Here is a 50974-nt window from a genome sequence, read left to right on the forward strand (position 1 = left end):
GGGCTCAAGGCTGCTCCGTCGTCTGCGACCTCTGGGCGGCTGCACGGCTACGGTGCTGCGTCCTCTCCGGAAGGTTCCAGGGCCCATCCTTGTTCTTCCCTGCTGGTCCTCTGAAAGCTCTAGTTTGGTTTTGGTTAATTCATAAAACCCTCAGTGCTAACCTAGTTTATCAAAGTAATTATGAGATTGGTAGCACTACTCCAAGTGATGAAGCAATGGTGAAGATCATGACGATGGTGATGGCATGGTGATGATCAAATGCTTGAACTTGGAAAAGAAGAAAGAGAAAAACAAAAGGCTCAAGGCAAAGGTATAAATAGTAGGAGCCATTTTATTTCGGAGATCAAGACACTTAGCGAGTGTGATCACATTTAGGTTAGATAGCCGTACTATTAAGAGGGGTAAAACTCATATTGAAATGCGGTTATCAAAGTGCCACTAGATGCTCTAACTCATTGCATATGCATTTAGGATCTAGTGGAGTGCTAACACCCTTAAAAGTTTTTGTAAAAATATGCTAACACATGTGCACAAGGTGATACACTTGGTGGTTGGCACATTTGAGCAAGGGTTAGAAACTTCATCGGCGGAGTGTCCGCCCGTAGAGTGCGGACAGTCTGACGGTGCCACCGGCGCCCTAGACAGAAAAGACAAGGGTTCAGAGAGTGACCGGACGCTGGGTTCAGAGTCCGGTCAGTGACAATAGTAAGCACACGGTCTCGGTCTTGTGACCGGACGCTGGCGTGTAAACTGACCGGATGCTGGCAGGGTGCGTCCGGTCAGTGTTGACGTACGCTGACGTGAGGCACACAGAGAAAATGTTGAGTGACCGGACGCTAGGTGCGTCTGGTCGAGCATGACCGGACACGTCCGATCGTGAAATTTCGCGTTTGGAACCTTACTGGAAACAACCGGACGCTGGGGTCCTGCGTCCGGTCACTTTCTAACTGACGCGTCTGGTTGACCGTTGAGATCGGACGATCGGTGTTTGAAGCCGATGACACATGGCAAGCATCGAGCGACCGAACGCTGGGGTCCTGTGTCCGGTTGATCTGACCAGAGCGTCCGATCACCCTGTGTTGTGCCCAGTGAAGGGGTACAATGACTCTATTTCATGGGGGCTTCTATTTAAGCCCCATGGCCGGCTCAAGCTCACTCTCTTGGCCATTTTGCATTGACATAGCAACCTTGTGAGCTTAGCCAAAGCCCTCCCACTCATCTCCATCATTGTTTCATCATCATTGTGAGATTGGGAGAGAATCCAAGCACATTGCTTGAGTGATTGCATCTAGTGGCACTTGGCATTCGTGTTTCGCTGCGGGATTCACTTGTTACTCTTGGTGTTTGCCGCCACCTAGATGGCTTGGAGCAGCGAGGATCGTTGAGCAGAGGTTGGTGATTGTCTTCGGCTCCGATCGTGGTGATTGTGAGGGATCTTGTGCCTTCCCCGGTGGAGAGCCGAAAGGTAACTCTAGTGGATTGCTTGTGTCATTGAGTTACCTCACTTGTGGGTAGGTTCTTGCGGTGTCCAATTGTATGAATGAGGTTCGTGCAACACCTCTTAGCCGCCGAACCACCAAGTGTTGGTCAACACAACAGGGACTAGCGTGCCGGCAAGCACGTGAACCTCGGGAGAAAAATTGGTTGTCTCTTGCCCTTTGGTATTCTCCCAGTGATTGATTTAGTATTCATCTTGTGATTGGTTCACTCCTCTACACGGCGGTATAATCACCCTACTCACTCATTTATATTCTTGTAAACTAGTTGTGGCAAGCTCTTTAGTGTAATTAGAATTGAGAGCTTGCTTTGTTATTTTAAGTTCATCTAGTGGAGCTCTTTAGAGTAGCAAGATTGGGAGCTCTTAGTGAGTAGTAACATTACAAGTTGTGTGCCTAGTAATCATTGCAACTAGAATTGTTGGATTGGTGGCTTATAACCTTTGTAGAGCTAGAGCAAGTTTGTATTTCGCTATTTGTCATACTAATCAAATTGCTCTAGTTGATTTATAGATTTTTAAATAGGCTATTCACCCCCCCTCTAGCCATATTAGGACCTTTCAAGTGGTATCGGAGCCGTGGTCACCGTTTGATTGAAGGCTTAACAACCTCGGTGTCAAATTATGGCTCAAGTTGTGTTCAACCATGTGGGGGGCAAACCACCGTTCTTTGATGGCGCATGCTATGATTATTGGAAGAGAAAGATGAGGATGTCTCTTGGTTCAATCAATGATCAAGTATGGGAGATGACCGAGAATAACTATGCTATCATTGATCCCGATGACCCCACCAACCAAGACAAGACCAATAAGTAATGCAATATAATGGCTCTCAACACCATATACAATGCTATTGATTCCAAGGTGTTTGAGCAAATCAAGGATTGTGAAAGAGCAAATGAGGTGTGGAGGAGATTGGAGGAAACATATGAGGGCACACCGGCGGTGAAGAGTGCTAAGTTGTACATTCTCAAGGATAAGTTGACAAGCTTTAAGATAAAGGAAGATGAGAGCATTCCGAAAATGTTCCATCGGTTGCAAGTGATTGTAAATAACTTGAAGGCCTTGGGAGAGAAGATCAAGGATGATGATGTCTCTCATCGGTTCTTGACGTGCTTACCTCCAATATTTGAGATGTTGATATTGCTTATCATAAGAGGAGGATTGAAGGAGATTACCCCTAACCAAGTACTAGGTGATGTCATGACCCAAGAGACATACCGTGTGGAAAGGAAGGGGGATGACAAGGATGACAAGAAGGAAGAAGAAGAAAAGAAGAAGAAGAGTATAGCATTCAAGGCTAGCTCATCATCATCCAAGAACAAGGGCAAGTCCAAAAAAGAATCAAGTAATGATGATGATCTTAGTGATATTGATGATGAAGCTATGGCCCTCTTTGTACGTAAGATGGGAAAATTCATGAAGAAGAAGGGCTATGGTGCAAGAAAGAGAAGAGATCATATCAAAAGCAAAGAATATGTGAGAAGATGATACAATTACAAGAGTCCCGATCATGTTGTAGCATATTGTCCCTACAATAGTGCCAATGATGAGGATGAGAAGAAGAAGCACAAGAAGGATAAGAAAGAAAAGAAGGAGAAGAGAATAACCTTCCAAAAGAAGAAGAATGGTGGAGGCTATGTGGTCACTTGGGATAGTGATGGCTCTTCGGATAGTGATGACTCTAGTGATGATGGTAAGAAATCTATCAAGAAAGCACTAGCAAGCATCATCATCAACAACAAGCCCTCCATCTTCGACACTCCTTCGACATGCCTCATGGCAAAACCTACCAAGATAAAATATGATGTGAGTGATGATGATGAATGTGAAAGTGATGCTTGTAGGAGTGATGATGATGAGGAGGAGTACTCCAAGGAGGAGCTCATGGACATGTGTGAGCAAGTGCATACTTGCTTTGAGATGAAGAGAAAGGAGTGCAAGGAATTGAATAAAAAAGTTAAATTTCTTGAGCAATCCCTTGATGAGCTCAATACCACTCATGAGAGGCTAATGGAAGCCCATGAGAAGCTTGACAAAGCTCACTCTAAGCTTGAGAAAGCTCACTCCTCTCTCATCGAGCAAGTCAAAGAGGAAGCCAAGAAGGAGCAAGTGATTGTATCATGTGATGTGGGACTAACATGTGATCTTATTAATGAATCTTTTTATAAGCCCATTATAGTTGCTCCCACTAACACTTCTTGTAGCACTACTACTTCTACTCCACCTTTGAGTGATGGTCTCACTTGTGATGCCTCATTAATGGTGGAAAATGAGACTCTTAAGAAGGAGGTGAATGGGCTCACTCGTGCCTTAGGCAATGCCTATGGTGGAGATGCCCGCTTGCTAAAGTGTTTGGGTAGCCAAAGATTTTCTCTCAATAAAGAGGGATTAGGCTATACCCCTAAGAAAGGTAAGGCGGCCTTTGTCACTCCCAAAGCTAGCTTTGTGAAGGGCAATGGTCGGTTTTGTAATAGATGCAAGCAAGTTGGGCATATAGAGTAAAATTGCAAGATTAGCAAGAACAAGCTACCTAATGTATCCTCAATTAAATTTGATTCTTGTTACATACTTGTTAAGGGTGCCAATGGTGTGAAGGCTAAATTCATTGGTACACCAATTGTAGGCCCAAAGAAGAAGGCCATTAGGGTACCAAAGACTTTGGTAACTAACCTTCAAGGACCCAAGCAAGTTTGGGTACCTAAAAAGAATTGATCTTCTTTTGTAGGTCAATTATAAAGCCGGAGGAAGATATTGGGTGCTTGATAGTGGGTGCACACAACACATGACCGGTGATCCAAGAATGTTCAATTCAATCAATGAAAACAAGAAAAATGAGATTGATAGTATCATATTTGGTGACAATGGTAAAGGCAAGGTCAAAGGGCTTGGTAAGATTGCAATATCCAATGACTTGAGCATTTCCAATGTGCTACTAGTAGAGAGCTTGAACTTCAATCTATTATCGGTAGCTCAATTGTGTGATTTTGGTTTCAAGTGCATATTTGGTGTGGATGATGTAGAGATCATAAGTGTAGATGGCTTTAACTTGATTTTCAAAGAATTTAGATATGAGAATCTATACTTGGTTGATTTCAATGCTAGAGAAGCTCAATTGACAACATGTTTGATCACTAAGTCTAGCATGGGTTGGTTATGGCATAGAAGGCTTGGTCATGCTGGAATAAAATAATTAAACAAGTTGATCAAGCATGACTTAGTTAGAGGCTTGAAAGATGTCACATTTGAAAAGGATAAGCTATGTAGTGCATGTCAAGCCAGAAAGCAAGTTGGTAACACACATCCTAAGAAGAGCATAATGAGCACATCTAAGGCATTTGAGTTGATGTACATGGACTTATTTGGACCAACCACATATACTAGCATTGGTGGAAACAAATATGGATTTGTGATTGTGGATGATTTCACTAGATACACATGGGTGTTCTTTCTTGTTGTCAAGAGTGATGTATTTGCAACATTCAAATTATTTGTCAAGAGCATTTACAATGAGTTTAAAACAACTATCAAGAAAGTTAGAAGTGTCAATGGTAGTGAATTCAAGAACACTAGAATTGATGAGTTGTGTGATGAATTTAGAATTAGACATCAATTCTCGCCCAAGTACACTCCATAATCAAATGGCCTAGTTGAAAGAAAGAATAGAACTTTGATTGACATGGCAAGATCAATGTTGAGTGAGTACAATGTGAGTCATTCATTTTAGGCCGAAGCAATAAACATGACTTGCTATTATAGCAACCGACTCTATTGTTACCCCATGATGGAGAAGACACCATATGAGCTATTGAATGGAAGAAAGCCCAACATAGCATACTTTCGGGTTTTTTGTTGTAAATACTACATATTGAAGAAAGGCACTAGATTGAGCAAGTTTGAAAAGAAATGTGATGAAAGCTTCTTGCTTGGTTACTCCACTACTAGCAAGACATATAGAGTTTGGAATTTAGCTAGTGGTACTCTTGAGGAGGTTCATGATGTGGAATTTGTTGAAACAAATGGTTCCTAAGAGGAATATGAGAATCTAGATGATGTAAGAGGCACACAATTGGTCAATACAATGAAGAATATGGATATTGGTGATATAAGACCTAGAGAGGTGATTGATGTTGAAGATGACAAGAATCAAGTGCTCTCTAACTCAAATGTGCAAGCTAGTGGTTCTTATGATCAAGTTCAAGCAAGTGCTAGTCATGACAAAGTGCAAGATCAACAACAAGTGGCTAGTTCATCATCTAAACCAAGTGATCAATCAAATGCAAGCAATCAAGTGCAAGTACTTCAACCAACCAATGTTGCAAGAGATCATCCATTGGACACTATCATTGGTGATATTTCAAGAGGTGTGCAAACTAGATCAAGGTTGGCTTTATTTTGTGAGCACTTCTTATTTGTGTCATCCATTGAACCTAAGAAGATAGATGAAGCTTTGAAGGATGTTGATTGGGTCAATTCTATGCATGAAGAGCTAAACAACTTCATAAGAAACCAAGTATGGGAGTTAGTTGAGAGGCCTAAGTATCATACTGTGATTAGAACCAAGTGGGTCTTTCGGAATAAGCAAGATCAAGATGGGATAGTAATAAGGAACAAAGCAAGATTAGTGACTCAAGGTTACACTCAAGTTGAAGGTCTTGACTTTGGAGAAACATATGCCCCGGTTGTAAGATTGGAAGCAATTAGGATCTTGTTAGCCTATGCTTGTGCCCACAACATCAAGTTATACCAAATGGATGTGAAGAGTGCATTTCTCAATGCGTACATCAATGAGCTTGTGTATGTTGAACAACATCCTGATTTTGAAGATGAAAAGAAACTCAACCATGTTTATAAGTTGAGAAAGGCTTTGTATGGATTAAAACAAGCACCTAGAGCATGGTATAAGAGATTGAGGGATTTCCTACTCTCTAAGAGATTCAAGATGAGAAAGGTTGACACCACTCTCTTCACCAAGAAGCTTGGAAATGACTTGTTTGTAATGCAAATCTATGTTGATGATATCATATTTGGGTCAACAAATCAAGATTTTTGTGAGGAGTTTGGCAAGATGATGGCAAGTGAGTTTGAGATGTCTATGATTGGAGAGCTTAGTTTCTTCCTTGGTCTTCAAATCAAGCAAATAAAGAATGGCACATTTGTGAGTCAAGGCAAGTATATCAAGGACATGCTCAAGAAGTTTGGAATGGATGATAGTAAAGCTAGTAGTACACCAATGGGGACAAGTGGAAGCTTGGATAGTGATACTAGTGGCAACATGGTGGATCAAAAGATGTATCGGTCTATGATTGGAAGCCTACTCTATGTGACCACATCAAGGCCGGATGTGATGTTTAGTGTATGCATGTGTGCTAGATTTCAAGCCTCACTAAGAGAAAGTTATTTGAAAGCAACAAAGAGAATATTGAGGTACTTGAAGCATACATAAAATGTTGAATTGTGGTATCCCAAAGGAGCAAGATTTGAATTGATTGGATATTCAGACTCCGATTATGCGGGATGCAAAGTTGAGAGAAAGAGCACATCGGGCACATATCAACTATTAGGAAGATCACTTGTGTCTTGGTCATCAAAGAAATAAAATAGTGTAGCACTTTCAACCGTCGAAGCGGAGTATATTTCAGCTGATAGTTGTTGTGCTCAATTACTTTGGATGAATGCTACTTTAAGTGACTTTGGAATTAAATTCAAGCAAGTGCCATTGCTATGTGACAATGAGAGTGTCGTAAAGCTCACCAACAACCTGGTTCAATATTTAAGAACAAAGCATATTGATGTCCGTCATCATTTCATAAGAGATCACTAACAAAAAGGGGAAATTTGCATTGAGAGTGTGGGCACCGAAGATCAACTTGCCAATATCTTCACCAAGCCACTTAATGAGAAGAGGTTTTGCAAGCTAAGGAATGAATTGAACATACTTGACTTCTCTAATACGTGTTGAGGCACCCCCAATTTATATGACATGCCTCTCCTTCGAATAATTCAAGGTAAAAGTTGATTGGCATGGCATACATCCTTGCTAAGGACATGTTTAGTGCATCTAGACATATTTCACATTTGAATAGGCTCATTCATGAAAATCAAATGAATTTGATGCTTGTATGGTACCACTATTGCTTGTATGCTTGAAATGATCTAGTTGTAGCATATGACATGTTTGTGGACTTGTAAACCTAGTGTTTGATCTAGAAAATAAGCTATAAGTGTTTAACTCAATATGGTACAAGATAACCCTTATTTAGAGGTGTGAAGAAGCTTGTCCTTGGATCCAACCGAGTTAAATATCTTTTGCAAGTGATCTAGATTAAACCAAACTAGAAAAATGATCCTCATTTCACATGGTTTCACCTCAACCTATCTATAATTTGAGCTCACCTTTTGTGCTAATTGTTGACAAAGGAGGAGAGAAATTCACAAAGATAGGAGAAGCAAACAAATAAAATGACATTGTAAGGGAAAAAATAAAAAATGCACACAAGTAGAGGGAGCAAGCTCATAAACTTGTATGTTGCATTTAAATGTGCACTTCATATATTTGCTTGCATGGCACAAGTTCTATATTTCAATATTCATGCTTGTGTGGTGTATGCTAGTTATATGCTTGAATGGTGAAATGGAAAACTAGCATGCATAGGGTAAAGTAACTAGACTTATGTTCATTTTATGGAAACTAGACACTTGCTTGTAATGTTGATCTCATGGGGTATTCTAGTTTTTGTGTATGTATAGTTACTAATGGTGCTAAGGATGGTATATTGGTGCACTCCGATTGGTATCACGCTTCAAAGGTCCATCTCTTATACCTTAGCATTATACGGTAGAAATTGTCTCCTATATTTCCTATCTAAGCATATGTGCAAGCTACAATCCAAACTCTTAGCACATATGTAGGGGGAGCAATTGCTACCATTTGGGATTCATGAAACTTGTCCATATCCTTTACACATAGTAAATATGCTTGGGCAAGCAACATGGATTCAATTAAATTTCAACTCATATCTTTGTGAAAGGGTTGTCATCAATTACCAAAAAGGGGGAGATTGAAAGCTCTAGTTTGGTTTTGGTTAATTGATGAAACCCTCAGTGCTAACCTAGTTTATCAAAGTAATTATGAGATTGGTAGCACTACTCCAAGTGATGAAGCAATGGCGAAGATCATGACGATGGTGATGGCATGGTGATGATCAAATGCTTGAACTTGGAAAAGAAGAAAGAGAAAAACAAAAGGCTCAAGGCAAAGGTATAAATAGTAGGATCCATTTTGTTTCGGTGATCAAGACACTTAGCGAGTGTGATCACATTTAGGTTAGATAGCCGTACTATTAAGAGGGGTAAAACTCGTATTGAAATGTGGTTATCAAAGTGTCACTAGATGCTCTAACTCATTGCATATGCATTTAGGATCTAGTGGAGTGCTCACACCCTTGAAAGTTTTTGTGAAAATATGCTAACACATGTGCACAAGGTGATACACTTGGTGGTTGGCACATTTGAGCAAGGGTTAGAAACTTCACCGGTGGAGTGTCCGCTCGTAGAGTGCGGACAGTCCGACGGTGCCACCGGCGCCCTAGACAGAAAAGACAGGGGTTCAGAGAGTGACCGGACGCTGGTGGTGTAGTGACCAGACGCTGGGTTTAGAGTCCGATCAGTGATAGCAGTAAGCACACGGTCTCGGTCTTGTGACCGGACGCTGGCGTGTAAACTAACCAGATGTTGGCAGGGTGCGTTCGGTCAGTGCTAACGTGAGGCACATAGAGGAAACGTTGAGTGATCGGACGCCGGGTGCGTCCGGTCGAGCATGACCGGACATGTCCGGTCGTGAAATTTCGCGTTTAGAACCTTACTGGAAACGACCGGACACTGGGGTGCTATGTCCGGTCACTTTCTAACTGACGCGTCCGGTCATCACTTGACCGTTGAGATTGGGCGATCGGCGTTTGAAGCCGATGACACGTGGCAAGCATCGGGCGACCGGACGCTGGGGTCCTACATTCGGTCGATCTGACCGAAGCATCCGGTCACCCCGTGTTGTGCCTAGTGAAGGGGTACAATAGCTCTATTTCGTGGGAGCTTCTATTTAAGCCCCATGGCCGGCTCAAGCTCACTCTCTTAGCCATTTTGCATTGACATAGCAACCTTGTGAGCTTAGCCAAAGCCCTCCCACTCATCTCGATCATTGTTTCATCATCATTGTGGGATTGGGAGAGAATCCAAGCGCATTGCTTGAGTGATTGCATCTAGTGGCACTTGGTATTCGTGTTTCGCTGCGGGATTCACTTGTTACTCTCGGTGGTTGCCGCCACCTAGACGGCTTGGAGCAGCGAGGATCGTTGAGCGGAGGTTGGTGATTGTCTTCGGCTCCGATCGTGGTGATTGTGAGGGGTCTTGTGCCTTCCCCAGCGGAGAGCCGAAAGATAACTCTAGTGGATTGCTTGTGTCATTGAGTTACCTCACTTGTGGGTAGGTTCTTGCGGTGTCCAATTATGTGGACGAGGTTCGTGCAACACCTCTTAGCCGCCGAACCACCAAGTGTTGGTCGACACAACGGGGACTAGCGTGCCGGCAAGCACGTGAACCTCGGGAGAAAAATTGGTTGTCTCTTGCCCTTTGGTATTCTCCTGGTGATTGATTTAGTATTCATCTTATGATTGGTTCACTCCTCTACACGGCGGTATAATCACCCTACTCACTCATTTATATTCTTGCAAACTAGTTGTGGCAAGCTCTTTAGTGTAATTAGAATTGAGAGCTTGCTTTGTTATTTTAAGTTCATCTAGTGGAGCTCTTTAGAGTAGCAAGATTGAGAGCTCTTAGTGAGTAGTAACATTGCAAGTTGTGTGCCTAGTAATCATTGCAACTAGAATTGTTGGATAGGTGGCTTGCAACCATTGTAGAGCTAGAGCAAGTTTGCATTTCGCCATTTGTCATACTAATCAAATTGCTCTAGTTGATTTGTAGATTTTTGAATAGGCTATTCACCCCCCCTCTAGCCATATTAGGACCTTTCATCCTCTTTCCTGTCCTTGGTAGTTTCCATGCTCGCGCCATTTCATTTTACCTTTAGTGCGAGGCGAGGGCGCCCTCGACGCGGCGCCGCAGCAGCATAGGCGGGACCCGACGGCTGCCGGTGGCCGCTGGTGCGGTGCGAGCGCGGCGCAACCGCGCGGCCAGGACCCGGCGTTGGGCGCGGGTGCAGGCCGAGCACCCACTCCCCCGGCGCATCGTCGCAGCGCGCGCGGATGGATGTCGCTCTGGTGAATCCCCGTCCTTGGCCGGGTCCGTCTGCTGGGTGGCCGGATGTGTCGCCTCGATGGCCGGATCCGTCGCCTTCTGGGCCCATCCGTCCGCCTCGGTCGTGGACAGTGACACGCGCGGGAGCGCTAGGGTTACCGCTTCCACGCCATCTCCGGTACCCACAGCCGGTGTTTCCAGTCTCTTTGTTCCATTCTATTTCTACATTGATTCTGAAATGCTATATAAATTCTAATGATTTATTTATACATTGATGCTACATAAATCAACAAACACAGAAAAATATAATAGGCGGTACTGGCGAACTGTGCGTTAGTGATTAGTTAATTGTGTTGATGCACACTGCATTCCATTTCTTTCCTGAACATCAGCTTTGTTACATTCTCAGAGCATAAGCTTTGTTTGGAACTTTGGATTCAACTCTGGTACACAGGGATTTCATGAAATGGCAGCGATGGACTTCCCTATTTTCCTGGTTTGTTTACCCTCCAGCATGAATGCTACGCATCACCTCTTATCTCTTTTCCTTTTCTTTATCCTTACAGGTTCAACAGTTATGGATATTGGCTCATTCATTTACATTGGTGTTACCCTTTTCAGCGAAAAAAAAGAATTGTTTGTTGCACCTTTTATGCAACTCGCATAGCCCTCCAAAAGGTTACCCATACATAATTCCAATGAATTATTCTCAGATTAGTTAAATTCATGTTGCGTGATATTATGTTTGTACATAGAATACAGCCATTCCAGGATCCTCAACTCCACACTGCGCTATTGATTGGCAAACCACATCAACCCTTGCTTACAAGAAAAATAGAGCTGGCCGCTGCACCCATCAGCGAATCTTCACCAGGTAACATTTCTTGGTTCCAAATATGCACGTTACAGTTCCAAATTAATTCTACGTATTCATTGACATGAAAAACATTTCAAACGCCGACTGTGTTACCTATTATTATATGGATATTTCCTTCCTCATCTATCAAAATACACGATGAACTGTGCGTTCTTTCCTTCTTCGTCCCTTCTTTTTTCTTAATATTCAAACAAGAATCTGGGTCAGACTGTGGTGACTTATCTGTGATCCTTAGTGTTTGATATAGTAAATTGTCCTCTGACATTTTTCTATCAATGTGTTTTCCAATCCAAACAGAGCAACTTTTCTGTAACTTAGATACATGTATAGCGCCATGGAGCCAACATAGCTTATTTTTGTCTTATTGTTGTCTTCGTACATGCAGATTCCCAATTTCGGCTTACACTAGACTATTTTCAGTGCAAGATAAAAATGAAAGGTATCTTCCTACTGCTCCGGTCTTTTGAAGGTAGGCTCAATGATGTTATGCAAGAGTTTTTTTTTTGCAGTTTACCTTTTCCCCTCTATATGTCTCATGTGTTACGGTTGCCAAATTTGAAACCTTTTATTTGTGCATGACATATCTACATTAAACTCCTAATATTGTTTTCATGCAAAGATTAAACATATTTTTTACATACGTCTTAACCAGGTGATTTGCCGGCGTGCGAGGACGCGCGTAATGGACTAGTAATATATAAAGGAAAAAAGGAGGAAGGATGACCGAATATGCTGATTCTGCTTCTACACTGACTCCTCTGTCACTAGCCTAGCGAATGTATGTCATCCTGTGTCGCTGTAAACAAACAACTGCTGATTGTTGAGGGCTTTGTTGTCAAAAACACGCCTGCACCTTTCCTTCCAAAGGTTTCCCTGCTGTGTAGATTATTATGATAACAGCTCGTTGCTTGTTGGGTGTGCTATTTGTGCTTCCCTGCACCCGGGACAAAGCTTGTATGTACACGGACTCCAAAGGATTATTTATTCATATATTATCTTTCTTACCAGAAAAGATAGGAGTTATATATCTTTTATATATATCGAAACACACAAAAAGCTGAACAATGTCCTATCCTATCTCCTCTAATGCTAGCTTACGACCACGATGAAAAATGATAAGCATCACATCACTGTGGGGCCCTGCATGAAACCTGCCTGCCTACCGTACGTGTAGCCGTAGCTTACCAACCAGTTACCAGCCAATCCATAGCAGATTCCGATCTCTTCCCGTTGGTTGTGGACGAGCTCACGATCATGAGTCCATGACATGGCAGGTCCAGGTCCAGGTCCGGGCTCATCTCGTTCCCAGCCGGAGACTCCAGTTCCTGTAACTATGGTACACACGTGTACAATTGAGCTGAAACTGGTTCATATGAATCATACATATAAATAAATTGTAGCTGCCTCCCTGACACAAAAATCAGAGTGGCGCAGCGGAAGCGTGGTGGGCCCATAACCCACAGGTCCCAGGATCGAAACCTGGCTCTGATATGTTTTTGTTATTTTACCTCCGATTTTGGTTTTTTATTTTTTTTCCTCTATACGATTTGATTCTCCAATTCGGCTTTCCTCCCCTCCGATTTCAATTTGGGTTTCCCTGTACGATTTGATTTTTCTTTTGCTTTATTACACACACCACACATCTCAATCGATATGCTCTTGCAGTCACATCACACCTCATAATCGTAACCTTAACGAACGAACGATATCACCTGCGTATACAAAATCATAAGCTACTCTGCGATCGACATCGAAACCTAGTCACAATTTCAACATTACAGCGATAGCAAAACGAAACCCCCATGTGCCAAGAAAGATAAAGCGACGGTCAATGCACATCGCCGCCCACCTCTGCAGAAGTTGGAACACTGAACCAAGATCGATCTCAAATAGAGACATACTATACCAGAACAAGCATCACATTCGCAGGTATCAATCCCATCGGCTATGTTCAGATATCCATCAGGTACGTACAGTACCCAACAAACAGGCTCAAATATTTTTCTTACAGCCTTATTGAATTCACATCACAGTATATATGTGCATGAATCATCCCCACTAGCCAAATGTTCGGACAACGAGGATAGTCAGTTACAACATACACTCGGCATCAAGCTTAGATGCACACCTTCAGATGGTGATCACCATGCACCTCTCCGGCGTCAAGTCCTCCTCAACCAATGGGCCTACAGAAGTGGTAACCAGGAACCCATCTACTCTCGCCGCTGTGTCCACATCAACTGTGACTATACTCAGCCCTCTTCCAATCACATGAATCTTCCTGCCAATGGCCACAAGCGCGCAAGGGGGTCTTGTGACTTTGTCGGAGAGCCTACCGAGCGTGGCCCACTCCTTGGTGTCCTTCTGCCACCTCATCAGCTTCGTGCCCATCGACTGCTCCAGCATGTACAGTGTTCCATCCACCACAACTGTCGGGCTGGAGCAGCAGAGAGCGATTTCGTTTTCCATGCCTCTCCAGGTGCGGTCCAGCGGGTCGTATATGCCGGCGAAATACATTCTGTTCCACGCTGCCCGGTGAATGGTCACCAGCTCCTCGTCCAATGCCACGAATTTTACTATGTCAGGGGTGAGCATTGGGTTCTTGTGGGCGCACCACGAGTCTGTGGCCGGGTCATAGATGTCCCATGAATTTGGTGACTTGTCTGTCAAACCATATCCACCAGTTATGTACAGTTTCTCATTAAGCGACGCAGACACAAAATAGCACCTGAAAGTGAAGCAACAAAGCATAAGGAATTGGTCCCCAATTTGCAAAAGATGCTATATATGGTGTTGCTTAAGGAAGAACATGACATGCTATATATAGGTACTGTTATAGGGAAAACATGAGATGCTATATATAGGCACAGATTAAGGGAATACACATGGCATGGTATTTATAACTATATAGGTATGGCTTGAGAGTGAATAAAATATGAGAATGGACTTTATCAATTAAGTACCTTGCAGTAGGCATTGGAGCTGCTGCGCTCCAGCGATTTGATGAGGCGTCATAACAATATACTTCATCCGTAGCATCATGTACGTAACTGCAACCACCCAGAAGAAATAGCCTTTTGTCTAAGGCCTCAATGGTAACACCTTTCCTCCCTGAGCATGGGGGTTCAATGATATGCATGATTCTAAAGCACCGACTTGAAGGGTCTGGAGCCAACACATAGCATTTGATGCCTGCCTCCCTACAGATTACGTAGACCCATGACTCGTCCAAGTTATTCCTCTTGCGGCACAAGTGCCATTCTTCACTGCATAACAGTGCTCTCCACCTCTTTGAGACACGCCTGAGAACATTGTGATACCGCCTAGGAACTCTTGCCAAGCAAATGAGAGCGATCTCATCAGGAAGTCCATGTATAAGAGGGGTATGGCCAGGAGCTGATTCCATGCCTCTATCGAACAGCTTTCCAAAATGCACTACTTTTGTGGCGGTTGATCATCCTGACAAAAGGATTAAGTGTTAAGAAATATGCAGTGCTAGCATAAAAGGTAAATTGAAAACGAAATTCCAATAAGATGACTTCAGCACGAAAGGCCACCATCACATCATTGCAGTAAAACATAGCTGAGAGAAAACCACTTCCAAATATAGTTGACAGCACAAGTTAGAATGTGTAATAACAAGAACATAGAGCTGGGAGCAATTTCTCATCAATAAGAAAGTTCAGTTTAAGCAGTAAAGCTCATGGACAAATACTGTACAAAACTACAAAGTGCAATAACCAACTACAATGGAAAATTTTAGAGAAGTCACAAGATTAGAAAACATGGTTAAAAAGTGAGCAAGCAAACCCAAATAAAGATTCAACTTATATATCAAGACTGCTAGGTATATGAAATAAACAAGGAATCTTCTTAAAGATTAATATCTGAAATAAGCAGGCAATGGTAGCCAAAACTCACGTGGAAGCCAATTATTATTTTTTGAGATAAATATAACTGGATTGCACATATAGGAACACAAGGATGCTACAAATGGATAAATGAAACGAACATAGAAGAAAGTGGCAACACAGTATTTTTTTCAGAAAGCAAACAGTGACTGCCTTCCTTATTACTTACAATAAGAATTCTGTCAGCTTGGATGTAATCATAGGTACCATCCACGAGAAATCATCATAGCAAATTATATATAGAAGATGACAACTGTGATTGTAAATAGAAAACAGCAATAAATCTTATAGTAACATTGGGAAAGTTAAGCATGCATTTACATCAATCAGGTTGAACAAAAAGGGTAAACCATCAGTTGGGTTCTTTGGTGATACGTCTGGATTTGCTCAGAAACCATATTCAGTCTCGGTATAATCAGAAGAGGTACACTTAAAAGCTACCCCCTTCAGATACCGTCCTAATAATAGTCATCATGGCAAATATACAGAACAAGCATGATCCAAGAAAGGACACAGAAGAAGACAACCGTCCTAGGAAATCGAATATGGCAATCCTGATGCCATAATAGTGTCATCACTGGGAAAGTGAAGAATGCAGCTACATCAATCAGGTTGATCAAAGAGGGGGTAAATCATTGGCTGGGTAACTGAGTTCTAAAGTGGTATGGCTGGATTTGCTCAGAAACCATATTCAGTTTGGGTATAATCAGAAGGGGTGCACTTAAAAGCCATCCCCTTAAGATACCGTCCTAATAGGAAACATCACGGCAAAACGAGAACAAGCATGACCTAAAAGAGAGCATAAAATAAGAACAAAATTTGGCACACATTTCTATGAATCAGGTTGAACAAAAAGGGTAAACCATCAGTTGGGTTCTTTGGTGATGTCTGGATTTGCTCAGAAACCATATTCAGTCTTGGAATAATCAGAAGAGGTACACTTAAAAGCCACCCCATTCAGATACCGTCCTAATAGTAGTCATCATGGCAAATATACAGAACAAACATGATCCAAGAAAGAACAAAGAAGAAAACTGTCCTAGGAAATTGAATAGGGCAATCCTAATGCCATAATAGTGTCGGCATTGGGAAAGTGAAGAATGTAGCTACGTCAATCAGGTTGATCAAAGAGGGCAAATCATTGGCTGGGTAACTGAGTTCTACAGTGGCATGGCTGGATTTGCTCAGAAACCATATTCAGTTTTGGTATAATCAGAAGGGGTGCACTTAAAAATCATCCCCTTAAGATACCGTCCTAATAGGAGTCATCATGGCAAAAAGAGAACAGGCATGACCCGAAAGAGAGCACAAAAGAAGACAAAACTGTGATAAGAAATAGATAAGACAATGACAACTCAATAAACCATGCTGTCACTGGGAAAGCAATGAATGTAATTACATCAATCAGGTTGATCAAAACAGGGTAAATCATTGGTTGGGTCCTTCGACAGTATGGTTGGATTTGCTCAGAAACCATATTCAGTTTTGGTATAATCAGATGGGATGCAATGAAAAATCACCCCCTTCAGATACCGTCCTAATAGGAGTGATCATAGCAATCATCCATAGATAAGCATTACATGTACAATAAATCCGGTGTGGAAAAACATGTACAATAAATCAAAATATTACTAAAAAGCTACAATATCTTTTAAGAGAAGGAATGATCAGACCGGCAAAATAATTTTGCTAAGAAGTCATTCAATTTTATTAGATATAAAGTAAGACAATCCTTGCACTTGCACTAGTTATCAAGGCAAACAATTGCTGTGAAAAATACCTCATGTTCACACATTCACAAAAACTAAAAAGATGTAATCAGTTGCAAAACATTTAACCCAAGGAGCACAAAACAAAAGACAAGGAAAAGCTTTCACAGCACTGCATTGCTGGAATATTTAAGTTTGCTCAGATGTTCAGTCTCAATTTTGGATGTAATCATGCAAGGACCAGCCATTCGAGAGCCACCTTGTTCAGATACCGTCCTTGTACAAGTCATCACCAGCAGCTAGGGATTGCATAAAACTGACACCTAAATAATAAAATCTGAAAGCTTGTATGGTAGGGACTAGAAGGTGCCAAAAGAAACATATGGTTGACATACAAGAAAGTATAGGATAGCATTTTGATGTAGAGCTCAACTAGGACAATCAGATGATGCTTGCTGATGAATAGAGGACAGCACCTGTTTGCTCAGAATCTCATTCGGTTGTAATCAAAGAAGGGGCACCATTTTAAGAGCCACCGTACTCAGATACCGTCCTTGTAGATGTCATCACGGCAAACAAGTGAACGGGAAAGCATGAAACTCCACGACAGCATTTTTGACCAAACATCAGGGGAACAGGATAAACTACTAGGATTGATTAAAGATACTTGCTCAGACAAATTGTCTCAGATCAGGTATAATCATGCGAGGATAATAGTTGCCTCGCTCAGATACCGTCCTTTGTAAGTCATCACAGCGATTTCCAGCGCAAAAACAAAACGCACAGTAAATCTCCACTTAACTACCTCCTAAAATCAAGGGTTTCCAGTGCAGTACGGCCACTACTCCATACCCAAAATCAGTTCATAAACGAATACGCCTACCGTGACCAGACAATCGCGGCAATGAACCAAAGAGAATTACACCATCCACCGACAAGGATACGACACAGTACCATAAAACAGGAATGAGGAATCACCCGCTGCGCCCAATCTGAAGCGAAGCAGAGAAGCAGGGGCGGGCGGTGGATGAGACAGGTTTGGGCGGGGCCGCGGCAAGAGCAAAGCTCGATCTGGATTCTGGTTGACGCGGGGCCGCAGGTGGGGGGCGGAGCCGCCGCCGCCGCTCGGGAAGGGATTAGGGTTCCGGCCGTGGGCGCAACAGAGAGCCGGGCCAGATGCGGAGCCGGAGTGCTTGCTGCGAGGGTCGCTCTTCTTTATGCTTGCTGAGGAGGATGGTGATTATTCACTAATCGCCTTTCAAAAGTTACATTATTCTAATCCGGTCCAATTTTTGTTCTTCCCCTGCCTTGCAGTGCAAAGGTTATCGAATTAGTCGGTAATTAGGGGTACCCAAACGCAAAGTCGTCAACATATTTATCGCGCCCATCCCGCGGGAATACTGAATGCAAAAAGTCCAAGGGGGGCAAACAGAAAAGTGAGCCCCAAACCCTAGACCCCAATGGAAGCGTGGCCGCCTCTCGCCCCCGCGGCGGCAGCCGCCGCCTCCGACGATGCGGCGGTCGCTCCGGCCGGTGCCGGGGCGTGGGGAGCAGCGGCAACGGCGCAGCGGAAGGCCGTGGAGAAGGAGTCGGCGGCGCAGGCGGTGAGCCGCATCGTGGCGAGCTGCGCCAACTCCAGCGGCGTGGCGGTCGCCGTGGTGGACGCCAACGCCGTCATCTCCGGCGGCTCCGCTCTCTCCACCTCCGCGGGGCGCCTTGTCACCGTGCCGGAGGTGCTCGAGGAGGTCCGGGACGCGGCCGCGCGGCGGCGGCTCGGGCTCCTCCCCGTCCCCGTCGAGACCGTTGAACCTCTGCCGGAGTTCGTTAAGAAAGGTCGCTGCTCTAGTCGCACGAATGCATCATGAATCTGAGTTAAATCTCTCTCGCACTAGTGCTCGGGGTCGTTCATTTGTAGTTTTTTTGTTTGATTTGAGAAATTAGTATGCATTTTGACGTTGTTCGGTGTTATGGATTGTCTTCTGATTTTTAGGAGAAAAACCTGCCAAGTAAAGTGAATTAGTGCTAAGACTTCTTGATTGAATTAGTAATTTATCGTCCTACATTAATTGCCACTGATATCATTGTTGTTTGCTTTCTTAGTTACTGTGATGATCATAGTAAGAAAGTGTCAACAAGAGATCACATTTAAACATTAGTCTTTTGCGACAAATATTCTTGGTCTGGGCACTATATATGTGAGACTTATTTTTGTGTCCTTATTGCTTGCAGTTACCAAGTTTGCCAGGGAGACAGGAGACATCCAGACGCTTTCAGATGTTGATATCAAGATTATTGCTTTGGCTTACATGTTAGAAGCTGAGATCCATGGGACTAGCCATTTGCGGGAGCACCCTCCTCCTTTGCGTGAGGTGAATGTCAGAAAGCTGTCAGAAGCTCCACTGCCTGGTTGGGGCTCTAATGTACCTAACCTGAAAGAGTGGGAAGAGTTGGATCAGATGTCTGAAGCTGGTGGAGATATCAATTCTCGAATACTTCCTCTGAAGGATATTGAGAATCAAGATATCCCGATGAGCGAGACCAACAGTGTCTGTGAGGCACAAGAGGATACAGAGCACCGGCCTTCAGAGAAGGATGCACCTGTTGCATGGGAGGAAGATGAGAACAATGTAGGCTGGATGCCTGCTGTTAGCCGCAGCACCCACAGAAGATATTTGCGGAGGAAGGCAAGGCGTGATGCCCTCAAGGAATCTGGACAAAGTTTTGAGACAAGTTCTGTTGCTCCATCAATCGATGATGATAAAGTTCTCTCTGAAAATAGTGGATTGGAGCATGGTCTGACTTCATCAGATGGCCTTTCTTCTGTCCCTGAGAAATTCAGTGCAAGTTCTGATGGTTTTGATGAACATCAAGCAGAGAATGACACTGAAATTGCTGGAGAACATTTGCATTCTGACCAGCTAGCTTACGGTGATGATACTGATGCGTGCACCAAAGAATTGGATAACCTAGATATAAAAGGTGAGGATGAGGGAGGTGATGATGCACATTCCATAGATGATGAGAGCAGTGAGCAGAGTTGGACCCTGAGGTCCTTATCCGAATCAACTGTAGCATGTGTTACTAGTGATTACGCCATGCAAAATGTCATCCTGCAGATTGGCCTCCGTCTCATAGCACCAGGTGGCATGCAGATACGACAGATGCATAGGTATGTGAATTAACATCTTCAGACCTGTTTGGGTAGTGGGTACAATAGTGCTCTCCAAGCCAATGTTGTATTTTTGGCCCACTAACACATGTATTATTATGCTTCTGTGACAGGTGGGTTTTGAGGTGCCATGCTTGCTGTAAGGTGACCCAAGAGGTTGGCAAAATATTTTGCCCGAAGTGTGGCAATGGTGGGACCTTACGGAAGGTTTCAGTAACTGTTGGTGAAAATGGGATCACTATGGCTTCACGGCGCCCACGGGTTACACTTCGAGGCACAAAAGTGAGTGTATTTATGCTGCTTGCCTTTCTAACGGTCTAGACACGTGTTCTGCAACTTCTCTGATCTTGTGTGGTTGTAGTGGAGGGTGGTTCATTACTTGATTGGTTATTTTCTGTATTGCTCTGCTCACACCCTTTTACATGTCTTCCTTGACCGTGTGGTCTATATTTCATGCTTGTAATGTTAATGATGTCAGGAGTACAGTAGTGAGGAACAGTTTCCAAGAAAAAATGGCGAAGAATATTTGGATATTTGGTCTGATATTGGCAGTCACATACCTGGCAATATGGTCTCTTCCTAGACTGTACATTTCTTGTAGTGCGGTATCTTTAGCAAGGACATTCATGTTTGTTTTGAGATAGCTTTAATTCCTTCATTGCAATTATCTTTGTATTGGTCCACCTGAACTTTTTTACAGAGTCGACTACTCGATTCCTGAGAATGCCAGAGATGTTGTTTGTAACTGTTTACCTGTTTGCTTGCAGTTTTCCCTCCCAATGCCCCAAGGTGGAAGAGATGCCATAACTAAGAACCCCATTCTTCGTGAGGACCAACTTCCTCAGAAGGTTCTTCATCCTAAATCGAAGAAGACCAGCAAGGTTAGTGCTCTAGCATTTCTTTTTGTGCATATTGAAAAGTGTTATCAGAATAAGGTAATGAGGATACATGCACAACAAACTGTGGACTACTAAATGAACACAACAAAAAAGTTTATGTTATCCTGTGATATTATATTCTATGTGGTCTATTGTCAAGTATGCATTCCCACGTTTGTTGCTGTTACAAGTTGTTCAGTACCTGTTAAGACTTGTGATGAGGTTCGTTTAGGATCAAAATCTGACTGAGTTTCACTATAGGAGGATGATTTCTTGGGCGTCGAAGACATATTTTCGCACAGTGGTGATAAGAAGGCACAACAGAAACCTCCAGTGAGGAAGGCACTCGCAATGTTCAGTGGGAAAAGAAATCCAAACGACAACCACTTTTCTCGCAAGAAGCACTAAGCTCTCACCTGTCATCTTTTTTATGCACGCCTACGGTACCGCAGTCTGTAATCTCAGCATGTAATGGTTGAAGCAGAGTAACTTATTTCTTGTTAGTGGCGGAGAGTCATCATATAAGCATGTAAGCTATGCAGTTTTGCAGCATCTATGTATGGTTTCCGTGCTACTGTTTCTCCAATGGATTTGAATTTTGAGTTTGAATATCCACATGGATTTGGGGTGTAATCGAGCAGCAATGAACTGTAGCGATTTCCATTGAGCGTGCACATCTGTGAAACGCCGGCAAGAACTGAAGAGCATGAGGTGATTACACCGCAAAGAAGAGCATGAGGTGATTACACCGGAAAGTTCTGTCAGTCAGAAGCATTCATAGACTAATCCACCATTACACCTTCACAAACGGATTGGTACGCTTTTTTATTATTAATATTGTAGAAACAAACCAAAGAATTATGTCCAACCTAGGGTGTGTTCTCTACATCACAATTAATAATTTTCTTACAAAATACAAAAGAAGAAGAAGCAACAAATCCAACAAGTATACCGCTGCGTTTCATGCTTACACTCATGCACAACACCAACACTGATCACATTACACCTCCGACATCATCATCATCATCATAATCATCAGTTCAGAGCTCTTCAGAAGAGCAGATCATCGTTCGTGGAGCTGAATCCACCGTAGATGTCTCCCATGTTGAGCAGGTCAAAGTAGCCATTCCCTGCAATGCCAGCGGTGGCGGCGGCGCTCTGGTGGTGATCCTGGTGCGTTGGCAGCGCGCCGGCGCCGTAGGTGCCGCTCATCTGGTCCCCGAAGGCGCCCCCGCCGTGCCCGTGCGACGGCGTCACGTTGCCGGAGCTCGCCGTGGAGGCGGGCCAGTGCGTGGACACCGAGTAGCTCTCCGGCGCCGCCGGCGCCCAGTCCGAGAACACGAAGCTCCGGGCCTGGTGATCGAACGGCTGCTGGGCGAGAGGCGCCGCCGCCGGGGCCGACAGCGCGTGGCTGCCGCTGATGTTGCCACCGTGGTCGTGCGACGTCGTGGTGCTGCCGCCGCCGCCGCTGCTGTTCTTGACGTGGTGGTGCGGGTGCTGGTGCATGGACATGGACATGGACGACAGCTCGGTGGTGCTCATGGAGGTGAGCTCGGGTGGGCTCTTGGGGCTGGAGTTGGACGACACGCCCTGGGCCTGCATCACCCTCTTCTTCAGGTACGAGTTCCAGTAGTTCTTCACCTCGTTGTCGGTCCTCCCTGGCAGATGCATCGCAATCTGAGACCACCTGATGTATACGCATCAGCAACATGAAGTCATGAATATGGTGCGAGATGTTATACTTGCTCTTCTAACAGTTCAAGATTCTTTTTTCTTCTAGCAAGTCCGTTAACTAAAACGCATTTTTCTCTGAGTTTTTCAAAGGCCATGCCCTTCTTAGTGTTGAGTTGTGATCAAAATTCAGTTATGTACAAGATAAAGGTTAACTTTCCGAAGCGAAGGGTTTTCCACGTTAAAATCTCGTGTCCCCTGTGTTTGATCTACTGTTCTTCGTCGTTTATATTGCCTATCGATTCTAACACTTAGAAATTAACAGCATAAATTTGCATTACAAAATCATTGGGTTGTGAGAGAATTTTACTTGTTGCCCAGCTTGGCTTGGAGGTTGATGACGACGTCTTCCTCCTCCTGAGAGAACATTCCACGCTTCAACCCGGGCCGCAAGTAGTTGATCCAACGCAGTCGGCAGCTCTTGCCATTTCTCTGGAGACCTTTGAGAAAGCAAGTCCATTCAAAAGAAGAAGAAAATAGTCAGACACAACAATGGTAGAATTTGGGGTTGAAAACATGGTGTGAAGCCAAATTCGGACCGTCGTCAGAGGCAAATCGAAAGCTAAGCTGTGCTGATTGCAGATGAGGCTAGCATTGAGCATCAGCAGCAGGCTTTTTCTGCATGCATGAGCTTGTCATGCTCATGCAGCAATGTGCAATTGTCATGGAAGGAGAGGAGAGGAGAAAACAAAGAAGAGCAGGAGCTCACCAGCCTTTGCAGGGACAGCACTCCAGCAGCCGAGGCCATGCTTGAGGATGTAGTCCCTGAGCCTCTGGTCCTCCTCAGGAGACCACAGCCCCTTCCGGTAGTTCATCTTGGGCTTCTCGCAGGACCGGCACCCCATTGTCGCTGCCGTCTTGTGTTTCTTCTTCTTCTTCTTCAGGCCTGTGCCCTCTCTTCCTCTGAAGATGAGCTGTTGCAGTAGTAGCAGTCCCTCGGCACCATGTGCCCCTTCTGATTTAAAGGGCTGTCACATTTTGCTTCTTGGTTTAGTTTGATTGAGGGGAATTGAGTAGGTGGCTGCGTGCACATGCTTGAGATTATGAGGGGGGAGCTTGGTCAGAGGATGTCACCTCTATCTCGCCATTACTTACACAAGGAAGATTCTCAGAGAGTTTCTGAGTAAACTTCGGTTTCCTTCTAATGATGATATGAATGCTTGCTGGCACTGGGATCGTATACTGTTTTAATTTCATTTTAAGCAGCCACAATGCCGCTATAATTGGTGGTGACATATATAATGGTTACTCCTATTGAAGTAATCTGAATTAAACTATTGTACACAAGTTCTAAAGAATGTAACTACAAGATTTAACGCTGTTGTTTCAGATGAGTGATTGATCAGGTAATAGCATAATGCTCACTCCAGTTTTTTTTACTAAAGAACATTGTTATCCAATGATGGGCTATGAAGGTCAGACCGTCTCGGCCAATGATGGGCGAGGGGCATTGACATGAGCTGTTCTTGCAATGAACGGACGGACACTAGGATTGGCAATGACAGGGCCTGACTGACTAATCCATCCCTCTTCTGACGGCAATCATTGGGAATGGGAGGAGGCATCTGTGTTAGTTTGATCTCTACCAATTGGCCCAACGGTCAATTGGGTCCTTGAATCCGAGCCCTGATCGGGGGCGCCCAACCGCTCCTTGGTTGGTGGGCCCCCGTCGCACAGCACCATAAAAGAGAGGTGGGGGCCGGACACAAGCTATGAGGTTGACCTGAGCCGCCGTAACCCGCCTACAGAGAAACCATAACCCGATCTAAAGAGAGGGTGCTGCCAGCGACAGAAAGCCGTCACTGACTTCACCATTGCCTCTGCAGAGCCACCACCGTGCCGCGGCACCTTGCATCGCCGTCACTGCACCTCACCTCCAACGTCCTCGCCGGAGCTACTACAACTCCTACACCGACACGAGGGGACTCGGACAGGATTCACTCTAGGTAACAATGAGCAAGTTCATTTCACTTCAGTTAAGTTAATCACCCACGGATTTACACCTAGAGGTCTTAAAGAGTTTAACAATGGTATCATAACCCATTGTTCTTTGAGAGAATTCCTTATTTGACACTGGGAAAATGAGTCGTTCCTTTCTTGGCCCTGAAATTTTCTTCGTTCCCTATTTGACACTCACTTCAACTTTCATCCCTAATTTGACACTACCGTCAAATCCGTTAGCTAACGGTGTTAACTGGCTGTTAAAAAGACGTTTTTGCCCCTAGAAAAAAAAGTGGCGAAGCAAATTTGAGAGGAAAAAAAAAGCTGCACCTTTTTTTTTAGCTGGGCGCATGCATCAGAGGCGGGCGCAGGTTTTTTTTCCTCTCAAATTTGCTTCGCCGTTTTTTTTCTAGGGGCAAAAACGTCTTTTTAACAGCCAGTTAACACCGTTAGCTAACGGATTTGACGGTAGTGTCAAATTAGGGATGAAAGTTGAAGTGAGTGTTAAATAGGGAACAAAGAAAATTTCAGGGCCAAGAAAGGAACGACTCATTTTTCTAGTGTCAAATAAGGAATTCTCTCTTGTTCTTTTCCTGATCCTCTTAGCGGGACATCAAGAACTCGGTTACTACTGATAATACAATGCTCAGTTGCTGGATAACTAATGGTTCAAGTCTGACAGCTGAGGCATTATTAGACCATAATGAATTCCTGGTGACAAGGCCCCGTTCGCTTGGAGGAATTCTGGAGGAATCTGAAGGAATCTGTGAGAGAAAAACACTGTTCCGGATGAAAAAAAAAAAGCGGATCAAGCCGGGTTTAAGGGCATAGTTTTTTTTAGAATCTTAGTTCAGGTACTACTTTTCTCTTCCCTTGTTCTTGCGTTCCTCACTTAGGAAAAAGAAAAGACCTTCTCTACAACGACAGATGAACCAAAGCCAAATCTGCGTCATGATGATGAAGTCTGATGGATCCCATTTACTGTAGACGTCGCCTTGTTATTCTCTTTGAAAGAAGTAAATCTCACCTTATTACACTGCTAACTTTCATAATCTAGAAGTTCATGGGGGGAATTTGTCTAGAGTTCAGCTAGATTTTGATGTGGTAGTTATATGCTGTGTGGGATTTACAAGAATCAATATTTACAAATGAAGGTTTCCCATAGGCTGTTCTGTTGCAGAATGCCAGAAATTGTGAAACATCTTCTGAAGGGTAAATAAGAACAGATAACTCCAATTGGAAGCTTTCCTACTGCTACTGCTCATTCAATAAAAAAAAAGAAATATAGTGAAGCAGATCACTGGCGCCAGTAAACAAGTACTGACACAGTGCGCTTAACAAGTGTATCTATCTACCAAACAATTGCAACTTCTCTGAAAGACTGAAAACAAAATGAAGGTAACAACATGCACTCGAGCTCGCTCGCGAGGCACGAGAACCAAAAACAAAGAGGAATGACCTAATGCTTAGCTATAGTTTATCCCATATACAGGAGAGTGGCATATATTAGCAGAATTCGTTATCCCCTTAGAAAGACAGAAACTAGAGGTAGCTAATGATGTGACATGAAGGAGGGGGTCCTATCATGCTTGATATCCCTGTCCTATTTTAATACGCAAGCATGTCCTACAAGAGAGGACAATTCCATGTGATCTGAATGGGGGCGTCTTAATCCCCTCTTTCTTCTTCTCTGCCTGCCTCAGCATCAAACACGGCGATTCGCTTATTAGAAAAACCAATTGCAAAACAACTAGTATTTCTCAGCATTAGCCGACAGCTATAAACTACTAGGAGCTATGCAAAACTATACTTGTTGGCAAATTGACTTGGCGCAGCTGCATGTGGACAAGCACCTAATCGCCATACGAATTCGCATCTTGCACTAAAAAACTAGGACCCACTGGTTAAACTATCTGCATTGCTCTGAATGGAGGAGGCGATGGAAAGGAATCTTTTGTCTGAAACTCTGAATGAGAGCCCCCCTCAAGTCTGAACTGAACTCTCCACACCCCCAGTTTAACAACTTCACCGGCAGCAAGACTTTTTGTCCTTGTCATATCCATGACCCGTCCATCTTAGAACGTAATGTAAATATGCGAAAGGATGTGATTAGAATCCTCGCCGCCGATTAAAAGAACGCGGAAACGATGGCGATATGCGAAATATGCTGCTGACTAAACAATGTGGCTGGGAACATGCACTGGGCTCATATGTACTTGCAATGATGGGGATGCAAGTCAATGCTTGCTTGCTTGAGAATTAGAATCCACATAGAAGCCGGGGCAGGCGAGATTGGGGGTTTTGATAAGCAGGGCCAGCTCATACGAGGACATACGCGCTGAATAATCAAGGATGCCCTCACTGCAAATTGTCAGTATGTCTTTGCAGGATTAAGTATAGGGAATGTTGAGAAAAGTATGTCATCTTGCTAAGCATGTACACTTAAATAATATAAATCAGGCCGTGTTGTGGCTTTTGAGTGGAGGGCTGAGTGGACATTTGTGCTCAAATACGAATCATGGTCGTTTTATGCTTGCATGATGAAGAACAAGATGTGACATTTTTTGTTGTGATCTTGTGTTGGTAAAAAAACATTTTAACTCCCCTCAAGGGAGAACTGGAGAAGAGGAAAACTTAAAAAAAAAAAACATGGCAGGAGCACTGCCTCTCAATGAAGAGGAAAACTTTCCAAGTGTGTCTTGAGGGAATGAGGGGTATATGTTGGATCGGAGCTGTTCTCCATTGCATGCCAAGCAAGCAAAGAAAAGCTTATCCAGGTGTGTGCAAATGCATTATCCATTGATGCCGGCCAGTGCCCAAAGGCCAAAGTGGAGGAGATGAGGCCATCCATGTATGAGCAGACTTGCAAGTACTGAAGCCAGCAGCAGTGTGCAACGCAGATCACATAAGCCTAGCTGTTATATATGCTATATGCTAGCCTTTTGAGTCTATACATGCGAGAAGAAAGGGATTATGGCATAATGACTGTTATTAGTATTCTATAACCACACGAGTGCTCCGGTTCTGCGTCAGCCATGACCATCTTCTGGGATCAGTAGGAGATAACAAACGTAGTTCTCCAAGTCTGACGAACTTGAGTACATGTACATCAAAGGAGCTAGCCATGGCAGAACAACAGTCACCTAGTGAGTACGTACAAAGCAAGACAGGAGACTGAGTTCAACAGTCACCTACTGCAAGTTCTGAACTTCTGATGCAGTTATACGTTGACCTCGCAGATGGTATGGTTCTGGAGGAATTTGGATGGTCTGGAGGAATTTGTGAGAGGAAAATACCGTTCCGGATGAAAAAAGAAGCGGATCAAGCCGGGTTCCAGGGCACGCGAACGGGGCCTAATGCTTGTGGCGTACGCGCACTGTACACACATTCTCCACTTTTGTGTTGGGAGACAGGCCCAGGCCTAACAATGCTAAGCACTCCTAAATACAAAACCCATCTAGCTGATGTATTGCAGTATTTGGGGAAGAAATGGATTTGTGAGGCAGCAGTAGCAGGCTGACACAATAGTGAAGCTGTAATGAGGCCCATGGAGCACAACACCATCATATTTTTTTTAGGAAGGGTTGCAACAAAAGGTACCTTAGTCGTATTTGGCTTATAAGCTATGACTTATCAGTCAACGAACAGTATTTTTCTCTCACACTAAACCAACCAACGGTACTTTCAGCCATGGCTTATAAGCTAAACAAGCCCAAACGAACAGGGCGATGGAAGGTCCATTGCAATTGAAGGAGAAAACATGTAGTACTGCATTGTTGCAGCACAAGTGCAGTGTATGCATGTGCAACAAAAAAACAGAGGACAGGACGACGACATACATGCAGTTTGTGCAGAGGCATGTGAGTTGTGGAGTGAGTGAGCTCGTTGGGTAAATAAAGAAATGACGGTGCCAGTAATCGTGGATTTCTTATTATTACATTGCTTAAAAAATAGATCAGTACATTGTCAGGGATGCATCATCATCACCAAGAAAAAAAAGGAAAAAAGAATCATGATCAACATCATCAGTCTCTCATCTTCTGTCCTCCTCCTCCCTTTTAATTTCTCCCCTCCCCTCACTTAATTTCAGTCTAAACATGTACTTTAATTGCCCTTTGTTGCTGTTGTTGTTGAACTCTTGTTTTTCTTTGTCTGAAAGAAAAAGGAAAGGAAAGGAAATAAAAACAAACAATAAAAGGGGAACAAGTAATAAAAGCATGACAAGGAAGGGAGGAAGGAAATAGATGCTTCTTCCTCCGCCTCAATGCCTCATCACAGTCAGAGGAGCGCATGGCCATCATCCCCCGCCGCCTCCCTCCGCCGTCGACACGTGAACACCTTGAGCACGCCGTCGGAACCGCCGGCGACCAGCGCCCCACCGTCGAGATCGTCGTCGTTGTGGCTGCCCTGCCGCCACGCCACCGCGCTGACGAACCCACCAGCAGCAGCAGCGTCCACTTGTTCGGGGCCGGTGGTGACTGGGCCGTGGGCCCCTCCGTGTCCGTGAGACGCGAAGAAGGGGTGCACCCAGATGGGCTTGGCCCACCTGAGGTCGTAGACGAAGACGTGGTTGGACTCGGAGCCGCTGGCCACCAGGCCCGCCCCGCGCCACACGCCCATCCCCACGAAGCTCCGCGCGCTCGCGTGGCCGCTGTACGACCGCACCTCCCGCGCCCCGGCCGTCCCCGCGTCCACCACCTCCGCCCCCGCCGCCGACGCGCCGCCCCACTCCCACAGCCGGTGGGTCCCGTCGGCCGCCGACGTCACCACCCGCCGCGCCGGCCCCGGGCCCGCCCACCGCACGTACGTCACCGCGCGGGCGTGTCCGTCCATCCGCGCGACGGCGCCGCGGCCCAGCGCGCGGACGTCGTACACGACGGCTCGGCGGTCCGCGGAGCCGACGGCCAGGTGGGGCGCCCCCGAGGGGTCGAACTCCACGCACAGCACGGCGCCGCCGGCGCGCGCCGTGGCCCAGCCGCCCGAGGGCGCGCGCGGGTCCCACACGTGAGCCGTGCGGTCGTCCGACCCGGACGCCGCCATGGCCGCGCCCGGGGCGTAGTCCAGCGACCACACGCGCCGCCCCGCGTGCTCGTCGCGCTCCCACAACGCCACGCCGCGCTCCACGTCGTACTCCGTCACCACGCCGTCGTAGTCGCCGCACCCCACCACGGACGCCGCCACCGACGCGCCCGGGCGCCACCGCACGCTGCTCAGCTTCGCCGGCACGCAGATGCACGCCGCGGGGCCAGCAGCTCGGGCGCCGCCGCTGCCGGCGCTATCCAGCAGCAGCATGGAGGCCACGTCGTACATCCGGATCTTCCGGGCGATGCCGCCGGTGGCGAGGAGGCGGCCGGTGGGGTCGAAGTCGACGCTGCCGATGGCGTCGGACGCACCCGGCAGGGCGGTGGTCGGCACGGTGGCCGCCAGCCGGAACTCCCATTCGCAGCGCGGCGGCGACAGCTCGGCGTCCTTGTCGTCGTGGGCTTGATCAGCTTCACTGCTACTGGGAGGAAACGGAATAGCAATGCCGGCGGCTACCTCTTGGTGATGGTGGTGGTGGTGCAGGTTTTGGGATTCCTCTTCCGGCAGGCGGTGCGCTTGTGCGGCGGCGCTGCTGGAAGAAGAGGCCGGAGAAGAGGGGTTGCTCATGGACTAGCTAGAGCTCCTCATAGCCGCCGGGCATTGCAGGCTGCTGGGGAGATGGAGCTGGACGTACTGCATGTGTTTATCTACTAGCTAGCTCTGCTGCTTCCTCCTCGTCATGGTTCTGTGCTTGTGCTCAATTAAACTGCTACTATCTACTAGCTGGATCCTGCATGAGAAAGTTTGGATTTTTCTTAGTTTTGGTTTGGTGCCTCTTGTTTGTTTTGGGACTAGACACTGTGCCTGCTAACCATTGCTTTAATTAGTCCAGTACTAGGCTTGCTCCCTACCGTAACGGCCAAGCTTATAGAGAGAGATGTGGTGGTGTGGGTAGCCACACGGGAGGTAGGCAGCCAATGGGAGGAGGAGGATCCTTGAGGTTTTGGGAATTGGGAGGTTGGATGGTTTATGTGGTTGGAGGTGTGGGTCATGTCGTGGCTGACTGGCTGCAAATGCAAATAGTGGCAAGAAAACCAAGTGGAGGAGGAATCAAGAGCTACAGCTAGCCTACCGTACGTAGCTGTTTAGTTATTAGTTAGGTTAGCCAGCAGGCACAAGAGGCAGGTATGGTTGGATTCTGTGACTAAAATTTAGAAGGTGTCACGTGAGGGTGTCGTATGGGGTGTTTGAATATTAATAGAAAAATAAATTACAGAATCCGTCAGTACTCCACGAGACGAATTTATTAACTCTAATTAATCCATCATTAGCACATGTTTACTGTAGCACTACATTGTCAAATCATGGACTAATTAGGCTTAAAAGATTCGTCTCGTAAATTAGTCGCAAGCTATGTAATTAGTTTCGTAATTAGTCTATATTTAATACTCTATGCATGTGTCCACGTATCCGATGAGACAGTGACTAAAGTTTAGGAGGAGAAACCAAACACCGCCTTATTAAAAACATATGTGTGTTACGACTAATCCCGGTCATTTCGTTGATATATTGGTAGAAGTACTCGGTCTTGTTTGAATGTTTACTCTTTTACTGGATATGTTTAAGACCCAATTTCTGTCAAGAAATGTTTCAGATGAATAAATCAGAATCAATTCGTAAGATTGTTTGGCTGGTAGGCTACATTCGATTCACAAAAAAGTTGTTTTTTATAAAATCATTTAGAAATTTTCGGACCTTTTTGTGGACAAAGAACAACTTAAATACAACTCACTTTAGTTTCTTGTACTTAAAAAGGATTAGCTGGAAAAAAAACAGTCGCTAATGAAAGGAGAGGTAGAAATAGAATCGGTAGAAACCACGATGTCTCAGTTTTCAGAACTACCTAAGGAAAAGAGAATCGTTTTGGCTCCAAATCCCACATCCGTGGCACCGTTTTGGAACTGATTCAAGTGAGAAACGGCTGATTCACCTATCCAAACGCATTCTTCAGCCTGTTCACTTACTCGTATATGATCGTGGATTATAAATTGGAACAGTATTTTTCTCTCACACCAAATTCCAACCAGCAGTAAATAATCCATGATCGTTTACGACAAAACGAACATGCTGCTTATTCTTGATAAATGTTTAACCATGCATCCAATGTAGTTACTTACATAGAATCAATGATTTAAATCATGGGATATACCTTTTAGCGGAGACCTATATATGCTCAGTCACTAGAATACTACCTACTATTTTTAGTACAACGATGTTGTTGCGGGAGCTGCTATTGCCTACTATTTAAAACACTATAGAGATCGAATAGATAATTCACCTTTAATTACTATATATATGTTTACAAAAAAATTCACGCTATTACAGGAAAATAGAAATTCTATAGCTCCAGTAATAAATAATAATCTATCTATAAGGATACAAGACAAAATGGTATAATTAGCAAGAAACACAAAGTAATAAAAACCAAGAAAAAACATACAAATTTACAAATGCTAGAGAGCTACAGTTACACGCTAGTTTGAAACAATAAGAAACTGTGAGGAAAAACAAATGCAATGTGCACATCACAAAGCAAGACCAGATGGTTCAAATAAAATCCGACAAATTTTGCCGCAAAAATTAAATATGTCGACAGACATGTAGCTGCATCTTTATTATTTTTTTTATTTCGTGATAATGGAGTGGTCTTCAAAAGATCTATCTATCATTGGCTAGGTATATGGTTTTTATTTAATATGAAAAGGAGGGCAATACAAACTTTTCAAAATAAAAGGAACACGTGGTTGCACAGTGTTTTTTAGCCGGTTGCACGGTGCTTTATTCAATTTATTAATTTATCTGGCATGAAAACCTCATGATCTAATTCTTGTATGTGCGTGTAACTTCTAGCGGAATATGAGAAGATGAAGGTGAAAAATAAAGTATGTAGGAGTAGCAGCTTTCTTATATAGCTCAAAATCTAGCTTATTAATTACAAATCTCTAGTAAATTAATAGTATTTATTTCTATGTTCAAGATATCCACACGTAGGGCATTTATTAGATTACTTTTTAGATATGAGATCCGAATCCGTCCAAGTGTTTTTGGCGGTGACACACACACTATTGACAGGTACGTACGGCCAAATGGACGTATGGACGACTAATCCTTTTCCGATTCGTACCAACCTTTACTTTCAGCTTGCTAGCTACGTAGTACATACGTACCCCCTCCTTTTGGCTTTGTGAGCGACACAAGTCACTTTAAGAATTTGGAGAACTGATCGATCTAGGACTTTATTAGATGCTGCTTAATAAAGGAAAAAATTCACGAGCGGTCCAAAATGCTATTTCTAGCTCCTTTACTTTAATTAACTTGATTCCGGGTCTCATCCGGTCCGAGTGGATCTTAACGCACTGCATATGCTGATGTGGCACTATGGGGCCCACTTGTCATGTCCTTCTCTCCCTTCTCTTTCTTGTCCTTTATCTCTCTCCTTCTCTCTCGTAACCGCCGCCACGCCGGCTGGGCAAGGAGATGGCGGCGTGTGCGGCGGCGGCCTGGACGTCGCGCGGCCCGAGGGAGGCCGGGCGCGGGAGGTCGCGCTCGAGGTCCGGGAAGTTGAGCACAGCGCGCGCCCTTGATGCTGAGTGCGGCGACGTCGTGCGCGTGCCTCCATCTCCAGGCACGGGAAGCTAGAGCCACCGTTGTCTCGCGAGCGAGGGAACTTGCCGTCGACGGCAGCGTCAGAGCAGGAGGTCGAGCGTTCTAGGCTCCTTGCCGCGGCGTTGCTGGCCTGCTTCCGTGGCGCGGCGGTGTCCGGGCGTCCGGCAACCCGGCATCGGCTGCGGCGTTCCTCGTACGCGGCAACCCGGCGCCTCAACCTTCCTCGTACGCAGCGGCGCTCCGCTGCGACGCGCAGGCCCGGAGGTGGTGGCCACCGCGGCGACCGCGTACACGGAGCGGACTGCCACGGACAAGATTCGCGCCGCGGACGCAGCAGTTGTCGCCGAACCTGTCCGCGCCCGAACCCCTCCGCGCCGCCCCTCCACGAGGCAGTGGCGCCGTACGAGGCTGCGTTCCACGACCTCCAGCGCTAGCTCTAGTCCAAGCAGGCCGAGGTGGACGGACTCAGGGACAAGCTCGCGGCCCGCTGCAACAAAATGGCAGGTGCTAGGTGCACCATGGACGGGCGTTCACGGGGCACCTCGCTTACCTGATGCTAGCTGGAGGTGAGAAAGCTGACCGGCACGCTCGGCTGACCGCGAGGCGCCCGGCTGCCGGGACCGGGTGGACGCGGACCAGCACGCTCGACCAGCCGGGACCGGGCGGACGCGGACCAGCACGACGGCTGCAGCCACCGACGCGCCCCTCCCGGCCACGTTCCTCTGCCACCTCCTCCATGCCGCGGTCACCGGGATGTGCACACGCCGTCGCATTCGCGCCGGCTGCTTGGGCTCCTGGGGCCGCCGACGAGCCAGCCGCGGAGCACAGCCACTCCGGCTCCGCGTCCGCCGCAGGGCCTTCGACGCGCGCGACTGCCGAGGGCATCGCCGACGCGACTGCTAGCAGCCGGCGCGCGTGGCCGGCCCTCCTCCAGCCACCCTAGACACGCGCGCGATCGCTTATTTTCCCGATGGCTTCCTCTGTTCGTTGCGGTGCTCTGTCCGTGCCCCCATGGCCGCCGCGACCGCACCCTCGCCGGCCGGCCATCGGTCGTCGGGGCACGGACAGAGGACCGCGACGAACGGAGCAACGCATTGGGGAAGACCTGTGTCAATTGAACTACAATTTAGTATGGAAAAGGTATCAATTAAGGCTTGATGATGATTCCTAGATGGGCCTGCGTTTTGTAGCTCATGATAAATAAGATGCATGATCTAGATGGGAAGGTGGACACAATTCAGTTACGCTACTTGAGCAATCTCCCCTCACGTGTAGGCTCCATCGGGGTCTTAGAGAGGGATCAATAATTATTTTAATTTAATTTATTCAATTGTGCTCGGTAATAATCAATTCTTGCCGTGATACATATACTATGTTGAGTTATATGCATGAACCGTTGACTAGTTAAACCACAAAAATACTAAAGTAATAGAAAAATGTGTGGGCAAATTCTCTTTGTACTTTTGACACCCAAAATTGTAAGTTCCCATTGGAGAGTTGATCGAGAGGTGTACCACATGCATTGATCTCGCACACGTAAGCCGCCTGAAATTAACCGACGAAGTGGATAAGAGGAGATGTGATCGAAGGAATTAGAAGTGGGCCAGTACCGTGGCCCACACTCACAGGCGACAGTAGTACTAGTTATCTTGAAGGAGAGAATTGAAAAGCTGTGTGCAAGAGATTCGATGATGAGATCGGTCGAAGGGATTATTGTTGGATTATTGCATTGGACCGGAGGTCGACGACGTCGATTATAATTGCATGGATCGATCTCGCAACCTAGGTAATTAGCTTTAACTCGATTCACTGTGTATAAATATATGATATTTCATGTTAATTTATTTATTGTTACAAGTAAACTTCATGTTCCGGCACTACGCACTAGCTACATGTACGTCAGTACGTGAAGACGGTGAGTCATGGGGCCGTACAACACACGGTGAATATAGTTGAGTAGGAGTATATATACTCCATCAGTACATGTACATGCGTCAATCTCTGGAGTCGGAACCACCATATTGGCCGTACATGTGTGGGCCCTGTTCGTTTAAACTTATCAGATATGGTACAGTGTTTTTCTCTCACAATAAATCAGCTTCAGCCGATTTATCAGCCGTAGAAACTATCAGGCTAACAGCTATTGAAAGGCTTTGCCAGTCGGCCGGAAGCTAGATCATATATATACAACACCTTGAAATAAAGAGAGATTGATTGTGTTAATGTAATTAATAGACTAGTAATAAAGACAGATAATACTCCTAGCATCGTAGAGAGAGAGAGAGAGAGAGAGAGAGAGAGAGAGAAAAGAGGGAGCAAGATCAATATCCTGATAAGACTGCAAATGAATATACTCCTACTCGTATAGTGGATGGATGAAACTGAATCATCGTCATACCGCTGATGCTATGGCTAGACACAGGCATTATCTGTAACAGTTCCTACAAATGAAACGTTTATGCCTTTATGCTCCTACAGCAACCATAGTCACCAGTGCCCTCTTTTGGATGCACTGAATTCTATACAACTTCAATCAGCCTGTTCACTGGTTGATTTAGATCGACTAGTGCTCAAATTTATTGTGAAAGAGTTGATAAACCCGGACTAAAACCAACCAACAAACAATTGCAGCTGCCTGCTGCTGAAATAAAGTTGTTCCTTGTCAAAAAAAAAATCATCATATCACCAGAGACAGACAGAGAGGGGTGCAGGTCTCTGGGCAGGGCTGCGGTTACGTGTGCTCACGTACGCCTCTCATGCATGCACCCGTCCACTGCGCGCGCCACCTCCCTCCCTCCCCGCCGGATCTCGGTGTGGATGGGATCCGCTGCGCCCACAGACTCTGTGGCCTTGCTAGCTCCATCCACTCCATCTCCGTCTCCGTGCATGTCATTGTCCTCTCCTCCCCCACCGAATAACAATGGAAGCTAAAGGTCATTGATCGATCAATGATGGCGCCGCGCGCTAGCTCCTCGGAATTAAGCATCCGACGTACGGTCCCCTTCTGCTTTTCTTTATTATTTGAGGAATATGATATTTCTCTCTTTTATTTCTTTTCATTTCAAAACTTGTGCTGATTAATTTGGACACCGGCCAATGTATACAAGATGCATGCATGCATGTGTGGAACAAAAAAACAAGTTTAATCTACTTTGTTTTCTTTTATTATTTAGGAGAAAGTCCTACACATATATACGTAATCGCTTCCTCTCTGATGGTCATGCAACAATGCAAGACAAACAACTAGTAATAATAACATGCATGCAAAGCATTGTCGCAAAAATTAAAGTCTCTGCTGAGATAAGCACGTACTCTCTCCCCGTTCTAAATCCGTAAATCCTAAGTTGGTTTAATTAGTTTTCTCCTAAGTGTGTGGTACTGCCAATGGTCGTGGTACGTACCACGCGTTGGAATAAAGCATTCAACGGTCCCTTTCTTCTCTTTATTAGCAGAGAGATAAGATATCTACTCTGTCTTTTTTTTCTTTTGAATTCACGCTGATTTAATTTGAACACCAATATGCAACATTAATTTATGCATTTGTTGGGAAAAAAAACAAGTTAGTAATTCTGGTTTTCAAGCCCTACCTTCCTGCTACCCGGTATAACAACTACCTAGTACTCGATCCATGTCTTCCAAATTGTAAATTGTTTAGCTTTTCTAGCTATATATATATTTTTTACTATGTGTCTAAGACATAGGGTATATCTAGCTAGGTGCATAACAAAGACTATCTACCTAGGAAAACCAAAACAGCTTATAATTTTAAAACAAACGGAGTAACATTAATTAAATACTTCGTCGAATCCGTCAGATCCTTAGCTCATTCTAGGTGAGCTTTTGTCCATAGATGTATGGTGGATACACCCCAGATGCGTGAAATTTTTGCATTTTGGTCCCTTTTGAAAACATTTTTTACAAAAAGACCTATGCCAAAACGTTTGCTGAAAATAGACCATTTTTAGGCGTCTTAGAACATGACGCCAAGGTATGAGGGTCGGCGTCGACTGATACGACGCCGAGGTCTTGCCACGTCACGGACGACCCCGGTCGACGGCGACACGGTGGCGCATAGGGTCCAACACGTCGGCGTTGTGTCAGCCAACGCCACAGGCCCAACCTCGGCACGGTGGGAGTACACGCTGAGCTATTGGCACCATCCGGCGCGCGGCCCAGGCGGCCCAACAACGCTTCGTGGCCCAATAGCTCGGCGCGGGGTCACTTAACGCCGAGCCACCAGACTCGGCGCGGCCCGACTCAACGCCGAGGTCTGGACTCTTAAAGCCGCGCCGTGGCCCCCTTCTTCTTCCTCCCTCTATTCTGAAAGCGACGGCAGGCTCCCTTCTTCTCCCCCCACGGCCCCCATGAAACCCTAGCCCCCAAATGTGACCCTAGGTGCCCGAATCTCGTCTCCCGAAGCTTCCTCGAGGTAATGGTCCCTCCACTCCTCCAATCTATCCACGTAGATGTGCTTGCATTGTCTCTAATCATGTGGAATCATGGGTGTATGGTATTTTGGTATATGTGTATTTGCATTTGCAAATTGTATGGCTTAGGTTGATTGAGTGCATTGTTGTTTAACTGTTTTATGTGCTGAACATGTTAGGTTAGTTTGGTTTCTAGTTATTTTGGTCATTAGCGTTCTTTGTTTATTGTAGGTGTCATTAGGGTTAGTTATTTATTGGTAATTAGGGTTAGTATGTATTTTAGTTATTTGTTGGTCATTATATTTCAATTTTTTATGACTAGAAATAATTATGTTGTTGGGGTTGAAAAAGATAAAATGATATATTTTAGTTTTTACTTATTGGATTGAAACTCGCATGATATATTGATATATGACACTACTTGTTGTGTGATGGCTATAGATGGATAAATTAGTGAGGTTGCATCATGGAGGCCGTATTGTTAGGACAAGAGATGATAGTTTGGAATTTCTGGACATGTGTGGGGAGTTGTTGATTTTTTCTGAAACACCATCTTTGACCCAGTTAGTGGAGCGAGTGAAGGTTAAGTTAGGCTGGAATGAAGGAGACGTGCATGTTTAGTTTGAAGGTGTCATAGATGTTGGGTCGTCGAAGGGTCCTCGGATCAAGCGGTTGCTCAAAATTACAAGCGAGTCTGAATGGAATGATTACAAAGCAGTTGTATTGGCCTCAGAAGTGCGATGTTTGGATTTAGTAGTAAGTAAGGAGTCCGGCTTTGAAAATGATAACTTCGAAGCATGCCCATCTTCCCCCGCTCACATAGGTTATGGTCCTTTGTCCGAAGAAGAAATACTTGTCACACAACTAGGCTACGGTGGAGATGAGGAGGAGAATGCGGTTGCCGATGGTGAGGGCAATCATGATAGTGATGGAGAGGATGATGATTATGTAATTGGTGATGCAGAAGAAGGTTTGGATGATGCTAGCGGAGACTTTTCTATTGAGGATGAGCTTAGCGACGAAGATGATCTTAGTGGTGAAGAAGACTTTGGTGATGCTAGGGCTACGAACCGTTTTGATATGGAGATAACTGGAGATGATGAATCCTTCATAGAGGAGATAGCCGAAGACTCCGATGACGATCGCCCTGTTGGTCGTCTCAATTTTAGGGAAATAGAGATATTGTCTAGGGTCTTGCCTTGGAGAGATCCACTAGTTGGTGATTTCGAGGACCTTAGCCATGGTCACAGGGCAGTAGCTGATGGTGGGCCAAGTGATACAACAGTGCCTGATGTTAGCGGTTGCCTCATCATACGGAAGGGCATATTGTTTGCTACCATGGATGAGTTGAAAACATGGTTGCAAGAGTACTCCATTGTACACAACCGACCTTTTAGGGTCATCAATTCATTCAAGGAGAAGAGGTACACTGTTGCTTGTGAAGAACAACAGTGTGGTTGGAGAGTATGTGCTAGGAAGATGAAGGCAGGCAAATGGAAGATTACCTCAATGAAGCAACCACATGTTTGTGCCACTGCTGAGGCAGAAGAGAACCATCTACAGCTCAATTCTAGGTTCATTGCAAGGCAATTATGCCTCGTGGTGAAGCATATGCCAACCATTATGGTGTCCGCATTGGTTGAGATCATCTTCCAACGGTACAATTACTATGTCAAGTATGGAAAAGCATGGAGGGCAAAGCAGCGTACACTGGAAATAATATTTGGAAATTAGGAAGAAGCTTATGAGCGCCTCCCTGTAATGTTGAACGCAATGAGGGCTGTAAATCCTAGGATGCACTTCGAGTATTTACTTGAGGAGGGTGAAACAAGGAATGGTAGCCAGGTATTTGGAAGGGCCTTTTGGGCGTTCGGGTAGAGCATCGAAGCATTCAAGCATTGCAGGCCCGTCGTCTTAATTGACGGGACCTTTCTTACAGAGAAATTTGAAGGCACAATGCTTGTTTGTATTAGGACAGATGCAGAAGACCAGCTTGTGCCATTGGCCTTTGCGATTGTTCGGAAGGAGAACACAGATAGTTGGTGTTGGTTTCTCAGGCTAGCAAGACAAGTGGTAATTGGTCTAGGACGTGATGTTTGTGTGATATCCGATAGGCATGCTGGCATTCTAAATGTCATAGAATAAGAGATTCCTGGTTACGGCCAAATACATCACCGGTGGTGCACCAGACACCTTGCTCAGAATCTTATAAGGTGTGATCACACAAAGGACAACTTCAAATTATTTGAGGAGGTTTGCAGGCAGCAAGAGGTTCAATTATTCAAAGACAAGCTAGATGCCCTGAAGTTAGCCACAAATGTTGATGGCAGGCAATTCTTGAGCGAGTTGATGGCGTCGAAGGATAAGTGGTCACTTGCATATGACACCGAAGGTTGGAGATGGGGCTTCATGACTAGTAACATGGCAGAGATGTTCAATAGCCTTCTAAGAGGTTGTCATGGTCTGCCTGTAACTGCTATTGCCTCATTCACCTTCTACAAGTTGAATGCTTGGTTCGTTTCGAGGAAGAAGCATGCGAGGTCTCTATGGACAGCAGGCAAAGCTTGGTCACTTTTAGCATCTCAGGAACTAGCTTTCTTAAAGAAAAAGTCTAAACGACAGAAGGGTTCATGTTTCGATCCGATCAACCATGGATATGAGATTCTAGAGGGTGGTGGAACTAACATTGGTGGTGAAGACCGAGGTGCTCGAAAACATAAAGTAGTGATCAATGAGAACAAGTGTACGTGTGGAAAACCGACCATATACCATAGGCCTTGCTCCCACATGATTACAGCCTATCACCTTAGACGTGTTGACGCTGAGGTCCCTCCCCGTATGGCCGCGGAGTTCTCTTTGAGGAACCTAATGAGCACCTGGAATCCTCAGTTCGAGCCATTTCTTGACGAGAGTCAATGGCCTACTTATGATGGCCCCAAGTATGTGGCTGATCTTGGTTTACTCTGGAAGAGTAGAGGACCTAGGCGGCGGAAGCGGTTCAGGATGGACATGGACCGAGCCACAAAAGGTAGATCAACCACGAGTAAGGTTGGGACACATTTTGTAGAGGACACCCAAAAGAGTCATTGCTCTGGTTGCCATAAGACAGGCCACAATAAGAGAAAATGTCCTGAACTACTTAGATAACAGGTATCCACCAAGCTAGCTACTTGAATTGCTTTGTGTAATAGTGCATTGGTTTACTTTTGATTTTTTTATTGTTATGTTACTTCGTACCACATATACATGCTTTAACTTATACTAATGCTTTGGCATTCCTTATGTTGCAGGATGGATCGGTTCCCCCTTCTTGATCCAAGGTTCGATGAGCACCACCAGGCTCGGAGGATCGAGAACGGAGAGGTATATTCAATAATTCGTATGAAACAGTGCATTGTTCATCTTTTGCTCTATAGTCCATGCTCTTTATAAAGTGACATGAACTAATACTTTTTCATGCTTGTCTTTTTTTGTAGGTTTTGAATGTGCTAAGGCCAATGACACATGAGGCCTCTACGACCATGGTCTACGACGAGAGGTACACGCCCCTCCTGAAGCTGGTGAACCTTGCTACCGTTGCTCGTGTTTGTTGTCGAGGCACGCCACCTTTCAACCCAGCGGCACTGACGGCGTTGATAGATCGGTGGCATCCGGAGACACACAGCTTTCACCTACCATACGAGGAGATGACGGTCACTCTCGAGGACGTTACCATGATCCTTGGAGTCAAAATCCGAGGATTCCCAGTGATAGGAGACACAGAGTCTGAAGGATGGCAGCAGTGGGTTGAGCACTTCTTGGGACGTTCCCTAGCGGCAGTTGAGGCTGGCAAAAAACGACGCAGCAGTGGGGTGTCCCTAAGGTGGCTTTGTCAGCAGTTTCGAGAGTGCCCACCCAACGTAGACGCCTAGACCGTGACATACTACTATCGGGCCTACGTCCTGCACATGTTTGATACGGTTCTCTTCCCTGACGGCACTGGAGACACGGCGTCCTGGATGTACATCCCGTGCCTTTGGAACTGGGAGGATGCCGACAATAGGAGTTGGGGCTCGACTATACTTGCCTTCCTGTACCGTCAGCTTTGCGAGGCTTGCCGCCGTCCTAGAGGCGCGCACGCTACAATGTGATACACCCTTTTGCCACAACATGTAAGTTTGCCACCCTTTTGGCCTAATCGAGGATATGTGCACAAATTGAGCGTCGACTAGTTGATGACGACGTTGTGTACAGGTTGAATGGTGCCCATATCGGTGGAGGCAAGTCATGGATCTCAACTTGAGCTCCTTGTGCATGGCAGACGAGGATGTCTGGATGATGAGGACCCCCCTTATTTGTTTCTATGCAGTGGAGTACCATCTCCCTCACCGTGTAGCACGGCAGTTTGGTAGGCTGCAGCCTTCTCCGCCCGAGGATTTCTCCACCGGTTGGCAGCTCCACAAGTACGTAACATGCAATATTTTGTTCATTTCACATGAATGAATCATTGAGTAGGCCTTCATATTGCCGCTATGGTGTAAAATTTGCAAGTTCAGCAGACAAAAAAAGAAGAAGATCACCAACTGGCAGCTGGAGCACCAGCACTACATTGATGAGTGGATGTTGATGGAGCAGAACAACATGGGCATCCACGCCATCCATCGTGACAAGCCATTCGATGATTACCTTGTTTGGCTTGGTCAACGAACAAGGCTTCAATTGAGGCCCGCTTGGACGGAGCAAGACATTGCTGACATTGCGAGCGAGGATGAGGACAACAACCCATATGACTAAGCTACCCGAGAAGGCAGGCAAGTTGAGATCGCCCTTGCGTTAGCTAGAGCTGTAAGTGATACAACTATTTCTATCTCTAAGGTCTTTACTGTGATGGAGACTTAAATTCTTGTTTTTGTTGCATAGAGCACGGAGATAATGAGGACAGTGGCCGAGCAAGGAAGGGCATTGATGATTCCTGTGGGCGATACTGATGAGGCCTCCATGTTACGACAGCACATTCAGGTAGTCTCCTATCATTCAGTTGATGTTACATCTTTATATAGTTTTGCCACCAACCCCACTTACTAATAGTGCTTTCAAAATGCAGCGTGCCATGCATCGCCTCTGAAAGGTAGCTGCACGCCTTGGATGTAGATGTGCCCCGGATGTGGTAGTCCCACAACAGCTTGGTGCTGGACCTTCTACTGCACATGTTGGAGGGACTTCATCTTCACATGGTGCACATGTTGGCGGGACTTCTTCTTCACATGGTGCAGCAACTAGTGCAGAGGGTGGTCAAGGACATGGTCCTTATGATGATGAAGATGATGAAGGACAGGGAGAGTACTATGAGCATGAGTATGATGAGATTGGCATGTCCTAGCTTGAAGATGCACCCTAAGGAACTCAAGGCCCCTCCGGTTTTGGATGTCCACAGAGGACGCTCAGACCAGTGGATAGGTACACTCCAGGTACCTATCTGTTTGGGAGGGGAAAGCGTTACGCTCGCTGTCCACATTAAGGTACATCTTTTGATATGGTAATCATGATACTTGGCTCAGATTTTAGCAAACACCAAATAGCTATGTGAAGGTAGTCTCATTAATGGTTTCTAACTTAGTTCAATATTCGCTAAAAGTTGTGAAAATGGACTACTGTAGGAAAAAAGAGAGACAAGGAGAAAATGATGGAGCATTAGACAAGGAGCGAGCTAAAAGATCCAAAGACTTCATATGCTATATTTTGTGCATGGACTATGTATGCATTGGACCTTATGTAATGCACTATGTATGGACCTTGTACTATGTTTGGACTATGTTGGATGATTGATGAAGCATATGTATGGACTATGTATGGATGTTGAATGTGTTGGACTATGTTGGATGTTGAATGTGTTGGACCTTATGTATGTATGGATGTTGAATGAATGTGTATGTCGGTGTGGTCATTTGTTATGTGAAATTCTGTATGCTCATGTATTTTGTCATGTATTCTGTGTATTATGTATTATGTGTATGCTCAGTTCATTGTTTTTTGGTGAACCCAGGAGCTCGGCGTCAATTAAACACACGCCGAGGGTGGGCACCTCAGTGTTTAGTCAATTGACGCCGACCCCTGGTGCATACTGGAATCCTTTGCCTCGAAGCGATGAGGTGCCCAAGCTCGGCATTCCGTAAATTGACGCCGAGCCGTTAATCTCGGCGTTAAAATATTAAACGTCGAGGTAGGCGTGTGGGCTGACTCGACGACGCCCGTGGCTCGACTCGGCGCCTAGCTGTCTGATCTCGGCGTGGGCCAACTCAGCGCCGAGGTTCGGCCCAAACCTGGCGTGGGCTGTGGTGATCCAAACCCTAGGGTTGGTGTGGGCCAACTCGACACTGAGCCTCAGCCTAACACTTCACGTAAACGGCTGAGCCAAACCCTAGGGTTGGTATGGGCCGAATCAACGCCATGGTCATCTACCTCGGCGTCATCCGACTTGACGCCGAGCCTATAAATCATAAAAAAGAAAGGATAAAGTATTAAAGACAGAGGTCTTCTAAACCTTTGGTATAGGTTGAAATCCTATTTGCATGATTCAAATGAAAAATCTTTCTCAACGATTCCTCTTCTACTAACACGAGTTATACTAATAAGAGTAGACATGCTATATTTATGTTTGTTCCTGCAGAAAAAACCGAAGGTTGGTTCGATTTCAATCCCCTATTTTTAGAGAGAGTCAAATCTTTTTTTAGTTTAGGAATCAACCATAGTACATGAAACTTAGAGATAGGTAAACTGCAATTTATGAAATAGCGAATGCACAATGATTACACTCACTTCAAAACTAACAATGGCATGTCACAAACTGAACCTAGCATGCCTTAGGGGATTGAAAGAAACAAGTGATACAGACGTTGCAAAGGTACTACGATTACACACTCACATGAAAACTAACAATGGCATGTTGCAAACTAAACCTAGCATGCCTTAGGAGAATGAAAAGAACAACTCATACAAGCATTCCACATTCGGATTGACTAACAAAGGTTGGTCCTAATAATGCTCCCACATATTGAACTGAGTTGCGCCTTCCCCATAGTATCCTCCAGTTGATAGCGGCGGTGGCGGTGGCGGTGGAGAAGGAGGCCCGTGCTTCTTATGGTACGGACACTGGCAGTACAGATTATTGCATAGTGCCTCCTCTGCATCATTGCTGTTGTCGTCGTCCGACTTGTCCCTGTTACCACTTCTAGGGCCATACTCTATGTCAAAGATGCGTCCCTGTAGATATGTGATGTACTGTTGATGGGGATAGATAGGAGGAGGGTCGACCCATCTAGTGAAGCCACAGTTATCTGGACAGCTTGAATCCTAAAAACCCATCTACCAATAAGTACTACTACAAACCAAATACAAATCTAAAAAAGGAGAGAGTTCAAAGGAAATACAAATCCTCGCAGGCATCTGAAGAAATGACGGCCTCCACCGTCACAGTCGTTGTACATCTGCACAACGCAATCCAAATCGTGGCGGCATTTTGGCCAATCTTCAATGCGCTTGTCGTATGATCTAAGAGGTCTCTCACGGGTAAAATCACTCTTTCTCTCCAAAGGAAATTCCTCTATTGGTTCTTCAAAAGAATCAGGACCTAGAGAACCCTCCCACACAATCGGAGGTCCCTTCCTCACCCCCTTTCCTCTCCCTCCGCTGAAACCCTTTCCACTCGAGGAACCTCCGCTCGACATTTGCTAAAACTAAACTAGAAAACAAGTTGTGTGGATGTGGAGCAAGACATGGAGCACTATATATAGAGATGAAGGCATGTTCACCATGAATGCTACTTGACAAAAAACTTGTGTGCGTACTCATTTATTGAATCTGCAAATGCTAGATGCTTCATCTGAAAATCCTACAACCATGACTAGTCCTTTCATCTGAAAAGGCTACACCTGTGTTTTGTCACTTCATCTAAATGCAGTATATCACTCTGATATTAATTCATTGCGTATACGGATACAACAGTAAACGAATCTAGGCTTTTCAGTGAGTTTTCAAATAGACTTTTCATTGACTGTAACAGTACTTGTAGCCCTTTCAGTGACTACAACAGCACAAGTAGCCTTTTCAGTGATACAAACAGTAGCACTACAGTCCTAGGATAGTTAACGAAGTACAGGGCATAAGACCATCTGAAATAAAAGCATAGTGCATTACAACATAATAAAAAAAGTCCAGGGAATAAGTTCATCTGAAATAAAAGCAGAGTGCATTACAACATAGTAAAAAAAGTCCAGGGCTACATGACATCGCTCATGAATAAACCAAATACCTACTGAGTGCAACGAGGCCACTTTCCCTTCCTCTGGGCATCGGGATTCTCCTCCATCGCTGCCTTCGCTCGGCGCACACGCTCAAGCTTCTTCTCCCTCTCCGCCCTGTACGTAGCAACACGCCTCCTTTCTTCCTCTTTCTCATGCTCCTTTTCTATAGCCTCCTGTCTGCGTCTCTGCTCAAACCTCTTCTTAACCTCCGCATCCCACTTCTTCAGGCCTTTTAGATGCTGCTTGTCCGACTCCTTGATCTCAGTGTCAATCCACTGCTCAAAGTCACACAGTGGTGGAACGGTCTGCAAGAAAAACAAATTGTTACAAAATAAATAAATAAGCAATACTTAATATCATAAGAAAATTAATTAACACACAATAAAAATTCCTCACAATCGATGCACGACGCTGTTGCTTTGTAGGTTCCCATGCATAATTGGGACACATCTAGTACCTCTGTCTATATGTTTCCTCATCTTCAGAGATGTCTACCTTGCAAGGATCACCACAAAAGCACATGGGTTGAGGAACACCTTCAGGGAGAGGCTTTAGGTCGTAGGGATTTGTCCTTTGGCGACCATAGCTACAATTGAAAGAATTTAGTCATATTAACGGAGAACCAAACCTAAACCTAGGGTTTTCTATTTGTTGCACAAATAATGAATAAACATTGGGATTACCTTAGAATACGAGCTTTACCACGCCTTGGCATCCTAACATTATGTTGAAAAAAAATCAATCCAAAGTACCTTACAACGAATGTAAAGCTACTAACACTAAATCACCATACCTCCCAAATAAGCTTTTCATTACAAACCCTAAGCAAATTTGAATCCCAACAAACACAAAATTTAACTCAATGATTATAAACTAGAACATATACAACAACAACAACAATCATACATTTGGGTCATTCAATCATTTGAACCACCATACATTGCACGAATGACATGAACATGAACCAAACCTATAATGCCAAGTTCAAAAAAAACACAAACAACCGAATCTAAATGGATGAAATGAAAGAGGGGAAAGAGGAGTACCTTGGCAAAACGTTTAAGTCATAAAAAATTGAAATCTAATGACCAACAAATAACTAAAATACATACTAACCCTAATGACCAACAAATAACTAACCCTAATGACACCTACAATAAACAAAGAACCCTAATGACCAAAATAACTAGAAACCAAACTAACCTAACATGTTCAGCACATAAAACAGTTAAACAACAATGCACTCAATCAACCTAAGCCATACATTTTGCAAATGCAAATACACATATACCAAAACACCATACACCCATGATTCCACATGATTAGAGACAATGCAAGCACATCTACGCGGATAGATTGGAGGAGGGGAGGGACCATTACCTCGAGGAAGCTTCGGGAGACGAGATTCGGGCACCTAGGGTCGTATTTGGGGGCTAGGGTTTCGTGGGGGGCGTGGGGGGATTTGGGAGACAGAGAGCCGGCGCTTTCAGAATGGAGGGAGGAAGAAGAAGGGGGCCGCGGCGCGGCTTCAAGAGTCCAGACCTCGACGTTGAGTCGGGCCGCGCCGAGTCTGGTGACTCGGTGTTAAGTGACCCCGCGCCGAGCTATTGGGCCACGAAGCGTTGTTGGGCCACCTGGGCCGCGCGCCGGATGGTGCCAATAGCTCGGCGTGTACTCCCACCGCGCCGAGGTTGGGCCTGTGGCGTTGGCTGACACAACGTCGACGTGTCGGACCCCATGCGCCACCGTGTCGTCGTCGACCGGGGTCGTTCGTGACGTGGCAAGACCTTGGCGTCGTGTCAGTCGACGCCAACCCTCATACCTTGGCGTCATGTTCTAAGACGCCTAAAAATAGTCTATTTTCAGCAAACGTTTTGGCATAGGTCTTTTTGTAAAAAATATTTTCAAAAGGGACCAAAATGCAAAAATTTCACCACCAGATCCACCCACGCGTCATATCCCTTGCATCGACAAATCGGGGCGAAGTCGTCCATTTTGGATATGTCGCCTAAGGGTCCGTGATCCGTCGCCATCGAATAGCTAGGTAGACCATAGCATGAAGGGACTCACCTTGAGGATGAGGGATACGAGAGTCCAATAGAGATCTAGAGAGAGAGGAGATGCGCCATGGGTGAAGAATAATTAATGAGATGGAGCGCAGCGGGTGAGCGAAGTGGGAGAATAAAACCATGTACTCCTACTTTATATTGGTCATGGCTACGCAGGTTGGTCCTTTTAATTGGTCCTCTAGCCTATTTTCAAATGTGGACCACATAAACATTGGCTCTAAAAAAAATCATATTTACAAAGATAGTTATTTATAAAGTCTGTCTCTGAAAATGAGCCTATCTTTATAGACGAGTCCTTTTAGATCTCTACCTCTCTAAATCAAGTGAGTTGTCACTAAAAATCAATTTTATAGTAGTGATTGCGGTCAAAGCCTCCGTAAGCATCCATGGTTCATGTGCTAGCTTTTTCATGTATGACGTGAGTTTTGAAGATAACAGTACGGAGTCGATAGTAAGACATAGGCAACAATATAATTAATGTAAATGAAAGAAAGAAAAAAGATATCAAACGTAGCGGAGAGACGACTTAGACTACAATATGTGTATTACCTGGCTCTATTTTTCTCCCTTGTTGCTGTGCACGCGCCCCAAAGTGGACCACAGAAACCAATGGCGCGTTCTTCGTTCCAATAAAGTTGGATTGAAGTATTGAACATGTTATTTGCGCCACATCCCTTTGCTAGAGGTTTATTTATATTTTGCATGCTTGTGGCCACAAAATTGAACGAGATCGATCAGCAACGTATTTTAGGTACATGCATGAACGCGATATACCTCTACTTTGTTTTTTGTTTTTTTTTTTAAAAAAAAACTTACTTTTTAACGTTCAGAATAGTAGTGCAGCTAGCTATAGCGTCCGTCTAACCTGCACTACTATTCTTTAGCTCTTCCCAACTGCCATCATTCAACTAAACTATCAGAGAGAATAATAATAAAAAAAAAACCAATATGAGGAACATCTAAAGCCTATTTGGCATGACTCCTGCCGGGAGAGAAAAAAAGCCACAAATTATATAGCTCCGGTTTCTATATATATAAAAAATAGCTCTAGCTTTTCTCATGTACCAAAAAAACAGCTCATCCTCCTGAGACATTTGGTACGGCTTCTTCGACGACTTCTCTGCCGAAGCTACTACTAGAGCCAAGAGCGAGAGCCAAGCCAATACAACACATGCCCGTCTTGCTCCACGGAACTAAACTATATATATGAGAATACAAATAAAGTCATTTGAGTCGGACGAAGTAGGAATTAACAATTAAGTATTTTGATTCCATTTCGTCTATTATAATATATATTAATCGTACACTGGGGTCAGTAGCATTAAAACGTTGTGCCACCACAATATTAAAAGGTACAATAGTGCAGTAACTATCTTATTAAGACCCCTTTAAAACGCAGGAATTTTAAACAAATGATGAATTAATTTTACATAAATTAGTTTATTTTGATAGAAAAAACACATGGAACATGGAAAAAAAACCACATTCCAAAAGAGACGAAGGACCACCAATTGAGACGAGAGTAAGGTACTAAGGTGATGCTCCCCTTTGCACACATTCCGATAATTCAAGGAACCAACCTTTCTAACCGACTAATTTTCAACTTTCTACTCAAACATACAAACACTTCGTCACGGTTTTTCCTGTGACCGTGTCTGAGCACATTTCTGGGCCGTTTGGATCCCTTCGTTCCGAAGGAATTGGAATCTTATTATTAGATTAGAATATTTGGCTCGAAATTTAATATTCTATGACTTTCCCAAGCCCACAAATAAGTCTATCTCAAATTTATAGGGTGGGAGATAGAAATTGATTCTATAGATCACCATGTTATATTTCTACTATGCAACTTATAGCATGCTCTTCAACTCACTTCTCTACAGTAGAAATGCAACATATATATATATATATATATATATATATATATATATATATATATATATATATATATATAGATATATATATATATATATATATATATATATATATATATATATATATATATATATATATATATATATATATATATATATATATATATAAAAGTATCTCTCTTATATGGCTACCAATAGTATACAAATATATTCCATATACAACCATATTAGCTTAATTAATATATACCTAAATTATAATTATTAAAATGAATACACCCATCCTGGAGAAGCCAGTACACGGCGTCAGCGGTTACACCACTGTATGACCGACCACCATGAACGACTATAATGGATTAAAAAAATAAAAAACAAATTAGTTAATGATTGGCCAGTATCGCAACACGTGTCATGCAGCTGGGTAGATGTGTGTATGTAGCCGCGGAGAGAGAAATGTGTCTCCGTGAGCCGCATGCCCAATTAATTGAATAGTTTGACAATAATAAATCCAGTTGAAAAGTCTACATAAATAAAGCTAAGGAACGAAACGCGTACACATAATATATAAGTAATTAGAGAAAACGATTTATGGAGCTAGCTAGGTAAGGTAGCCAAGGAGAATTCGCCTTGTTGAACACGCCGATGCATGTGGATGGATCGACGAGTCGCCGACGTTA

General features: G+C 44.7%; 4 protein-coding genes, 2 non-coding genes and 7 pseudogenes across 8 annotated transcripts; 2 read left to right on the forward strand and 11 right to left on the reverse strand.

The window, feature by feature from the left end:
- Positions 1–13043: 13043 nt before the first annotated feature.
- TRNAM-CAU (transfer RNA methionine (anticodon CAU)) lies at positions 13044–13115 on the forward strand. The gene has a single exon. It is a non-coding gene; the product is annotated as a tRNA-Met (tRNA).
- Positions 13116–13552: 437 nt separating this feature from the next.
- Positions 13553–18442, reverse strand: LOC136475535 (F-box/kelch-repeat protein SKIP4-like). Of its 3 annotated transcripts, none has more exons than XM_066473025.1 (3): positions 18223–18442; positions 14588–15083; positions 13553–14352 (listed from the first exon to the last, which is right to left on the reverse strand). In XM_066473025.1, the coding sequence occupies exons 2-3, from the start codon at positions 15028–15030 to the stop codon at positions 13755–13757; spliced, it is 1041 nt and encodes a 346-aa protein (XP_066329122.1). In that variant the 5' UTR covers positions 15031–15083; positions 18223–18442; the 3' UTR covers positions 13553–13754. The 3 variants fall into 3 exon arrangements, with proteins under 3 accessions (XP_066329122.1, XP_066329121.1, XP_066329123.1); XM_066473024.1 differs by having other exon boundaries at positions 18199–18442; XM_066473026.1 differs by lacking the exon at positions 18223–18442 and adding an exon at positions 15705–18188.
- Positions 15916–16018, reverse strand: LOC136478781 (small nucleolar RNA Z118/Z121/Z120; annotated as a pseudogene).
- LOC136478795 (small nucleolar RNA Z118/Z121/Z120) lies at positions 16207–16309 on the reverse strand (annotated as a pseudogene).
- Positions 16427–16529, reverse strand: LOC136478787 (small nucleolar RNA Z118/Z121/Z120; annotated as a pseudogene).
- LOC136478791 (small nucleolar RNA Z118/Z121/Z120) lies at positions 16713–16815 on the reverse strand (annotated as a pseudogene).
- LOC136478803 (small nucleolar RNA Z118/Z121/Z120) lies at positions 16995–17097 on the reverse strand (annotated as a pseudogene).
- LOC136478793 (small nucleolar RNA Z118/Z121/Z120) lies at positions 17437–17545 on the reverse strand. The gene has a single exon (XR_010764488.1). It is a non-coding gene; the product is annotated as a small nucleolar RNA Z118/Z121/Z120 (small nucleolar RNA).
- LOC136478779 (small nucleolar RNA Z118/Z121/Z120) lies at positions 17722–17822 on the reverse strand (annotated as a pseudogene).
- Positions 17909–18006, reverse strand: LOC136478805 (small nucleolar RNA Z118/Z121/Z120; annotated as a pseudogene).
- A 216-nt stretch (positions 18443–18658) lies between the features above and the next one.
- Positions 18659–21992, forward strand: LOC136470914 (RNA-binding NOB1-like protein). The gene is made up of 5 exons (XM_066468643.1): positions 18659–19077; positions 19474–20413; positions 20527–20695; positions 21181–21294; positions 21553–21992. The coding sequence occupies exons 1-5, from the start codon at positions 18705–18707 to the stop codon at positions 21697–21699; spliced, it is 1743 nt and encodes a 580-aa protein (XP_066324740.1). The 5' UTR covers positions 18659–18704; the 3' UTR covers positions 21700–21992.
- An 87-nt stretch (positions 21993–22079) lies between these two features.
- LOC136470915 (transcription repressor MYB6-like) lies at positions 22080–24091 on the reverse strand. Its single transcript, XM_066468644.1, has 3 exons — positions 23732–24091; positions 23333–23462; positions 22080–22978 (listed from the first exon to the last, which is right to left on the reverse strand). Exons 1-3 carry the CDS (start codon positions 23865–23867, stop codon positions 22342–22344), a joined length of 903 nt encoding a protein of 300 aa, XP_066324741.1. The 5' UTR covers positions 23868–24091; the 3' UTR covers positions 22080–22341.
- A 4787-nt stretch (positions 24092–28878) lies between these two features.
- On the reverse strand, positions 28879–31152 carry LOC136470916 (WD repeat-containing protein RUP2-like). Its single transcript, XM_066468645.1, has one exon. It carries the CDS (start codon positions 30610–30612, stop codon positions 29242–29244), a length of 1371 nt encoding a protein of 456 aa, XP_066324742.1. The 5' UTR covers positions 30613–31152; the 3' UTR covers positions 28879–29241.
- Between the last annotated feature and the right edge of the window lie 19822 nt (positions 31153–50974).

The sequence above is a fragment of the Miscanthus floridulus genome, chromosome 8, assembly GCF_019320115.1.
Source record: "Miscanthus floridulus cultivar M001 chromosome 8, ASM1932011v1, whole genome shotgun sequence".
Taxonomy (NCBI): domain Eukaryota; kingdom Viridiplantae; phylum Streptophyta; class Magnoliopsida; order Poales; family Poaceae; genus Miscanthus; species Miscanthus floridulus.

Coding starts and splice junctions, on each gene's coding strand:
- LOC136475535 (XM_066473025.1), bottom strand. CDS start 15,030: ATGGAATCAGCTCCTGGCCATACCCCTCTTATACATGGACTTCCTGAT. Junction 14,353..14,587: donor GCTCCAATGCCTACTGCAAG/GTACTTAATTGA, acceptor CTTCACTTTCAG/GTGCTATTTTGTGTCTGCGT.
- LOC136470914 (XM_066468643.1), top strand. CDS start 18,705: ATGGAAGCGTGGCCGCCTCTCGCCCCCGCGGCGGCAGCCGCCGCCTCC. Junction 19,078..19,473: donor GCCGGAGTTCGTTAAGAAAG/GTCGCTGCTCTA, acceptor TATTGCTTGCAG/TTACCAAGTTTGCCAGGGAG. Junction 20,696..21,180: donor TTACACTTCGAGGCACAAAA/GTGAGTGTATTT, acceptor GTTTGCTTGCAG/TTTTCCCTCCCAATGCCCCA.
- LOC136470915 (XM_066468644.1), bottom strand. CDS start 23,867: ATGGGGTGCCGGTCCTGCGAGAAGCCCAAGATGAACTACCGGAAGGGG. Junction 23,463..23,731: donor TGCTGTCCCTGCAAAGGCTG/GTGAGCTCCTGC, acceptor GCTTTCTCAAAG/GTCTCCAGAGAAATGGCAAG. Junction 22,979..23,332: donor CAAGCCAAGCTGGGCAACAA/GTAAAATTCTCT, acceptor CGTATACATCAG/GTGGTCTCAGATTGCGATGC.
- LOC136470916 (XM_066468645.1), bottom strand. CDS start 30,612: ATGAGCAACCCCTCTTCTCCGGCCTCTTCTTCCAGCAGCGCCGCCGCA.